The sequence below is a fragment of the Liolophura sinensis genome, chromosome 12 (assembly GCF_032854445.1).
Source record: "Liolophura sinensis isolate JHLJ2023 chromosome 12, CUHK_Ljap_v2, whole genome shotgun sequence".
In the NCBI taxonomy this organism is placed as follows: domain Eukaryota; kingdom Metazoa; phylum Mollusca; class Polyplacophora; order Chitonida; family Chitonidae; genus Liolophura; species Liolophura sinensis.
In genome coordinates this window covers 8731283-8792230 of record NC_088306.1, presented here as the reverse complement: position 1 = coordinate 8792230, position 60948 = coordinate 8731283, and the positions used below count along the sequence as shown (strand labels likewise).

The 60948-nt window shown below is 40.0% G+C and overlaps 3 protein-coding genes across 3 annotated transcripts in view; 1 reads left to right on the top strand and 2 right to left on the bottom strand.

Annotated features, from left to right (window-relative positions):
- The first annotated feature begins 4454 nt into the window (after positions 1 to 4454).
- Positions 4455 to 16674, top strand: LOC135479436 (CAP-Gly domain-containing linker protein 1-like). The gene is made up of 4 exons (XM_064759263.1): positions 4455 to 4754; positions 13140 to 13278; positions 14049 to 14158; positions 14775 to 16674. Exons 1-4 carry the CDS (start codon positions 4620 to 4622, stop codon positions 16023 to 16025), a joined length of 1635 nt encoding a protein of 544 aa, XP_064615333.1. The 5' UTR covers positions 4455 to 4619; the 3' UTR covers positions 16026 to 16674.
- Positions 16675 to 19040: 2366 nt separating this feature from the next.
- LOC135479593 (uncharacterized) lies at positions 19041 to 27302 on the bottom strand. Its single transcript, XM_064759483.1, has 6 exons — positions 26655 to 27302; positions 24216 to 24379; positions 23220 to 23485; positions 22469 to 22613; positions 21338 to 21504; positions 19041 to 19692 (listed from the first exon to the last, which is right to left on the bottom strand). Exons 1-6 carry the CDS (start codon positions 27177 to 27179, stop codon positions 19448 to 19450), a joined length of 1512 nt encoding a protein of 503 aa, XP_064615553.1. The 5' UTR covers positions 27180 to 27302; the 3' UTR covers positions 19041 to 19447.
- A 26139-nt stretch (positions 27303 to 53441) lies between these two features.
- The window catches only part of LOC135479211 (Golgi-associated plant pathogenesis-related protein 1-like), a 9083-nt gene continuing 1576 nt past the window's right edge, over positions 53442 to 60948 (bottom strand). The window contains exons 2-4 of the mRNA XM_064759004.1: positions 57693 to 58101; positions 56131 to 56208; positions 53442 to 55541 (exon numbers count right to left, since the gene is read on the bottom strand). Of these exons, the coding sequence (XP_064615074.1) occupies positions 55387 to 55541; positions 56131 to 56208; positions 57693 to 58101 (642 nt within the window). The 3' untranslated portion in view covers positions 53442 to 55386. The remainder of the gene's footprint in view (positions 55542 to 56130; positions 56209 to 57692; positions 58102 to 60948) is intronic.

Below are 60948 nucleotides of genomic sequence, written 5' to 3'. Positions count from 1 at the left end.
ATCGAAGGGTAAAGCCTCGTGTCTGACCAGGCCGATTTCTTCGCTTAGGGGTAATCCGGTGTACAATGCCCGATGTCTTCCATGTCTTCCATGTCTTCCACATCGGACAATAAGCAAGTCAGTGATATAGGTTTATTTTATTTATTTATTTGATTGGTGTTTTACGCCGTACTCAAGAATATTTCACTTATACGACGGCGGCCAGCATTATGGTAGGTAGAAACCGGGCAGAACCATCCGCAGGCTGCTGGCAGACCTTCCCACGTACGGCCGGAGAGGAAGCCAGCATGAGCTCGACTTGAACTCACAGCGACCGCATTGGTGAGAGACTCTTGGGTCATTGCGCTGCGCTAGCGCGCTAACCAACTGAGCCACGGAGGCCCCCTCCGTGATATAGGAAAATCACCACTGTAGACAGGTTGGCACAGTAGTCATGTTGGTACAGTAGTCAAGTCGGTTTCATAGACTAGTTTCCTCTCCGGCCGTAAGTGGGAAGATCTTCCAGTAACCTGGATGGTCGTGGGTTTCTCCCGGGCTCTGCCCGGTTTCTTCCGGGCGAAATATTCTCGAGTACGGCGTAAACTCGAATCAAATAAATAAATAAATCATAGACAAATCGGTATCCTAAAATGGAGTAAGCAATGCAGACAATTAAGCACTACAGACAAGTCGACATCATGGGCAAGTCGGTATATGGAAAAGCCGGCACTCAGGAAATTTAGATACTGTAAATAGGTCGGAACTCTAGACAAGTCGACAACACTGGCCAATGGCTGCATAGACATATCGGCACTATAAACAAGTTGACACTGCAGTCAAATTGGTACCATAGACCAAGTTTGCGTTTAGACGAGTAGGCAGTATAGACAGGTGTGGGCACTACAAACAAATTGGCACTATAAAATGTCGGCACTAAAGGAAAGGTTGCTACTCTAGACGTATTTGTATACAGAAAAGAACAAAACAAGTCGGGTAAGCATGTATAGACGAGTCGGTGGCATATGTGCGTAGGCACTGTAAATCGGCACTGTAAAGAAATCGGCACTCTGACCGTCCTGCGATACCGGGAGACACAATAGTGATATTTTCGACATTATGTTGAAAACAATGCTAAACCAAAGTATATCAAACAAACGGACGGCGCAATAATTTTGTAACGTAACGATGTTAGCTCATGACATGGAGTTTTTTTTTTTTCACTTCACTTTTTTTTGCTTCAACTGAGGGAAAGCGTTCGAAGCCGAAGAAAACAATTAGCGTAATATCTGAAATACTTCCCCAACTCCACCCCTTTTCCCCGCCCCACCACATCGTCCCTAACACATACCCCTTCTCTCGTTAGGTTTATGGGAATGGATATATTTAATTTAATTTAATTCTTTATTTGCTCAACGACGATTTCCCACTGCCTAATAGCCACGAGTGGACCTCCTTAACACTAAACTCAACATATTGTATATAAATTAACATAGAGAACAAATGGCATATACAAGAGTTTACAGAATGAAGTAATGGAAACATGGATATATTGTTTATTAAATATGATGACAAGACATTATTTCTAGATCAGTGACATCGAATAAATTGCATTCAACGTCATGGCACTTTCATTACCTAATTCTGCTTAAGCCATGGTGCTAGAGGGCGTATAAATTGCTACTATTTATGCATTTCCATGAACAGCCAGAACTTGGCTGAGGTAAACTAACAAGAGGCCGTATTCCACCGGTTACGTGTGACCATTTGCCAGCTATCATAGTGTCGTCATTGCTCTGCTTTTTATTTATTTATTTATTTGATTGGTGTTTTACGTCGTTCTTAAGAATATTTCACCTATACGTCGGCGACAAGCATTATGGTGGGAGGAAACCGGGCAGAGCCTGGGGTAAACCCAAGACCATTCGCAGGTTGCTGGAAGACCTTCCCACGTACGGCCGGAGAGGAAGCCAGCATGAGCTCGACTTGAACTCACAGCGACTGCATTGGTGAGAGACTCCTGGGTCATTGCTCCGCTTTTTACTCGCTTAACTGTAATGTTACATTGGACCGAATCCCCTTCTCTCAAGGGCTTCTAGTCCGCTTCGGGACCGGTAGATCCAGGATCAATCCTTGATCGAGTCACACCTAAGACTTTAAAAGAGGAAGTTGTAACTTCCTCGCTTGGCGTTCAGCATGAAGGGGATAGTGCAACGACTGGTTGACCCGTATCAGTATAATGGCTCGGGCGGGGTGCCTTACTTGCCTTCGGTAAGTCGTCTCAGTGAAGCAGCACTAAATAAAAGAGCGGTGGAAATCCGTCCTGCAACAAGGAGGCACATTACACGTACATGCACCCTAATGATTCCTTCGTCGTCATGTGACTGAAAAATTGTTGAGTACGACGTTAAACCCCAAGCCCTCACTCACTCACTCACTCAAGGGCTTCTGTTGTCTGTCTAGATAGACGTTGTATTATTTCAGGTTGACTGCAATCCATTGAACATGCGTATAATCGACCAACACGCAACGCTCCAAAAATCATCACCTCAGTATAAAAGAACCACGGCATAGAGTAAAACGAGAGCCACGAGGAGAGAGTGATATTCGGCAGTTGGTCATAAATAACGGTTTTATTCTCACTGTTCATGTAAATATGTATCACCATGGAAGAATTAGGTTCATATGATGGTAATTGCATATTATTAGACCTCACTGTTCTAGAATTAGAGAAAGTGTTGTCATCTCATTTAACATGCAAAACATTAAAATAGTACAAAGGAACAAGGGCTCGGGGGATGCTCATAATCGACCAGTTGAATTCGTGTTTTTTCAGTAACACAATGTAAAAGACTACAGTACTGAAGGGAAAACCAGAGCTTGTGAGTGGCTCTCAGTCAGATGTTCTGCTCGCTTATACGTCTTTCTGATCCACAGCCTAAACAAACACACACTCGAAAACCGGTAAGTCAATAAGAACGTTTTGACTTCACGTGCAATACCTTGGACTGCGGATCGCAGTTGGCGGGTAGCTATTCAAAAGGGACAAGTCATTATTTCTATACATTATATATTATTATGTCCTTCTGCCAATCACAGAAGCGCCCACTGGAGTTAGAATCAGGAAGTATTGTCATCACATGACAGCCCGTATTGAGTATCATTAATGTACCAAGTATGATGTCTGTATGTGCAGTGAATAATGGAGATACGTGCAGGATTGCTATTCAGGCTGCTATTCAAAGAAGAGCCCTGTGGTGTTAGAATCGGGAATCATTGGCATCGCATGATAGCTTGTATTAAGTGTCACTAATGTAACAAATATGATGTCTGTAGGTGCAGTGTTAATGGAGATATAGCCTTATATATAAATTATAGAAATAATGACTTGTCCCCGTTGAATAGCTAAACGCCTGCTGCGAACCGCAGTCTAAATTCACTCACGTACTGACTTTTGAGTATTGTTGTGACATTGTCATTTCTCAGGATTTCGCGGACCCAGCAGCCACTGTTATGACTTCAGTCTTACGATTAGTGAACGTGAAATCATTACACCTGACAATTATCATACAAATGCCTGTTATACCACACCTGAATTTAATTTAAACGACATTGGTAAGGACTTTACGACCAATACATTCTAATACGGCTAATTACACGAACTCCGAACTTGCCATTGTCGGTGGTTGAGTTGAGACTGTTCGTCACATACTTCGTGTGTATACAAACAGATATGGAATTAACAGTTTTGGGAGGAACTCGGCAATAAACCATCTAATAACCAACCGACTGTAATTGTTGTCAATATAAAACTCGAATTTAATAAGGCTACGGACACGGATCGCGGATTCTATTGATGTAGCCGCCAGGCTTTGTCCGATAGTCACCACAGGTTATTGTGTTCACATGTTTTCCACACCGCCGAGCATTCTGATATCGTTTCTTTGTGATTCCCTTGTTGAAGTGGATATCCAGTGAATATTTTCTCAATATCTACTAAGAGAAGCACATACAATACAATTATAACAGAGAATAATGGATCGTTATACTCTTAGTCTGCTTCGACAATCGCTATGCTCCACTATTCGGCTCAATGCAAAAAGCGGCTTCTGCACCTAAAGCCCATATTGTTATAGTCCGGTATTAATAAGTCAAAAGAGAACAAATGTGAAGATTAGGGGGCTAAGATTCAGTCTGAAAAAAATAAATATTGTTGTCTTCACAGATTGCTCAGGGTGCAGTACATGTGGCTACAGATTCTAGTCTGGCGCTCAATGGTTTAAATGAACTGTAATAACATACATTCAGCACGAGGGCCACTTGTAATCATAGTGGGGTAAGTTAAGAGGATATCGACTGAATGGACAGCTTGGCTGGCAACTTTCCAAAAACCAAACTTTGAAAACTCTACGTACATACATAATACTAGCGACCGACCGCACGGTAACACACCAGGCGCCAGTGAGTACAATATGCAGGCAACAGTCTACGGTAAAGCTTTAACAGGTGCACAGGAGTGGTTAACTGAGCGTCCACATCACACATGAACGCATGGACACCCGGATCTCTTCTTCAGATGAACAATGGTTGGCGATTAGTTCAGAATTTACTGTGGGCTAAAGGTGATCTTTATACTGGACATCATGAACAACAAGCAGAAAACAGCACTGGCAAACAGCAGGAACTTTTTGGCCAAGAACATCGTGTGGACACCAGAATTTGCGGGAAAACTTGTGGCTGAAGGAGTCCTGACACAATTCATACTCGACGATATTCAGGTAAGTAATGGTTTGAAAAGATAAATATCTGGATGATAAATAGCGCTCGACTGATGTTGATGTGTTGAAACCATGAGGTCACTCATTTACGACCGTATTTTGTGACTGACGCCGGGAATAACGCACACAAGGGTTTCAACGTTGAACAATTCAAAATATGAACACAAATATGTGTGCATGTAGGTTTGTAATTCTACATACTTCACGAACGTCAATAAGCCCAAGTATTTTGGTTAGTAATGTGATAAATTATTGAGGAACTTGTGTTAGTGGATAGAGGGCTTGCTTTTGTGTGTTGTTCCATGTCTATTCGCTATGCTGACACTGCGTTATCTTAAGCTCTTATTATGTTACCCATTACAATGGTGCCGTGACAAAACATGCTCCGAGAGTAGGGATCTGGGCCTGTCGAAATGAGCTTCCATGTTTATTTATTCTGTTTCTTTACTTGATTGGTATTTGGAGCCTGGCTGAAGAGTAGTTAAATTATACGACGGCGATCAACATTATGGCGGGAGGAAACCTGTTGAAACCCACGACCGCCAGCAAGTTCAATTGTACTAATACATAGGAAAGTGGCATGTACATGGAACACATTTTAATTGGTATTTTAGTTACACAAGGGGCAAGGGGATGTAACTTCAGATCGCCACTTTAGATATATACACAGTTGCAATCAAAGCGCAACTGAAATACATATTTTGTTATCAACAATTGATATACTAACATACTACACAGTTTGAATCCTGATTTTACTCAGTCGTCTTGAACATACACTGCGCCTTTCCAACTTCACTGAAAACTGTTGAATGGTTCTCTTCGCATGCTTCCGTCCTATTTTCGTACTTTATATATTTTTTTAGTTCTTGGGTGGTTTGTGTTATATGCCGTTTGGGGAAGTCGCCTTGCGTTTATTTACCTGATACGTCCATATTGGTTGAATGCTGATATACGAATGTCGGTTTCGACGCATAGATTCATATATTGATAAAAAAGTCAAAGCTGTTCATCCAGTTGATCTGTTAGGTTAAATTTTAAGACCTAACATAGGCAGATCATATAGATTTTTAAAGAAAGATTTCGCTGTCATTGTTCTGTTTTAGGTATGTTAGTCTGGGGTTTTGCGCATTTGTGGTGCCGTCTGTTGTGTCCTACGAATTGGACCGGGGCTGGCCTGTCTCTATCTTTTAACCCAACCTGTACGTCTAAGAAATAAAAAAAAAATGACTAAACACGGAAATTAATAATTGCAAAATTGACTCGATTACTTGTGTCTGATGATAACGGTTGGGTCTATACTTGCAGCTTTAGTGAGGCGGGCACATTAACATTAACTGAACAACGTGCATGTGTTTATCCTAAATATTAACGTTCGGTAGAAGTTAGCCTGTTCCTTTTTGGTGGGTCTTGATTAAAATCCTAAGTGATGTAAATTGACAGGAGGTCTGATTTTACTTGTGACCATCTTCTAACTCTTCTGGTTTTACCCTCTGTGCCGTAGTCTACTATATTTACATCTCTTTCATCGATTATGTCACGACAGTATAGATGTACATGTAGGTGGGACGTTGTAGACTAAAAGGGCGATACACACAACGTCGTCACAATGGTAACTTTAATTATGGTAATTTATGGTAAGCTAGGCAACGTAACCAAGTGATAAGAAATGGCGGAAGATGAAGCTCGTATGCTGATCCGAATGGATCCCAGGGCTACTTTTGTGTTATTTGTTGCCTTATGCTCTGTATTGGTTAAGGACAGCAGGGTCAAATAAAGTCAGAATTACACTAGGACCAACGCAAACCCGTTAAAACACTTGAGTTTCACGTCAATGGTTCAGAATGCTTAATGTGGAAGCAAAGCTGGGAAATTGGCCAACCGATGTCAGAGCTATTTGCTGCCTCACTGTAATGCCATGCTGAGGACTCGAGGCAGTACCTTGCTACCTTTTCACAGCATATGGATATCGGACCCACCAATACTTACATGTAGCTTGTACACATAAAAGACGTACAGCATAGAGAGTAAAACCAGAGCAATGATGACAGTGTCATAGTTGGCAAATAGTTAAACTAAACCGGTGAAATATGGCCTCTTGGCAGTTTATATTAGATAGTGTTAACTGTTTATGTCAATGCATCAATAGTAGGAACACTCAGTCCCTACGGTAACACCTCTTAAACAAATCTAGGTTAGACGATGCAGTCATGTTTGTTGCAATCTATTAGATGTCACTGATGTAGACTTACTTCAGATGTTCTGTTTTGGAAATATTTAATACGAGAGAGAAAAGAAAACAACTTGGCTATTTATGTCTATGCTACATCATTGCAGTCACGTTCAAAAGTTGTGCCATTCAGTTCTATTTTTCAGGTGTATTCTTATATGTTTCGACTTTTACATTTCCGGCCATTAATATTGGTCGCCGACGTGTAGGTGAAATATTTCTGAGTACGGCGTAAAACACTAAGCAAATAAATAAATGAATAAATATGCCGAAGACCATATGTGAAGTTCCAGGTGTCACAATGATTCACATAAAAACACAAACCGAAATTAGGCCATTAGGCTGAACGCTACAGCTTCTTCTTATAATACATGTTGTATCTCAAACCGATGAGAATGGTTACCAATTCCAAAGTGTCAGGCAAAGCTTTACCAGGCATGAATCATGGTATCCCGCTTAGCGGATAGAGAATTTGTAAAACTCTTTCTCGCCTGTAACAAAACTGTTCAATGCTATTTACGTATGTTAGATGTGCTTATAAAACACTTAGTCCACATGCACTGTAGCGTTAAAGCTGTATGTAGTGTGATCGATAAAGGCTGTAAACTGTAGGCTGTGGCGTGTGAACACAACTGTATTAGTATGGATTGTATGGATTAACGTAATCGATATGTGAAAAGGGAAAAATAGGGTTATGACCGGTATATATATATATATATATATATATATATATATATATATATATATATATATATATATATATATATATATATATATATATATATATATATATATATTACGACTCAACGCTACATTGGTAGTATTGTAGCAGTGTCCTGGTGATTTTGAGAGAACATATGAATAAATAGATTTTTTAAAATCTTGTTTCGACATAAGTCTGTTTTGTCGAAAGGTTACATGAACATGATTCTAATCACGCAATTTGTTTTCACAGACAATTCTGATGATTCTAAAAGTCCTCACTGCAGTCGGTTTATTATTTATTTCATACCGCATTAATATCGCCTTAAATCAAGGTCTGCCAATAAACTTAGGCTTGTTAGGGATAGGTCGGTAATATGTGTTTGCGATGTGGTGGTTTCCTTCGCGCTTGGTCTAGTTTCCTTTGTATCACACCATGTTTCCTCTGCGGTCTGCTAGGTTTCCTACTAAATCTCTCTGCTTCCCTCCTGCTAGCTCTGTCCAGTTTCCTCGTGGCTGTGTCCAGTTTCCCCCTAACATTGCTTGACATCCTCATAGCTCTGTACGGTAGCATCTTACATCCGTCTTTTTTCTGGGCTCTGCACAACATTCTCCAAGCCATGTGTGGTTTCCTTTTAGCCTTGTCTGAATAGCCTTGCTCTGTCTGGTTTCCGTCTATCTATGTCTGGTTTCCACATGACCATTTATGATCTTAAGACATTTACGGTTTCCTCTCAACTGTGTTATGTTTTTTCATAACTCTGCCTGGTTTCCTCATGACCATGTATGATCTTAAGACATTTACGGTTTCCTCTCAAACTGTGTTATGTTTATTCATAACCCTGTCTGGTTTCCTCATAGCCATGTATGATCTTAAGGTCTTTGCGGTTTCCTCTCAACTGTGTTGTATTTATACATAACTCTGTCTGGTTCCTTTTGTTTGTCTGGTTTCCTCAGCACTTAGTTAAGCTGCGCTTAACTGATATAGCACAAGCATGTACATAAAGTGGAAATTTCCATGGGTCTATATATGTCAGATTATGCTTTATATTTTCTGAACAGAATGTCTACGAATGCAATCTTGAAGCTTGGTAGGATTTTAAGTGTGGGTGGCTGGAGAGTGTGTACAAGTACAGGTGTAAACGGGTGCAGTATGCTCACAAGGCCTGATATACAGTAGCATACACACGTCGAATGTATTAACAATAAACAAGGAGGTTTGCTTGAACGCTACTTCATCAAATTATGACGGATTGGCTAAACATATAAAGAGCACGAGAGGACAGACTAAGTGCCAACTTTGTTGTTTCCTCTACTATTTTCTTCTTGGAATGTGGCTCTACATTTGAGGCAATTATCGGCACCAGTTCAGCGTAGGTCTCATGTGTCATTAAAAGAAATGTACAGCTGTCAAACATGATTGACATATAATTCCCCTTAGAGGGAGGGGGACCGAAGCTTATCTGTCTGAGATCGTGACCCCATGGGGATGCATACCATAATTAGGGTAAAGTTGTGGTACAATTAAAGCTCGGCATGCTCAACTGAACTGAACTGAACTGTACTGAACTGAACTGTACTGAACTGAACTGAACTGAACTCAACTCAACTCAAGTCAACTCAGATTGAGCGTTGCTAGTTCCGTCATAATTTTCCGACAGTGGAGACAAGATTTTTTGCGTTAAGTCGGAATTTGAAGGGGCTCGATCAGAGCGAAAATCCATTAGAAATTTTGCTATTATTTTGGAATATATTTAGACCGTATTTCACGAAATATCAGCCTCTTCTGTGCACGTGTTTTTTTTTAAAAAAGTAAGTGATCAAAATTTCCAATAAAATTTATAAATCGCTTCGCATGATAACTTGTTCAAGCTTTACATTCATTTCAATGCCATAAATACTACAGGTACACGTACGAGACCCATATTGACGGAAACGCAATAATTTGAGCTAAAGTTTGTAAAACATAGATCTTATTAAATTAGCGAATATGGATTTTGTGGCCAAAAATCCCCTGTATGACATCTTTAAGCTTTCGTGTATGCCCAGCTTATGCAGAGACATTCCATCTCATAACCACATTTACACTGATTTATTTTTTTTTATCTGATTTGAGTTTACGACGTATTTAAAAATATTTCAATTATGCGACGTCGGCCAGCATAATGGTGGAAGGAAAAACCGGACGGAGCTCGGGGTAAACCTACCACCATCCAAGTTGCTAACAAACCTTCCCACGAACGGCCAGTATAAGCTGTGCTTGAACTCACGGTGATCGTGCACCGCCATGGCAAGCTAGCCACCTCGACCACGGAGGCCCATACATGAACACTGACTTATCTCGTTAAATCCGACATTCTTGAAACGCTTTGTCTTGCATAGTGATGTTTCAGTGAAAATGAAATTTAATTTGTGTTGTCGACTAAATGCGAATTTGTGTGTATAAATCTAGACGTTGTATCAAACATTCATATACAAGTCGTCAACCATAGCGTGTATGTTCTGGGTCTATAGTCCCAAGATATATTAGGTCATGATGTAAAAATAACAAAATAAACACAAAAATACAAAACAAGAATACACAATGTATAAAAATTAATCAAAAGTATTACACAGCCCTCTTCACCTCCATCCCCACACCACCCTCCCCTCCAACCTTTACTCTCTAGTTTAAAACGTTAGCTCGGTTCAATCTGTCTGCTGACAAGATGGCAACTGTCCTGGATCGAGTCCAATGTGCGCTACCGTATGACAAATCACGAGGTCATGTGGGTCCGAACTGTTGCTCATATTGTAATCCACACCGAGCAGGTGTGGACAAATATTGATATACGATAGGGGCATACTTGCCGTAAGTGGTTCGGTAAACAGACAGGTCGTGGCAGAGCAGCCATACACGGTAGGCCCATTATTTCAGGCCACTTAACAAATAAAGGTCAGAGCAATGCCTATGCACTTCGGGTCACGAGATGGCTTAATTTTTTTTACATTCACTATTGTAATCACTGCTTTGTATTCATAATGATTTTTAGCCGTTTTGTGCCAAACCCCACGGTTTAGGGACATATATGCATCGTCTTATATTTATTTATTTATTTATTTGATTGGTGTTTTATGCCGTACTCAAGAATATTTCACTTATACGACGGCGGCCAGCAATATGGTGGGAGGAAACCAGGCAAAGCCCAGGGGACCATCGGCAGTTGCTGACTCACCTAGCGCTGGATATAGGAACAGCTACAATTAATGCAGAACTGGGCACGAGTTTTGATTAATGTCAATTCACAAACTAACCCTGGCAAACGATTTTAATGCTAATTAAATTTATGCCCCTAGAATATATGGATCGTCTTTCCAGCTTCCTTGAAAATTATTGACTGATTTTTTAAATAACTCCGTCATTATTTCTTACTGTATATACAGTCTTAGCTTTTTTAGTTTTTGTGTTGAATGTGTGGGTATGATTAAATGATTGCAGTAGAATAAACCAATAAAATATATCAGGTTTCTTTCAAAACTAGCCAGAGATAAAACCCATTTAATCTCTTGTCAGATTAAGGTATCAAGGTATTTCATCTCTTGTACTTCTGCGGAGGATATCGGACAGTTTTCTAGAATTTTGGTCCTATGTTAAATGTGACGAAAACTCTGCATTTTCAGCACTCCCGTACTAGTGACGTGCAATAAATTATAATTAACATCACTTCATTTTTAAATTTTTTTAATAATTTGCTATTCTTGTATTTACATCAACAGCTAACTGACAATAAAGTATACTGACAGAAGGCCTTATTTCACCGGTCACGTGTGACCATTTACCAACTACCACACTGTCGTCGCTCTTCTAGTTTTACTCTCTATGATTTTTATGTCTTCAGTATATTTCGTTGTTTAAGATGGAAATACAATGTACGAATGTCTGTTATAACGGCTAAATTTATTCAAAGATTATATAGAGGCAGTTGAGACTTTGGCCTATTCTATATTGCAACATCTTCTAAAGACTGGGTCACGCCAGGGTGAGAAATTCCTGTCTTACCGTAAACAGACAAGTGGTTTTATCAGCGATTCGTGACAAACTTGTTGACACTGGTAAACTAGCATAGCGGAACGTAATATTTCAGCTAAACTCCCCTCTTATCATGACAACTTACCAACTCGCAGACCCAGTCTTCTTGAGTTTACTATGTCGGTGTTCTCGCAACTATATGTGAATTACTAAAGAAAATGAATGTTAGTTTGACTAGAAAAAATGGCAGCACTCTTAAATACTTTACCATCATGGATTTACACATTAAACATACGAATTTAGCTTTTTTACACACAGGATTAAGTAGATATTTGTCACCTCTCATGACGCTAGCGTACATTATAAAGAAAAAAGTCTTGATCATGACGCTAGCGTATATTATAAAGAGAGGACGTCTTGATCATGACGCTAGCGTACATTATAAAGAAGAAGTCTTGATCATGACGCTAGCGTACGTTATAGATAGCCAAAGTGTTGGTCATGACGCTAGCGTACATTATGAAGAGCTAAAGTCTTGATCATGATGCTAGCGTACATTATATAGAGAAGAAGTGTTGATCATGACGCTACCGTACATTACAAAGAGAAGAATTCTTGATCATGACACTAACCAACAATAAAATAAATATATGAATAAACAAATATAGGGTAAATGATCTTTTGTGAAAAATCTTAAACCGTTGGCAAAAGTAAAAGCGCAATGTACCATATCAGAGACGCTTTATGCCAGTCTGCCTGACATTGCATAGTTAGGCATCTAGTAAAAAAAGCCTTCCTTATCCGTTATTTTGTTCCCGTGTATGAAAGTACTTCGTTCTGTAATTCACGGTGCGGACCCTGTCTTAATCTGACTCTGTTCAGTTTGTCCACAAGCTAGATACATATAATATAAGCGAAAGAATAGGCCTCTGCATGGGAGATCGCCAGTGGTTGTGGTTTCTTCATAACTTCTTCATAGCATTCTTCATAAACCTGGCTTCAAGCAAGTCTGACAATTAACGTGTTTGTATATTAAATATGAAGGCCGTACAGCATCTTGAGTCATTCGAGACCATTGACCTCTAATATTGCCATTTACATGACTGCATACTTTTTTCACCTAATTTTGCTTAAGCCATCTTGCTAGAGGATTTGGTACTATTTAAGCATTTACCTGAACAGTTAGAATAAAACCCAAACTGAGGAAAACTGACCGTACTTCACCGGTTATGTGTGACCAACTATCACACTGTCGTCGCTGAAAGTCTTTTATATTTTTATGTATGGAACGAGTCAAATCAAAAGAAATATCATGCTATGTCGTTTTGCAATAAGTAGCAGTTATATTACAGTTATTTAGTACCGATTGTCGCCATGCAGTACAATGTCTGTTTTTGTGGTTCTGAGAGCAGCAACTGATGAGTTTTTGGTTCTTCTTTTATTACAGAAACATGAAGGTCGAGAAGCCATTATCCACGCCTTGCTGGAGGTACTGCCTCTCAAGGGCGGTCAGACGTTCGACAAGTTCTGTGACTTGCTACAATGGTCTGGTCACTGCTTCCTTGCCGACTATCTTAGGGACGAAGGTAATTTACCCTGATCAATCAAGCGTAACGAGTAGTTTCATAATGGCTTTCTCTTAGACTGTTGGCTGTAAAATTGCCACTTCATGCACTGTGTAAATTTACAAGAAAGTTTATAGGCACCATATCTAATAGCCATTTTATTTGTTGGCCCTTGTATTTATGTACACGTTGGTTTTCTGTTTGTTATAACTTATCATAAATCAGTAGATTCATACTTCCTGTTATGAGTTTTTACAATGCATTTGACTGGTAAACTGACTGCTATAGTAACGTTTGCTGTAAAATGGCAAACTCTAATTACTACACGGTAAAGCAGGTAGATTCAGTCCGTTACGCATTAACTTTTAATACTGCGTGACTTCTCAACTGTTTTCATCCACTGATGTACAAAACGTGAAATTTTATCATAATATTTAACGGGAACAGATTTTTCAGTAGGTACTACACTGAAATTAATTTCATTAAAGTCAGCATTAAGTTGATTTAATCGAACGACAAAAAAACAACAATAACAAGTAAGAGAGACAGTATATCTTGATTTGCCAATGTACTGGAATCTTTAAATTACCTCTCCTTGTAACAGTGCTCGTAACTTAAACGTTACCAAAAACTTCAAATGTTCTCGCTTCGATGTGCGTCCTCTCTCCAACTGCTTTTTGTGCGCTCGGCTCGAATTCTATAAGTATGTACCAGGAGTCTGTTGATCCGTTGATGTTGTTGTTGAATTATAAACAGTAAATGGTCAATATTAATTTGGTTCTGTTTTCCAGTGAGTAAGGATGACATTGCAAGTGTGAAAGATATCCAAAAACGTCTGCCATTCTTAGAGAAACTTCGAGATTTCGAGAAGAAGAAACTGGAAAGTTACATCGCAGATAAGGTTAGCATCGAAACATTCATAGATTGTAGTATTGTTACAGATAATCGAAGAACTAAATTCATGCTCTGAATGCACCATTAGTGTGGACAATGTTAGTTAAATGTGATAATAAAACAACAAAGATTTAGTGAGAATGCGTTCTCATGAATGGGTGGAGTTAAGACTTATCTGTTACGCATTAACTTTCGACTGCTACGAGATTAATTAGCGTATTCCTATAATAACGAATCCGTTATTTCATTCACAAGCTATATCCTACAAGCGATGTCGAAGGTGTTATCAACTATATGGTTTGGATCGGAAATTACTGATTATGCATCTCAGTCAATTATTTGGTTAGTAATATGGGTGTACAATTTCGTCTGATGGTAAGTCGACTAGAGCGTTGTTCTTACCACCGCCGATAAACCTGACCTTTGAGGTTGTAGGTTCGAATCCAATCGTCGCGCATTCGGTGGTGGCTATAAGTCAGTTGGATTTCCAAGTGTATTGCAAAGATTCACTTCGGGTTCTCCGCATATAAACCCATCTTGAGTATCACAGAAGCCAATAATGAAATAATTAAACAAATAAATTCACTTAATTTAATGCGTTTTTTCTTTTTCTTTTGAAAAAGGTCAGAGAAGAACTAGTAAAAAATTCTTGGAAAAGCGAATTCACGGAGAAGGATAAAACATTGGCCATCAAAGAAAAGCAAATAATGCAAACCTTCAAACACGAAGAGGAAAATAAGCAAAACCAGTCAACCATCTGTGACCTGCAGCAGAGGCTGAAGGGGTCGTGCGAAGAAGTGTCCTTGCTGAAGGCGCAGATATCGTCGCTCAAACAAAACATGCTAGAGCTGGACGCGAAACACAAGGAACAACTTAATCGCCAGATAAAGTTCAACCTCGCGAACGACTCTTCTTTAAGGCGTGTTCAAGAGAAAATCGAAGAACAAGAGTCAACACTGGACCGAATCAGGCGAAAAATAAACAGCGTTCAAGGTGTATCGAAGAAAACACTGGACACAGATGACATAGGCATTCCCAAGCCTGAACTGACGACCTTGTTAGAAGACATGGACAAAGTTTTAGAGAAGCTGAGTCATCTGAGTGAGGTGGAGAGGAAGTACGAGAGTCTGCAGGAGGAACGAGACTGGATAATCATGCATCTGGGGGCGGATGGTAACGCCACTAGTCTGGTACAGGCGTACAAACGATTTGCCATACAAAACGACGAACACTTGCACACTCTTAAAGAGGAAGTGGCTAAGTATAGCGATTTAGTAAAGGAACAGGAGAGTAAAGGCGAAGAAGCGCGAACCAAAGAGAGAACTAAAAACGCGGGCAATGTTTGGCAATCCGCCTTGATGTCGGTCATGAAGAAACAGCTCCAAGACTTGAAGATAGCCTCTAAACAAAAGGACAAGAAAATTGAGATTCTGGAAAACGAGGTGAATGACTTGAAGTCAAAACTAGCGGCTGCAGAAAAGGACTTGGCTAGCTATGCAGCCATCGAGTCCTCGGTCAATCGGTTACATGCGTATGCCGACAAAGGAGACAGTTTGAAAATTGACACAAACAGGTCGTTCAAGAATTCCTTTTTGCCTCCCCTTCGTCGGGGTGGCTCCCCGGTAGACGGACAGGTGGTCAACGGCCGGAAGCCCAAACCAGCCACCGGACCCCCCATGACAGAGAGGGGGATCAATCCCCGGGCGCATCATATGTCGGAGACGTTGTCAGGGGGTCAATACCGCCTTGACACTAAAGTGCGATACGGACAACCATACCACAGTCTAAGTCAGGGCCTTGGGGCAAGCACCGGCCATAATAAAGGAAATTTCCAGCTTGGAGAGAAGATCATCATAGGCAAGAGAATTCAGTAAACATCTTAAAGGCATACAGGTTTACACTTGTCCAAAGTTTTGCTGTAGTCATTTGTCCCGTTGAAATAAACTTGTGATCCTGTCACCACACGACATTGGGTAACCCATCAAAATTGAGCAGCTGAGTTTTACCTGCTATTTGGGTACCAAAGTACTGTTCTGCGAATTAAAACGATAAAAAGAATTCAGGCCGAAATATAAATGCATAAAGCTCACCCACAATTTAACACTTTGAAAAAAAAAGAAACAAAGTTGTTGGTGTGCTATCAAATTGTTTATAGCCAGTATATGGTACGTTTTGCTGCATAAATGCACGAGATACAGAATCCATGCTGATTAGCCGACAGTGGAGATAGGGTTTCCTGGGTTAAACCCGGCAGCCTTGGTGACGCTTGAATAAATGTACCATACCTAAAATTCAGTTCGGGCTAGGTATAATAACTGCTCGTGATATTGCGTGAGCAAGACGGGAATGTAGATAATGACTTCATGGGTGAATAGAATTACGTAGATACCTATTCAAATCGTCTAAACCAGTACCTGCTCATGGTATTGCTTGAACAGGACGGGAATGTAGATATTGACTTCATGGGTGAATAGAATTTACGTAGATACCTATTTAAATCGTCTAAACCAGTACCTGCTCATGTTATTGCTTGAACAGGGCGGGAATGTAGATATTGACCTCATTGGTGAACAGAATTACTTAGATACCCATTCAAATCAGTCGAAGCCGTCACTGTCATTTACATTGTAATATAACGTATATAGTAATTAAAAGACTGTTGTAATCTACGCACTTTTCACGAAAGACAGTAACTGGAGATGAATGGTAGATGAGAAAGGAACAATTCCTTCCTCGTGCGATGGGTAATCTGTTGTTCATTACTTACTTTTAATTACTTTGTCTCGACGCTCCATAGGAAAACTGGCTATGCAGTTTACTTGTGCAGGACAGAGTTCATTAAGTAACATCTTGACGATATTTAATAATGAACTCTATCCGGTTAAGACCACTTATTGGCTCTTACAGATAATGAAGTTAGTTACAGTCAATATTACAGATTTATTTATAGGCTTAGAGGCCTTGCAGGTGTTTGATTGTGTTAATTTCAATATGACGTTTCCTCGCGTCAGACTTGTCATTCAGTATATGCGGTTTACTTTGCCGCGCCCAGCGGATGTTCATGTGAAGGTCTTTCCTGCAGGAATGAGTCCTTGGAAACGTGAGACTGCTATTGGCTGAAAACGCTACCCAGAGCCAGTCTGTGGTCTGAATGTCACAAGAAAACAATGATCAGATCAGATGCGAGGTGCAACATGAATACAGGCTGACATGGCGATGGGAGACGAAGCAACACTCACGTGACCAAATGAAAATTGAAAATTTAACATGCGCACTCTAGGTTCTCTCTGGTGATTGAGGTGTGTTTTGGCCTTGGTTCAAAACTGTTCTTCTTCACCTGACTAATTTTGAAAAATGACGATTTAAGAAATGAAACCTAGACCTTTGAAAAATTTTTCACACATTTAAAGGTTGCTATTGGAGTTAAACTTTTTCTTAAAAACAAGAGCACACAAAGAGAAGTACCGGAAAGTATGGTAAAGCCGAGGTCTTTTGTCTGTCATTTTCCCATTTACATTCTCCTAGACGCGTGAATTTTCAGAAACTAGATTGCGGGCTCCCTTGGCAACAGACTAAACTGACCAATCATAGCGACATTACTGCGGAACTATCAGTGCTCCATGCGCAGTCTAGAGTGTCGCGGGTAGTACATGCGAAATCATAGGACTCCTCTCATTCAACATCTTAGAAAATAATACGTCAGCATATCGGTCGCAACAGAAAGATACTTGTATATAAGTACCGACGTTGTTAACATATAAGAAGTAATTAGACTTTAACGGGACACGGTTTAATATTGTTAATTACCTTGTGTATAGGCTCCTATAACCGTGCTGAATTGTAAATAATGCTTGTTAGTTTTACACTGAAATATAAATATTTATGTATCGGTTTAATATTATCGGTTTAAAGTTTTTGTGATAGTTACCCTTTTGATTTCTACCAGACACCATGACAGAAACTGTTACTCTACACAGTGATATAAGTAAGTATAGTACTATCAGTGGTGCATCATGTTTTTTTTCCTCTGGTATTTACCATCATCAGAGTAGCCTCCCTTGAAAAGATGTATATATATATATATATATATATATATATATATATATATATATATATATATATATATGCACCTTGGTGGTTTCCCGTATTTTTGTGTCTGGTATTACACCCCTTTCAGCTTCACTAATGGCGATTGTAGCGAGATGATGTATCGTTGAAGAGATTTCAAATTCAAGACTAAATGAAGTGATGTAATAAAGCTGTGCTCGAGAAACAATGTTGTGATATGTACCCAATTGTTATCTCCGACCAACGTGGCCCTGGCCGACGCCGCTGTGAGTTCGAGTCCAGCCTATGCTGTTTTCTTCTTCGGCCATATATGGGAATGTCTGCGGGTGGTTGTGGGTTTCCCCTGGTCTGCCCATTGTCCTCCCACCATAATGCTGGCCGATGTCGTATAAGTTAAACACTCTTTAGTACGGCGTAAAGCACCAACCAAATAAATCGATAAATAAATAAATAAATAAATAAATTCTGTAGCAAGTAGAAATGATACTTTTGACGGTTTAATCCAAAGCCTAAATGGTTAACTAGTTGAATGTGATCATTGAAGGTAGGCCTATAGATCCATTTTTATTGGACAGATGTAGAATAATGTGAGTTGTCATACCGTTGATACCGCTTTCATCCAGTCAGGTTCACAGACATGTATGATTGAGTTGTTATATGTGCGGGTTATCAAAGCTATGTCCTAACAGTCTTCACCAGCTCTGACTATTCGATCTGACTCCGTATGCAGAGTGATATTACCGCTGATACGCTCGATGCATGGCCTAATCATTATGCTAATTGACATCAGCAGGGACAATGAAAATGTTGAGTACACAGCGTTTACTGAACAGAAGGGAATGTTTTATTTGAATAGGCTTGTAACACGGAGTGCTAAATGTACACGAGGAATTGTCTCGTATGCGGACAAGTTTTACAACATAACCAAGTTTCTTAAGAGGCATTTAAAAGTTGAGAGCATAAAATTACAGATTTTTATGTAGATAACAACTTCCGATTTATTTCTTTGCAACGTTACGACGAACATTCTAAAATAGTTGTCAGGCATGGGAAATGAATCAGGACGTGTTATGTGTCAAAGGAACTCTGATGTTAACATAAGTGTTAATTTTTATAAATAAATGTCCATTTAGAATTCTAGTACATGTCCGTAAGTCCGTGGAAAAGTGACTACAGGTTGGTACTTGAACAAGTTTCCAGTGTGAGGACTACGTGTCCATTTAGAAGTCTAGTACATGTACAAGTCCACGGCACCCTGAACAGAGGATGAGGTCATGTCGCACACAAACGTCTCGATGTACACTCTCTTGAAGGTCTGTACGTAGTCATCAGAGGCCGTGAACGTTGCGTAGAAGCCATTCTCGTAGATGACGCCGGTGACAACGTCTGTGACGTAACCAGAGCCTTGGTAGTTTGTGATCAATTTGGATTTACCAAATGATACCGATTTCCCCATCGGATCGAGGTTCATTCCTGTTGTAACCCAAAAGAGGAATACAAACTATTTTCATTTACCTGACAATTGTTAACGTTTAAGGGCTTCGAAAGAAACACTCGTCTAAAACATACACTTTGCGTCTTCTAACATCATTGAAAACTGTCCTATTTTTGTGCTTTATCTACTTTCTCTGGTCCTTTTTGGGAGGGGTGTGGGTAGTTGTCTTATACGTCGTTTTGGGAATTGACTTTGCGATTATTAACCTCGAACATCCTATTTGGTTGACGGCTGGTATACAAATGTCTGTTTCGACGCATAGATTCGTTCACTAGCCGTCAGCCTAAATGGACGTTCCGGGTCAATATTAGCAAAACTCAATTTCCAAAACTATACGTTCAACACAAACCATCAAAGAACTCAGAAAGTACATAACTTGCCTTATATCTCAAGAGAACAAATTTATATCAATCAAACAAACCTGTAATTCTCAACGTGTGACATCAGCAAAATGCATTACATATAGGTAAAAGTAAGTGACTGACAAACTTGAACAGGATTTCTCACATATTTCAAGCCAATTTTGGTTTTGGGACTTTCATAAAGGTTTAACGGATTAAATGACTGACAAACTCATCTTGTCGAAAAATACCATGTCAAATCTACCCTTGGTTTCTTTACTTAACCTTCCTGTCAATCTTATTCCAGATGTAACATGATTTATTTATTTATTTGATTGGTGTTTTACGCCGTACTCAATAATATTTCACTTATACGACGGTGACCAGCATTATGGTGGGAGGAAACCGGGCAGAGCCCGGTTGAAACCCACGACCATCCGCAGGTTGCTGGCGGACCGGAGAGAAGTAACATGATGTAAAAGGTTTAATTAAATTAATGTTTGACAAATTCATCTCCCAGAGTGACAAAGTACAACACGATTTTCGCACATGTGAAAGGCAAACTCATCTTCTATAACGATGGCAAGAAATCTGGGAGGGACATAGTTAGTAATAATGTTGTTGTCAGGATAAACATCTGGTATTACCGGTCTTGTCGAAAAATATAATGATATCATGCCACATTTACCCTTGGTTCTTTACTTGGCCTTCCTGTCAGCTTTATTCCAGTTGTAGCATGACGAGAACCTTTACCAATAAGCTTGTCAAAACGCCAACGTATTTATTTTATTGCCTCCGTATGATGTTATCCAAGTTAACACATAATACAGTCCAACCAGTCGCAGTGTTTGACACCAGGCTAACCAGTGTGTGTCCTATATACCCATCTTAATTCTAAACACCAAGGACTTAACAGTTACTCTTTTAGTAGTGTCTTAGAATAAAACACTAACTGAGATAAACTGACAAGTGGCCACGTTTCACCGGTTGCGTCTGACCATTTACCAATTATCACAGGTCCTCTCTGCTCTGGTTTTGTTCTTTATGTTGTAAGTCTTATATTATATACCACTTAGCGCGGTCACATGTTAGCGCGGTCTGTTTCCGTGGGCAAGGGTAAAACCTGTTTAAGTTACTAACACAAGGTGCTGGACTGATAAACCCAGACAAGTTAATAACCATTCTCTTTGTCACAATGCATATGCTGATCAACAAAAGTCGAAAGACATATGCATGTATAAGGCTTACGGGGATGAAATCACTCGGATTATTATTTTCGTACCTTCAATAATACCTCCAGCAAAAGCGTTGACTTTAGGACCTTGTTTGCAGTTCATATACCGCACATAAAACCGGAAGTTGTAGCCGCTCTTTATGGCGGAAACCAGCTGACCGAAGCTGTTGACCCGGGTGAGGTTAAGGTCTGAAGTCACAGCCATTATCTGTCCACTGTGGAAAAAGTACATTCCATGTGAGCTATGTAAAATTCGTGCAAGCCAACCCAATCAACATGAAGCCGAGAATGTAGGCTTGCTATTCGTCTTACCATGGATGAGTGTGAATTGTTGAGAAATCTTTGAGCCATGCCTTGCGCAAAGTAAAGAATTCATTACATTCAAGAACAATGGTGATGCAAACTATATTTGCTTTACTCCGTACAGTCTAGGCCAAGAATAAGGTACACCTGAGTTTTATCGTAAGTCATTCTAAACAGGGACTGGAAAACATCAATCATATTTCTGTCTGTTGAGTACAAATCTTTGTGTTACAAACACGAACACGAAGACGTAATAATCTAAGGGATTGGAAAACACAATCATGTTTCTATGTGTTGAGTACAAATCTGTGTTACAAACACGAACACGAAGACGTAATAATCTAAGGGATTGGAAAGCACCAATCATCTGTCCGTCTGTTAAGCACAAATCTCTGTGTTACAAACACGAACAGGTATACGTAATAATCTAAGGGATTGGAAAACACAATCATGTTTCTGTGTGTTGAGTACAAATCTCTGTGTTACAAACACGAACACGAAGACGTAATAATCTAAGGGATTGGAAAACACCAATCATCCGTCTGTTGAGCACAAATCTCTGTGTTACAAACACGAACACGAAGACGTAATAATCTAAGGGATTGGAAAACACCAATCATCTATCTGTCTGTTGAGCATAAATCTCTGTGTTACAAACACGAACACGAAGACGTAATAATCTAAGGGATTGGAAAACACCAATCATCTATCTGTCTGTTGAGCATAAATCTCTGTGTTACAAACACGAACACGAAGACGTAATAATCTAAGGGATTGCAAAACATCAATCATCTTTGTCTGCCGAGTACAAACCTCTGTGTTACATACACGTAAACGTAATAGTGTAAGGGAGGTAACTGTGAGTTAAGTAGATACCTGTTCCCCCGGGTAGGGTCATGGAGCTGACAGCCGAATATGAACTGCTGTGCTCTGGAGTAGTTGGCCGGATTTAACCATGTGACTGTTAAGAAGATACCCCCAACGGAATAGAACTTCCCTTCGCGGAGCTGAAACATGTCACCTGTGAGAACAGCATCATTTGTCACGGTGAGAAACTATGGTTAACAGATATTGGGCTAAGCCATTTAAAAACAAGACAAACTTAACTATAAAAACGCAACAAACAAGCCAAACACTACCAACAAACAAACGCACAAAAAACAGCAACATACCGCGTTTCGTGTCATCTTGCACCAAGACCCCTTATTAAGTGAATGGCCCATGTTAAAACAAACGATGCAAAAGTATGACCTGCTGATTGACAGAACAACTGATCGAATTTTAGGGTTGCTTGTAGCATCGAAAACCACACACTTGGTTTTGTCGACATCAGTGTAGATATAGATGCAATTAGGATATACTCTATCGCTTAGCGTCCAGCATTAGGCAACAAGCCATTCTTCTTGTTGTGTGATTCTTTAAACTGAGTTATTATGCCATTAGTTTTTTAATACTTATGATGTCACCCGTGGCAATGAAATCTTCGTTTCACTGACACTGACTAAAATCAAGTTCAGGAATGAGTGTGAGTGATATTACAGATAGCTCAATATGTAGGCAAGAATTTACGAAAAACAGAAAAGGGGCATTTTTGTAGTATTACACGAACCATTTACTTTATTATTACCTCTTGATGTCCGCACAATGGGCGTATCTGAAAACCCGAAATAAGGATATGGTCCAAACACGGAAGAATTGAATAATTCAAATGTGTCGATATCGACGGAATATCCCTGGATGGCAAAATCATCTCCAGCGTTCAATGTTTCCGTGGATTTGTTGGAGGAGTTTCCCAGTTTACACGTGGGTACATCTATGTACAAAGTTACCGGAAGTGCGTGTGACAGCGCCGTGATAATTTCCTCAAAACTGTTCAACTGTCTCCTTGGAACCCTTATAAAGAAAAAAAAATGTTTCGTTCTTTATTCTTTCTCGTGTTTATGCTGTAATGAAGACATTCTACATACTAAGGCGATGTAAGGTTTATCTGTCAAGGAAGCGGGGATTAACTGAAGATCCAGGATGGATGGTATATCTGTGAAGGAAACGGAGATTGGCTTAAGATCTAGGATGAATCCACCGCACCTGGGATGTTATGTGAAAAAGTAACTCACCTAAAGCTGTAGCCTAACCAGAAGAGAATGCTTCAGTTATAATGGTATCAGTATGCATGATGGTCAGTTTTATGAGTGAAGGAAACGGAGTGCCCAGTGTAAAATGTCGATCTTCAGCATTAAGATACTAACAAATTTCCCATGTCGGACTTAGAAATATTCACACCCTATTGATGGAAAACTAGTGGTCTCCAATCAGCGTTAGACAAGGGTCTTACGTGGAAAGGTCTGTCAGCAACCTGCGGATAGTCGTGGGTTTTCCCTGGGCTCTGCCCGGTTTCCTCCCACCATTATGCTGGCGGCCGTCGTATAAGTAAAATATTCTTGAGTACGGCGTAAAACACCAATCAAATATATAAATAAATAGACAAGGGTCGCCGACTGCGTAGTGTCACCAAGGCTTCACCAACAGTGAGGACGGAAGGTTTCAAAAATTCCTTCATGCTCATTTATATATGATTTTAAGGCGACTGCCAACCAAGAGTTCTGCCCCACTGAAGGCTCCTTACCCAAGTGCGTGTTGAGAGATTGGTTTCGTCCTTTTGGGAGTGTCTAGCTTTGTCAGGTTATATGGCATCCCAGCGCGGAAAACACTGCCGTTAGACACAAACGTCCACTTCTCATTTACCGTAAGATAATTTTGGGTCAAGTCGTTACTATCCACGATCTCATACTGAAAGGAGAGAGTCATAAAAAATAATTAGTATGCACAGAGGATGGGGTGAGGGGACGCGTGACCGAGGTAGTTAGCGTGCCAACACTGCGCAATGACTCGGAAGCCTCTCACCAATTAACGCGGTTGCTGCGAGTTGAAGTCCAGTTGATGATGGCTTTGTCTCTGGTCGTAAGGTCTGTCAGCAATGTGCGGAAGATCGTGGGTTTCCCCCTGGCTCTGGATTCCTTTCAGCATAATGCTGGCCGCCGTCGTATAAGTGAATTATTCTTGACAACGGCGTGAATAACACCCATCAAACGCATACATAAATAAATAATAAGCGCAAGTTGTAAATATTTAAAAAAAAAACAATCTATGTGTTGTTAAAGTGAAGCACCTGGCTGACAAAAATATATCCAGGGTACATCTACGATCTAGCTAGACGCATGGCTGTAGCGTCGGAATGGCTTCCAGCGGAGAGTCTGCTAGCCAAAGAGGAAAAAAGCTCTGAAATACAACAACAGCTCATGACGCGGGTAAGCTGTGTTTTCCTGCGTAAGCCATGTGAACAAAAATATTCCCCTTCGACCTCAGTTTTATTTACAAGCAACTGCTTACATGCGGAAGGCGCTTCCACAAAGTTCTTTTTGACTTAAAGGATTAGTGTCCAGATTTACCTATTAGCCCAGGCTATAGCCTGTTCAAACAGTGTATTACCGGGAGGGCTTCTGAAAAATGCAGCAATGACAAAATCCACCGAAAGCAATAGATTAACTATCCTATCCGATCTCCGGCCGGTCGCCAAGTAGGGTGGCGCGGCTCAAGCAATTGAATTCACAGATGGCCAACCCAAGTGTAGCTGGTCTAAATAACCTTGGGATATGTATCAAAACGATGTCATTTTCGACATGGATTCGTAAATTTACATACGTAAATATACTGCCGTATCAGTTTGAACCCACAGTGAGCTGTTTCGATTTATGACAAAGACATCTCTGGCCAGACTTCATATTCCGAGTTTTCAGACTTTGAATTTGATCTTTGTCCAGGCATATTCAACCGCACTGGCAATACTTACAGGTAAATTATAGATTATCCTGTGTTACACTGTACTTGTCATGTGTTTATATTAACATTTAATATTTATTTACTATTCTCTCCCTCTGTCCGCTTAACAATATATATCATTCTATTCCCGAAGGGATTTTGTGTTCATACTTATATTTCATGATAACGCTGGTACATGTTATTTTCGGCATTCCGAATAATTTATGACTATATAGGGGCATATAAAGGCGTACAATATAAATACATGTACCATGTGGATGATGGCGCTAATGTTCAGAGATCTAGTATTTATCGGTTTTCAGTTGAGTCAACAGTACTTTATAACTACTGTTTATAGGTGCTGTTGTAGAAATTAAGCTGTATTACTCCCGTAGCTTTCAGCTGTAAAATGACGAGAGCAGATAGGCCTGTTTTTGGTGGGTACAAAATCCTTCCGTCTTGTGCAGTAAATCCACACGTTCCTCAGGGCCAAATCGTCTTGAAGCTTGAAGAAAATAATTCCATGGTTCTTTGACCGACTGTTTTTACATTTGTATCCAAAAAAGCAAACCATCTCGTGGAGAAATGCGATGTGCTTGTGACTCTTGTAGATTTTTTTAACACTGAGCTAAATGGTGAAGCTCTGACAGCTCGTAAGGGTTGGCCATGTATGACGTGATTCGGCGGAGATTACCGAGTGTTGGCGGAAAAATGCATAAATCCAGCCCAATTATTTAGTAATTTTAAGAGCCATATTACTCAGATTTATGTACTTTTTTCAATATTTCTACACTGAATTTAACAATATATACAGGGGTAGTTAATTATGAATAAATGATAAATCTGAACACTAATCCTTTAAGTCAAAATTTTAAAACTCTGTATAATGTTTAGTTTCTGGTTTGGATACATTTTTCTGAAGATAACATTGGAGGAGGATGGGGGGGGGGGTCGGGGGGTATTTGAATTTCTTTTGCTGAAATGTAAGCTTTAAGATCGCATTTCAAATTTTGACTGCAATCCGAAATGGCTTTATGGAATCGGCCCCAGGAAGCTGTTGAGCGCAAGTCAGTCTGCAGTGAAACACTTGTTATTCTCTGCCATTGAACGTATGTTAACGATTTACTGGTCCCGAACTGTCGGTCTGACCCGTTACTGCAGGAAAGTACGAGGTTTTCAGAGACTGATTATAATAGTACGTTCACGTCTACTTTATGCACGCGCAGTGCAAGAGTGGACCACTTACCGACACGTTGTTGTAGACAATGACACATCTGTCTATCGCTGACGTCCGGAACAAGTAGGGCTCTACGCGGTCCCATTTGACATCACATCCGGGCAGGTAAATTAAATCAGACCACGTGAGATTCTGAAATAGGCCCGGATTATCCTGCGCATTGATGAATTTCGCTGGGTCTACAAAACTGTAGAATTTAGTAATGATCTCCTGCGTGGTGGAATTAATCTGGAAGGCGTAGATTTTCTGACGCACAATGTTTTTCGGGTCGCCTCCAGTGTATTCCTGCAGGTAAAATGTTGCCACGTTGCTGGGGAAAATCGGGACATTTTCTGCAAAGATTTCCGCGGAAAAACGCTGGTGTTGTAAAGGCGGTGGTAAATCTATTACCATATCCATAAAAACTTGCCATGAATTGTCGTACTGTCCAGGAAATATCTTACGCAAATAAATGAAGTCATCGTTGATAGGACTTGCGTCAAATATGGATGCGGCTGACATAAGCAACACCACAAGTGCGAAACGTATTCTCATTTTGAAAAACCACAGTTAGCAAATTGATTAAAAGAAACACATACATGCGCGCACACGAAGAAAAATAGTCTGCCTGATACAGCTTATGAGGAAAAGCAACAGAGATTAATCGCGGAATAAGCGTCCAACGCATGATTAGATAGTGTCACAAGATATCTTCATCTCCAGTGATCTCGTGCACTGGGCGAAACACGAGTTAACTTGTACGGTAATCCAAAGTGCAGTTATACTATATGGCCATATTTAACAATACGATATTTAGGTCACTGTGTTTAGGTGATTGAAAGTCACACAGTGCTAGCAAGGATGACATCATACTTAAGTGTGAAAGTGGTATAAAGGCTTATGTGTGAGTTATTGGTGAACGGCCTACTGAATGAAAGAATTTTTGGCGGACTTCAACACAGTTAAAGAGGAGGTAGATGTTTGGTTTCAGTTATTAGTAAGCTAGGTGTAGAACCATTTCACTGACCTGGTGGATTAGTGTCCTAAAGTATTTATTTATTTGTTTATTTATTTGATTGGTGTTTTACGCCATACTCAAGAATATTTCACCTATACGATGGCCGCCAGCATTATGGTGGGAGAAAACCGGACACAATTCAGGTGAAACTGCAGTTGGAATATAACAGAATATAGAAAGTTGAGAAGGCGTTTTATTAATTTTTTTCCTATATATATTTATATATATATATATATTTACTTGTATATCATCCATACGCATTGGTCTAATATGAATTCCCCATGAGAAAGCCTATTTAGTATTTTATTGGATATCGGTCATTACCGAGGCATTGCATTTAACAATATGTTTGATTACTTATAGAAGAGATAACTTGCGTCTAGACTACATTTATGAATGTATATGTATGCATATACGCTTGAGGTTTTACAACGTGCTCAACGGGGCCTTCGTGGCTCAGTCGGTTAGCGCGCTAGCGCAGCGTAATGACCCAGAAACCTCTCACCAATGCGGTCGCTGTGAGTTCAAGTCCAGCTCATGCTGGCTTACTCTCCGGCCGTAAGTGGGAAGGTCTGCCAGCAACCTGCGGATGGTCGTGGGTTTCCCCCGGGCTGTGCCCGGTTTCCACCCATCATTATGCTGGCCGCCGTCGTATAAGTGAAATATTCTTGAGTACGGCGTAAAACACGAATCAAAACAAAACAAAACGTGCTCAACAATTCGTCAACGAGGAGTCATTCGATTTTTTTTCATTGTTTTGGGGTTTGATCCCAGGTTTGATCTCCTGAGTTCGAATGAGTGAGCGAGTGCTTGGGGTTTAACGTCGTATTTCACAATTCTTCAGTCACGACGAAAGGGTCCTTAGAGTGTATGTACGTGTACTGTGCACGGATTTCCACCGCTGTTTTATCTACTGCTCCTTCACTGAGACGACTTACCGAAGGCAGGTTGGCCACTCCGACCGAGTCATTATACTGTTTCGGGTCAACCAGTCGTTGCCTTATCCCCTTGGTGCTGAACACCAAGCAATGAAGTACAACTTCCTCTTTTTAAAGTTTTAGGTGTGATCCGACCTAGGTTTTGAATACCGCATGTCTCAATAAATAAAGAGATATGATGTTGGACATCGGTGAGGTGACTTAATGAATGTGGGTGTAAAGTATGTTGCTAAACTCTTCGCGAATTTTAATCTCTTTTAATCACGATCACAGAATTTTCTGGTTAATGCATTCAACAAGAATACGACTATTTACGAATTTGCTTTTAGAACATCCTTTGAAAAAATCTTGACTCAAAAGCTCTTATGGGAATTATGTTTTAGTTATTTCATCTTATTTATTTGATTTGTGTTCTTCTTACTACACTCGTACACATTAGTGGGAGGAAACCGGGCAGATCCCGGTGGAAACCTCGACCATCCGCAGGTTGCTGCAGGCCTTCCCACGAGCAACCGGAGACGAAGCCAGCATGAACTGGACTTGAACTCACATCGACCGCATTGGTGAGATGCTCCTGGGTTATTACGCCGCGCTGACGTGCTAACCTCCTCCGTCATGAAGGCCACAAATTATTTCATCTGTCCCCAACATGTAGATAAATATACACTGAATGCAGTGATGAACATTGCCTTCATTATGAAGTCAAGGGCATTCGCTGTCGAGGTGGTTAACGTGCCAGCGTGGTGGCATGATCCTGGAGCCTCTCACCAATGCGGTCGCTGTGAGTTCAAGTCCAGCACTCGCCGTTGGTTTCCTCTCCGTTGGATGGTCAGCAAGCAACTTGTGGATGATAGTTGGTTTACCCTTGACTCTATCTGGTTTCCTTCCACCATAAGAGTGGTTACCGTCGTATTAGTGAAGTCCTCTTCAGTTAAGACACAAATCAAATCAAACAATTAATAAATAAATAAACATTATGAAGTCTAATACATGTATAAATCCACCGAACCCTGTCTAAAGTCTGTGGTCATATCACACACAAACGTTTCCGTGTAGGCTCTGTTGAACGCCTGGACGTAGTTGTTTGATACCGTAAAAATGGCGTAGAACTCGCGATCGTAAATGACAGCTGAGCCAAAGTTGACGACGTAACCAGAACCTTGGTAGTTTGTGATCAGTTTGGATTTGCTAAATGACACTGACTTTCCATTTGAATTGATGTTCATTCCTACAAATATATATGAGAGGAATAAATTAGTGTTTCAGTAAAATAAACCTACGTTCCTCCACATTAATATCTATTAGACTGTTCACTAGTTCAGATATGCATATAGTCTTACGTTCTTTACGTTGTCTTCCTTTAAGCGAGTCTGTAATTCAAGAACGAACTTCTTCACTGGAACCAGGCTTAAATTTTAATACCAGTATTTAGGAATTTCATGTTTACAAGCTGGCTGATCAAGGAACGGCCACAACCTTAAAACCTGACATGTTTGATTACGAACAAGAGGAAGATAATCATTTTACCTTCAACTCTACCTCCAGCAAAGGCGTTGACCTCTGGACCCTGTTGACAATCATAATAGCGTACGTTAAACCGGAAGTTGTAACCCCCTTTGACGGCAGCGGTCAGCTGGCTAAAGCTGGTGACTCGCGTGAGATTGAGGTCAGAGGTCATAGCTATTACCTGCCCACTGAAAACACGAACAAGATATGGCCAATGTGCGGTCGCGAGCTACGACGTATGCGCAATGAAAAAAAATGTACGAGAACAGCAACTACAAAAGATCATCGTGAGAAATCCCAGAGAAATCCCCGTCTCTGCTAAACACATACAGTTAATTTGGCAACTATAACGTCTCGACTACTACGCGTGGTCGGCATATAAAAACTTCGAAGTGATTTATACTTTCAAAGCAAAAATGTGTGAAGTAGAATGAAGTGAAGATCTGTCTAAGCTTTCCACAAAATGCAAGCAAGTACTTGATTGGACCAACAGTGGAAGGGTTTAGAATATGTTACTTCAGACAGAGAAAGCGAAAATCAGCGTAGGGAATGGATCGTTGATCTGACTTTAATCAGATTACAAATAAGTGCATGATGTTTAAGATCTAGTTAGCGACTAGTCAGTATAGGGAGCGACTGTTAAACATTTTTAGAGGCATGAAGAATAAGTGTTAATCTATGTCTGACAGCAAGAAATCAGTATGCTGGGTACTCGACCTGAATTTACTGAGATTAGTAACAAAGGCTGCTTTACATCTAATGTCAGTGTAAAAAAAGAGGGGCTGTTTGATTTGAATTTAGTCAGATAAGAAGTAAGTGATACAGATTATACTTTAAATCTCGACATTAAGCAACAGGTGGGTATAAGGGCCGCAACTTGATCGGACTTTTCTAATATGTGTTACTTCGGATCTGGAACTGAACAAGTGCGGCTACTTGATCTGACTAAAGTAAAATTAACCTTTACCTGTTCCCATGGGAAGCATCTTGCAGCAGACAGTTAAAAATTAACCGCTTCGCAATGCTGTAATCGACCGGATTTAACCACGTGACTGTCAGAATCAGACCCCCAGCATCGACAACCTTAGCTTCACGTAAATGAAGCATTTCACCTGAGAAGACAAGACGATTTAATTCATGAATTTACTTGAAACTTGCGGATGGTCGTGGGTTTCCTACTGGCTCTGTCCGCTTTCCTCCCACTATAATACTGGCCGTATAAGTCTTGAGTACGGCGTAAAACACCTATAAAACAAATAAATAAATGTATTTGATTGGGTTGTATTTATTTATTTATTTATTTGATTGGTGTTTTACGCCGTACTCAAGAATATTTCACAATAAATCAAGTAGTCTGTTGTGGTGACGTCAAAGGTTATAGCTGTAAAAGCAACTTTGTTAGGGATAGCGCTTACTGGGGGCGCTATACTGGTCTCGCGTAGTGGTTTTCTCCCCAAAAATGGATGCATAAAATAGAGGCCTTATTAAGAAATATAAAATATGCTTCAAATTTTTTTTTTAAAAATCAAATGTTTTCGGCACATCTTTCTTCCTTTTGCTTACAGCCATGCCTTTTATTTTATAGCACCCTTTCATGTACCCTTTAATCACTTAAATGAAAATGACGGTTTAGTCCTAGACCTACCTTTGGATGTTCTTACAACTGGTGCATCTGAAAACGCGAAAAAAGGTAAAGGTCCAAAATCGGATGAATTGAAGTATTCAAACGTTTCAATGGTCATGGAATATCCTTCGACAGGAAAGTCGTCTGCAGAATCCAAGGTTGCCGTCGAATTGTCGAATGATTCCCTCAGTTTGCACCTGGTTACATCTATGTACAAAATGACAGGACGTGCGTGTGATAAGGCCGTGGTGATCTCCGCAAAACTGTTTAACTGTCTTCTTAAAGGCCTAGTAAATAAATTAAAATTTTAGGTTGCAACGCTGTTATTTCTTTCAGCATGGTGAGTAAAACATGAGAAGTGACAAAAGTTTCATAGTTGACAAATGATCACTTTGATTAATTAAAAATCAAACGCCCGGCAGTAGGACCTGAGCGCCATTTTATTGACGTCAAACGTTCTTTCCTAGCTCATCATTATGAAATAACAATAAAGACAGGACGACGTTACATAGGGAATTAATACATTGTAACATCGTAGACGTTATATAACAGTCATTTTCTGACATAGCAATAGACCGAGGTCAAGCCTCACACTTTAGCGCCACCTTATGGAATGCAAAAAATACATGCCTCCTTCCAATTGCGCAAATGCCGTGTTGTTATTACATTTTACATATAAAGCATATAAAGGCGAGAAGGAAGGCTTGTTTTACAAGTGTGAAACGTTGGTGGGCCAAGGATACTCCATCAAAGGCTTTGACTATAAGACTGCTAAATTTCACACTGATTAGTTTTCTTGTAAGTAATCGAGCTAGCACACGGTTTTGGGGGTACATTTTTGAATAATTAGCCTGAAACAATTTTTTGCGCGCCATATCGTTACAACAGAAAACTGTTTCTGTTCACAAGAACACGTCCTAATTTTTTACTTTACATGTATTCTTATTTCTTTAATAGTTCCTTCTGAACGTTGTTTGAGAACCATGGCTGACAGCTGGTATACGAATATCTGTTTACACGTCTAGATCTATGCGTCCAAACAGACATTCGTGAATCAGCTGTCAACCGATAAAGACGTTTCAGGTCAACAATCGTAAGGCCAATTCCCAAAACGAGGTATAACACAAACCACCAAAGAACTAAGAAAGTTTATAAAGTACGAACATAGGACGGAATCATGCAAAGCAAAGCAGTCAACAGTTTTCAAAGATGTTGGAAAGACGCAAGGTATGTCATAGTTAACTCAGTGAAATCAATATTCAAATCATGTACCATGCTAGAATATAAATTGTCGATAACAAAATATGTATCTCAGTAACGCTTTGATTTCAAGTGTTCATATATTCAACGTGGTCATCTACGGGTAGATTCCTTACCCTTTGTCGTTCTGGATGTGTTGAGTCGTCTTTTCTCGGGTGTCTTGCTTTGTTAAGTTATATGGTGTCCCGGACTGGAACACACTGCCATTGGACACATACGTCCACTTCTCATTTACCGTCAAGTAATTTTTCGTTAAGTCGTTACTATCCACGACGTTGATCTGAAATAATACAAACTTGCGGTATTGATTTAATTTATGATTACCATGCATCTTTGTGTTACTCTGCTAACTATGCTCCGCTATCCGTGCGAGTTAAACTCTGGCCTATTTAAGAGTATAGATAGATTTCAATCCGACAACTATGGTTCTGGTCAGCGACGCTAAACCTGTGAGAATAAGCGGCTCTTTATATGCATCACACCCAAAACAGCTGAAACAGTTATGACCAATACGGGGTGTTTCGGGCATGTGGTTGCATTATAAATAGCTATAATATTCTACAATAATTACGGACAAATCTGTTCCCAAATGTAAATTTTGGTACTCACCAACACGTTTTTGTAAACAATGACACATCTGCCTATAACTGACGTCCGGAACAAGTAGGGCTCTACGCGGTCCCATTTGACGTCACAGCCGGGCAGGTAAATTAAGTCAGACCACGTGAGATTCTGGAAAAGGCCCGGATTGTCCTGTGCGTGGACGAATCTCATTGGGTCTTCAAAGCTGTAGAATTTGGAAATGATCTCCTTTGTGGTGGAGTTCATCTGGAAGGCGTAGATTTTCTGTCGCACGATGTTTTTCGGGTCACCTTCACTGTATTCTTGCAAGCAAAATGTTCTCACGTTACTGGGGAAAATCGAGATGTTTCCTTCGAAGAATTCCATCGAAAGGCGCCGATGACGTAAAGTTGGCTGTAAATCATTTACCATTTCGTCAAAAACTTGCCATGAATTGTCGTAATGACCTGGGAAAATGCTCATCAGATAGTCGAAGTCATCATGGATAGGACTTGAGTACGATGGCGAGTAGGCCATGAACAGTAACAGCGCCAGAGGCGGCATTCTGATAGACAGTTGCAATTTGAAAGACAGAGCTGATGTTTGTTCGACAAAAAACAAAAGGATATTTCCTGATATTAGGTCAGCTAGAGAAGAGCAACCATTAGGAACCTTCATCCATATCACCGCGAGATGTCGTGTAGGCCTATGGTCTTTCATTCCACATGGTGCATTTGCTGACTGGGGACTGCAAATGTTGTCACGGTAATCTTCATAGCGCTTTAGACAACAGGCAGCTTTTTTTATCTCATATAATAGGTGACAAACGTGATAAATAGATCCCATAGAATTAGTATTAAACTCATAATGAGGAACCCAGTCAGATAATTAAAAAAAAAAGTACGCCACAGATTCATAATAGCGAGGTTAGTTGAATGGGACGAGAGATCTCTCTTCGTTTTAATCATTCCGGCCTATCGGGTAATCTAAATAATTAGTCACTGGGATGGATTAGTCAGCCAAAAAAGTAATATAAATTCTGTAAAAAACGATCAAACTCATTTCAATTGTTCTGTTTTGTTATTGTCCGATAGTAGATTCCAAAGACACCTGCGATTCCAGCCCCAAAAACCCATCGATTCCCAAACTTCTTGGTGCTAGACATAAAACACGTCTGCCAGCCGAATTTTCATGGCCTCGGTTATGGATACTTAAAACATGACAAAATACAGCTGGTCAGTTTCGCATGTTTTCACGGTTTGTACATCGACAGCCCTTATACTGTCTCATCATGCATTATTCATTTTGTGGAGTGATTTGATAATACTGGATGCGAGTTTTTTCGAATGAATGCTTCAGGCTTTAGGTCGTACTAAGCAATTTTCAGTCATATCACGACGAAGTCTGTACATATAATGTGACAAGGTGAGTCCATGCCGCATCATGTGAACATTATACTGGGCCAACCAGTCCTGTTTCCTTTTGCTCTAACCCCTCAGTGCTGACCGCCAAGTGAGGTACCATTTTTGAAAATCTTTTTTTTGACTCGATCCGGGTTTGATCCTTTGAATTTCCAGACTTCGAGACGGACGCTCTAACCATTAGGCTACAGAAGCGGTCGGTCTTTTGAAACAAATTCTCGTGAAGTTTATGAGCGTAATGTGAATTCCATCACATATTCAAGCTAAGTGAAAAGCTTTTGGATGATTCACACCAATGGTTATATACAATGAAGAAATATAATGAAACGAAGATGAAATAAATATCGAACAAGGCGATATAATTATTAAATTTAAAATCTGCCTTGTGTTGACGCTCGCATCAATGAACAGTCTTACAACACACATAAATGTCGAATCAGCTGTGTAATATAAAAAAGAAAATAAAGCACATGTAAAGGATAAATGCCGAAATGTTAAGCAACTATTGTAGCATACGTAAAATACGAAAGATTCACAAACACCTGTTCCTGCCTTTCAACAGAAAGCCATATAGCGATCAGTGATGTTAGGTAAGTTCATACTAGGTGCCTAGGCAATGCACAGGTGCTCCTTTGACGAAGGTAGGGACATCAGAGTTCAGAGATCCCATTGGTCAAATGATTCAGCGAACGTATTTAACTGAAAGGTAAGAGTAGAAGGAGAAAACCGAGACAGGGTGTGTACGGAGCGTCATTTCCCACATGCTCATCACATTTCATATTATCAGGCCTCGTGATTAGCTAAAATTTAAAAGATCACAAATCATGCATGATTCAGTATCTTTGAAAAAAAAACAAACAAATAGTTGCTCTATACTGAAATGTTTTTGTAATGTTTCCATGTAAGTATGTATTAATTGTAATGGCAACAAAGCACTTCTAGAGTAATTCTAGATTACTGTCATCTTTTACATTGCAATTAACATGACTGCAATGTTTTTACCTAATTTTGCTAAAGACATAGTGGTATGGGTGTTTAAACTGCTACTTCTTTTTAAGCATGTACATCAACAGTTAGAATAAAACTCTAACTGAGGTAAATTGACAAGAGGCGGTACTTCACCGATTAAGTGTGGTCATTTGACAATTACAACTGTCGTCGCTGTTCCGGTTTACTGTCTACGGCTGATCTTTTGTTTCGTTAGCTTCAAAAAAGTCAGATAACTTCATAGGTACTATTTGTGGAAAGTGCAAACACGGGCCTTCTTTTATGTACATTTAATCAATTATTACCGTGTTCTTTATTAACCGTGTAACAGCGCCTGAAAATTTTCGTTTTTCTGTACAATTTATTTATTTGATTGGAGTTTTAGGCCTTACTCAAGAATATTTCGCTAATAAGACGTATGCCAGCATTATGATGGAGAAAACCGGGCAGCGGCCGGGGATAAATCCATGCACGACCATTCTCAGATTGCTGGCAGACCGTTTCGCGAGAGGAATCCATGATAAGCTGGATCGGAACTCATAGCGATCGCAGTAGTAACATCACTGCATTTTTTTTTACCTAATGCTGCTTAAATCATGGTGGTAGGAAGCGTGTAATTTAATTCTATTTATGCATTTACATGAATAGTTAGAATAAAACCCTGACTGTGATAAACTGACAAGAGACCCGTATTTCAACGCGGTTACGTGTGGCCATTTACCAGATATCACATTGTAGTCGCTACTCTGAACTTACGCTATGCCATTCGTCCTAATTATATTGTATGTACTCGTGCCACACTAGCAACTCACTAAAGCCGCGGGGGAACTCTGTTGAAATGATTAAGTATTTGTAATTTCATCTGATTTGGATATTTATTCAGGGAAATATAAAATTGTTGCCTTAGTTCTTTTTTATCATGAAAACGGCAGTTATCGTTTTTGAGTACAATGTATGTCGTTGCAACAGCTGTCAATATGAGCAACAGAATCGTGCTATTCTTCTCAGTGCAGAGGCCATGCCCGGTACATAACTAACATAACAAAAAATTAAATCTCTCACATGGACAACAGCAGATAAAACGTGGGTTTCCGGCGGGTGAGGGGATACAAAAGCTTTCATTGCGGCTAAACTGCCGCCACGCTCATTTCAATCCACTGGGGTCACCCTCTCTGTATATATCCCCAAATTACCCACTTCTAACATGTAGGCTGCAATTACTGCCATGTGTAGCGCTCTAGAAAGACATTGTGTACTGAAAAATCAACATAATAATGTTCCATCCAATTTTTATTGGATAAATATGACGTCTTGTTGATCTCCATAAAATCCGAGTATCTACAACTCAGAAGATTAGGCTTTGGAATAACGTTAGTCTTTTGTGCCGCGGTGAAGTCCGTATAAATCTTTTAAAAGGCCCTCTGTGGTGCGCGCCAGTTCAGGATCAAGTAAATCATAGGGGTCTCAATGTCTGTAGGTCTACAACAAGAGGTTAAATTTGTACAATTTACATGCTTCTGGAAACAAAACCGCCATTTGGGCCGTTTGTGTACTGGAAGATTAAATGTATAAAGGTTCCATCCAATTTTTATGAGGCTGATTCCCAGTTCCCACTTGCCAGTTCTGCAAACCTTATTCCCAGTTCCCAGTTCCCAGTTCTGCGACCCCTATTTCCAGTTCCCACTTCCCAGTCCTGTGAGCCTTATTCCCAGATCCCAGTTCCCAGTTCTGCAAGCCTTATTCCCAGTTACCACTTCCCAGTTCTGTGAGCCCTATTCACAGTTCCTACTTCCCAGTTCTGTGAGCCCTATTCCCAGTTCCTACTTCCCAGTTCTGTGAGCCTTATTCCCAGTTCCTACTTCCCAGTTCTGCGAGCCTTATTCCCAGTTCCCACTTCCCAGTTCTGTGAGCCCTATTCCCAGTTCCTACTTCGCAGTTCTGCAAACCTTATTCCTAGTTCCCACTTCCCAGTTCTGCGACCCCTATTTCCAGTTCCCACTTCCCAGTCCTGTGAGCCTTATTCCCAGATCCCACTTCCCAGTTCTGCAAGCCCTATTCCCAGTTCCCACTTCCCAGTTGTGTGAGCCTTATTCCCAGTTCCTACTTCGCAGTTCTGTGAGCTTTGTTCCTAATTCCCAGTTCCCAGTTGTGTGAGCCCTATTCCCCGTTCCCACTTCCCAGTTGTGTGAGCCCTATTCCCAGTTCCTACTGCGCAGTTCTGTGAGCCTTATTCCGAGTTCCTACTTCGCAGTTCTGTGAGCTTTGTTCCTAATTCCCAGTTCCCAGTTCTGTGAGCCTTATTCCCAGTTCCTACTTCGCAGTTCTGTGAGCTTTGTTCCTAATTCCCAGTACCCAGTTTTGCGAGCCCTATTCCCATTTACCACTTCCCAGTTCTGTGAGCCTTATTCCCAGTTCCTACTTTGCAGTTCTGTCAGCCTTATTCCCAGTTCCTACTTTGCAGTTCTGTCAGCCTTATTCCCAGTTCCTACTTCGCAGTTCTGTGAGCCTTATTCCTAATTCCCAGTACCCATTTTTGCGAGCCCTACTCCCACTTACCACTTTCCAGTTGTGTGAGCCCTATTCCCAGTTCTAACTTCGCAGTTCTGCGAGCCCTATTCCCAGTTCCTACTACCCAGTTCTGCGAGCCTTATTCCCAGTTCCTACTTCGCAGTTCCCAGTTCTGTGAGCCTTATTCCCAGTTCCTACTTCGCAGTTCTGTGAGCTTTGTTCCTAATTCCCAGTTCCCAGTTCTGTGAGCCCTATTCCCAGTTCCTACTTCCCAGTTTTATGAGCCCTATTCCCAGTTTCCCGCTCTGTGAACCGTATTCCTAATTCCTAGTTCTCTATCCCTATTCCCCGTTCTCTATTAGCGTATATAGCATTAGGGCCGATATCATACAGCCTGGGACAGAATAGATTATTTCATGTGTAGACTTTCCTTTTCAAAAAAAATAAAATAAAATTAAAACATGCAAATTAAATATAAAAAAAATTGTGCAATTTATCAATACTTTTTTTTATATAGTCTGCAAAAATTCAGTTGAATCCTTCGACAACAAACAACCTACATCATTACAAAGGACAATGTACATGTAATAAGCATTATTTTCCATAGCACATAGCATTACACAAAGTAAATTCCTTCCTATATATACTCTACCTTAGAACATATGCCGATTTTTTTGGAAAAAATTCAGTGTTTTTCTGTGCCAGGCTACAAATTAGATGACTCTAAAAACACTTTATTGAACAGCAAATGTCATATGATATAGCCTGGCACAGAGTAAATAATACCCTGCACGTGCTTTATTTGATAATGTACTGTTCTCTAAAATAAAACAAAAATGTGCAAAAATACAAAAAAAGAAATTCAGTGTTAACCTGTTCTTCTAATACAACCTGCATAACTTTCAAGGACAATTCATTGAGCATCAAATGCCAATTCACTGACGTATTTACAAACTTCTGATGTTCACATTCAAGAACTGAGTTAAGGTATAGAGTCTCCAACATCCCTTTTTATTATCACATATTATCTGACACCTATATTCGCCTTACTAGCAAAGTAACTTTCCGGTCAAATCTGCAAAACTAAAGATAAAGTTAGAGCAGGTACCAATATGGGGGGAGGTAAATGCTCACCTTGGACAACTGCGAGCGCGGTCATCAGGCACAGAACTGCCACTAGAAACTGTATGCCTTCGGAAAACATTTTCCACCTGGGAATTCAGAATAAAACTCATTTCCTTAACTTTCCCAATTAGGGCGTGGGTGAAACCATTACCACTAATCAAGTTGTATGCCGCAGCCGGCATTTTGCTTTTAATGGATTCAACGAACTACTAAGGGAAAAAGTAGGAAGGTCTGTCTGCAAATTTGGGTTTTCTCCGGGCTCTGCCCGGTTTCTGCCAACCATAAAGCTAGCAGGTGTCGTATAAGTAAAATATAAGGTAAAACTCCACCTGGACCTCGGCCATTTCTCGTGTGCTGTGCTCAACATGTCGCAGATTCCTGTAATCCTTCGATAATTCTTACTTGGTATCATCCAATTGCTCGTGAATAATAAAGATCATAACCTCACAATTGACACAAACGTACCTGCTACATGGGCAGAATGTCAAATTTTCAATTTGAGTCGGACACGCTGGGCATCGTTCGGAAAAAGATAAACTGGTGGAATGATTTGATTGAAACTAATGACATCTACAATTTAAAAGGTGATTGTCAAATTGTGTGGGAGTTTTAATTTTAATTTGTGTGTAAATTATGTACAGAAAGGAAGTATAATCAGTTGCTGTGAAATAGGAGTTAATCTTAATTTTGGCAAGAGCAGCCGTGTGCAACATAGCAACGGAGTCAAGTGATTCGAAAATTGCTCTTTGCGAAGGTCTAACTGGTCTAACTAGCTGCTGTCCGGGTGGGTGCATCGGTTAAATTTGTGTTATTGTCTTTATTATTATCGCATTCAGAATTACTTCAAGATCACAGGACACTTCTTTTTGTGGCGTACAACGTGAAACTTTGAGGATAGGGTAGGCAGGCTCCAATTCCAGGTTAGTAAATGTAAAGGTTCAGAGCGCTTAATGTGTAAGCTAAGCTGGAAACATTTCGAACCGATACTGGAGCTAGATATGTAGAAAGTAGGCATACACATAAGTTCCTCAGCAGGTTGCTGTGTGCTCATGTTAATGGGCAGTAGGCATACACGTAAGTTCCCCAATGGGTTGCTGTGTGCTCATGATAATGGGCAGTAGGCATACACATAAGTTCCTCAGCAGGTTGCTGTGTGCTCATGATAATGGGCAGTAGGCATACACATAAGTTCCCCAATGGGTTGCTATGTGCTCATGATAATGGGCAGTAGGCATACACATAAGTTCCCCAACAGGTTGCTATGTGTTCATGATAATGGGCAGTAGGCAGACCCATAAGTTCCCCAGCAGGTTGCTGTGTGCTCAGTCTCTTTTGAAAATAAATGGAATGCTAAATTTAGGATGACGATTGTGCGATAAATGGTACACAACATACATTATTTCATCAGATTCCTTTTAATACAACACAACCGGCTAAGGCGGGTCTTGGCGTTTCAGTTAGAAGTAGGAAGGGCGCGATAGTATTGACGACGTTCCATGTATGTTCAGAAACCTTTTGCCGAACACCTATGATGTCATTGACACTCTTCGGTTATCATTTTAACTAACCGAAACCGAAACTGGTGACCTGACAAAGGAAACCTCGCAAATGACAGTCCAAAAAATTCTCACGTTCGTGAATGCCAAGTGCAGTGATCAGATGGCATGCTTATGCACTTTCAATTAAAGGCATGCACTTAGAAACTTGAAATCCATAAAGACAATAAATTCTCCAGTTTATTATATACAGCGATGCTTAGCGTGAGCCCAAATAACTGGCCAACTTAACGCGACTTTATGGCTGACTGTACACTTTTGATCCTAACTGATTCCCATATTATTTTTGACTTGAATTTGTGTTTTATTCTGTGGACATGAAGTATATATATATATATATATATATATATATATATATATATATATATATTTTCACATTTTCAATTTACTCATCGTTATGTTCCAAAATCAGTTTCGCTTCGATATTTCGTTATCAGGGCTATTGACTGTCATTTAATAGGAATCATTGTGAGTTGCCCATTTTCTTCACATCTCGCAACTGCTGGAAATCAGCTGTGACCAGCAGCTGAGGCAGAGCCCATGGAATCCACGTACTGTCCGGAGCTCTATTTATTGCCTGTGTCAGTACCAAGGTGCTACTGGATTTTAAGCTAAAGAACATGTACAAAGCGAAATGCGACCATAAAATATAAGATTTATCGCTGACTGGGTAATGTTACACCATCCACCTACAATGCTATCTTACTTAAATCCGAAGCCTTGAAATTGAAGGGATTACATGTATATTGTCTACCAACAGATCCCCATAATAATATAAAAACCAAATATTATCACTGTGAGTTCACAACGTGAGAAAAACATGTTACCCCAGTGAAGATAGATGTATATCGACCGCTCGGCACAGACGCCGTTTTCACCTTACACACGCTGTATGTACGAATGGGTATTTGGCTGTGCTTGATTTTAACATTTTACTCTACGTTATGATAACAATTGGGTTAACGGCTGTTTTCATTATTGAGTTATAATAATTTTGTAATCAGGATTGCAGCATCCTATTATCAGTAAAACATCTACAGAACAACTCAGTTGGATATAAATTAGTAATTCAATATATTTATATTTCGGGTATAATTTAACAATTGCCAGCGTTGATTCAACCAATCAGACTGATGTAAAGCGGCCACAGAGCCGGCTGTGGTAAGCCTGCTAAGCTTTGAGCAGTTTTACTATTTTGAAACGACCAGGTGAATTTTTTTTCGTGGCCTACTTACGGTAGTCAGCTAAATGACACTTAACCGACTTAAAGGCCTTAGACGGCTACAAAAGTTTTTTGAAACGAGCCCAGGAGCTAAGTTTGAGGGACTGTTTTCCGCTCACCCTTAGGGCTAATCTTCCTGAGGCCAAGAAATGAGGTATGTGCCAGCTAGATATTGTGATTCACAGTACCATCCTGCACATTAAGATATCTGTATGTTTAATGGCTGGTGTAATACACGCACTTACACAACATTCTTTTTTTTTTTGGTTCTAATAAAATAATTCGTTCCGTTTTCAGCTTTATCAAAATAATTCTTGTGCCCTGTGTTGCTTAAAAAAATTATCAACGCTGACGTGAATAATTGTTTTTTTTTCCTGATCGATTCTGATCTTGTGTACGTGACATTCTACCTTCTGCAACCACTTTTTTGAGCGTACTATAAACCGTCTTGCCTTTCTTGTCTTCTAATGGCTAAACCCATGCGTAACGGGATATCATCTCTTAATACATATGTATCAATCATGTCGCCAGGTATAATCCCGTGAAGTATTATCCCGTTGGGGGGGGGGGGGGGCGGATTATTCTCTGATTTCTAGCCGACCACTAAGCTGTCTACTAGGAGACATGTCTAATCCTCCTATAAGCTGGATAGACTATTGTGGAAAATTTGAGGCGTAAAATGTAACTTTTTATTTACTTTCAACTCACTAATCATTGTTTACGTTACTCTGACCAGAGAGTTTATCACTTGCTATCAATGTCCATTATTTATTTATTTACACATAAACAACGGGGATATCTTAGTTCTGAGGATCCTTTGTCAACTACACGCGGAAGCCGGATGAAGACATCTCGTCCCATCCTCAACGATGACAGTGCAAATCGCTGGCGAATGATACCCTTCTAGTGTCACGTGTTTGAGTAAAGCTTCTCTAAAGACTATCGAAGTACAGGAGCCGTGGACATCTGCAGTACATACATCTACGTGTGAATACAGTCAGCCTGGTGATAATCATGGCTTTACCTATATATATATGTACTTATTTATTTATTTGATTGGTGTTTTACGCCGTACTCAAGAATATTGCACTCATAAGACGGCGGCCAGCATTACGGTGGGAGGAAACTGGCATGAACTGGACTTGAACTCACAGCGACCGCATTATATATATATATATATATATATATATATATATATATATATATATATATATATATATATATATATATATATATATATATGTTTGCTGTGATATATTGCAAACAGCCTAATTTCTCTTATGTAGTCTTCTAGTCTGAGCTGTAATAAAGTTACGCCTTACATCCCTTACCATCTGCCAAAGGCCATGTTTCATAATTACACTTATAATCCTAAAGCGGTAATCTTTCTTTAGATCAGCACAAGACATATTTATGTTGATCCGCATGGTGTAAGTAATGATGGTCCGTATGTTGTAAGTAAATAGCGTATATACTAGAGTGTTTATATTTCTGTCTTTACATAAACTCACTACACTGTCGTGTACAGTAAAGGCATGTCTCGATGTGCAGGAGACAAGTATTGCCTCCTATAATATAATGTCTTAACATGTAAATGCCATTGATCCAAGCTGGGGGCCTCCGTGGCTCAGTTGGTTAGCATGCCAGCGCAGCGTAATGACCCAGGAGTCTGTGAGTTTAAGTTCTGCTCTCCGGCCGTACATGGGAAGGTCTGTCAGTAACCTGCGGATGGTCGTGGGTTTCCCTCAAACCATAATTCTGGCCGCCGTCGTATAAGTGAAATATTCTTGAGTACGGCGTAAACATCAATCAAATAAATAAATAAATTGATCCAAGCTGCTATGTTTACACGCTGAGTAACAAAGAAACTACCGTCTTTCGTTTTTTATTGTAGATCAGTAAACGGATATTTCGGTATGAAATACGTAATTTGAAACGGTTTTGTTCTAATAAAGGCCTAAAATTTCCGAAAGTTTCATTCGAAAGAAATAAATTTTGAGAGGCTAATTATTGAGTATTGAGATACAGGTACAAATACAGATACAAATATTTCACAGCTTAGAAAACATCGATTTATTTTTCATCATGTGGATGAACTGAATTTGAGTCACGTGGAGAGTCAGCCCATAGCCAGACACATCAGTGTCATGCAGATTTCTTCATATCGTTTTCATCATCAGACGGTCAAATCAGGAGACTACAGCCTTTCGCATTGTCTGAGCTTAATTTGGATTTAGTGAGATGTTTTAAAAATACAACTCAGGCTAAAGAACGGCTGCTCACGTTACATCGTGGGTACATGCACATGTAGACAGATTATTAATAACTAATCGATCATGGGATGTATGGAAAAGACAGTAACACGTAGTTTTAATAAAACATTCACATTGGATGTTGAAAACATATCTCATGTCACAGTCTTACTGTACAGTCTAGAGGGAGCTATTCTATTTTTTAAATTTTATCTGGTTATACCTTTGTTTACAGATGCGGAGGTTAAACATTGCTCCCAGCATGACATTTTTGTGAAGGTGTGTATAATTTTTAACGTGACTGCTCTGGCAAGCACAATTCTACCAGAAAACAAACGCGGTCGATTGGACTGTAAGCCGCACGTGTTTACCTGAAGTCGCTCGTGTACTGATTAATATAATCACGCCCCACCCCCTCTCCCCACCTCTGCTTTGTCAGATACTTGATTAAGTATCATCTGAAGCAGCGACAATCGGATACGAACACCCTGCTTTATAGATAAAGACGTCAAGGTTGCAGCCAACACTTCAGTGTATTTGATACACGTGCACTCATAAGAAATATTCAGCATTGTTCCATGTGTAGCCAATCATGTTGATCTATTCACATATTTGTTCGATTGGAAATTTACGCAGCACTCAAGAATATTTCTTTTATACGATGACTGCAAGTGTTATCGTGGGAGGAAATTGGACAGAACCCGAGGGAAAGATACCACCATCCGCAAGCTGATTACTTTGCTATCCTGAACTAAAACGCTGTAGATTATAGCGATCCTACTGATTATTCAATGTTAAAACCTTCACAAGATCTAACATTTTGAAACTTTGATATTTTTACAAATATCTTTAAAACTATAAAATATATTTTAAAAAGTATGCAACGGGTTTTGAGTGCAAGTAACAACTGCTTGTATACCGATTTCGAAGCATTATATTGAAAAATAAGTGAGAAACAAAAGTATTGTACCACACGATTGCCTTCAGAAGAGAAAAGGGAGATAATGGGTAAAATGCCTGCACGACCTCATGCGTTTCTAAAGTCACAAAGGCCGCCGTCGTATAAGTGAAATATTCTTGAGTACGGCGTAACACACCAATGAAATAAATAAATAAATGGTTTCATGATTTTAAATTAAAATCATGAATGGTGCCATCTGAACAATATCAAGCTGAGTTTATTCAGATTTGCATAAGAGTTGTGTCTTGCTTAGTACATTTGAGATGTAAAAAGCCAACTCAAGTTAAATTCTCTCCTAACGCTGTCGCTTTGAAGCTTGCCTCTTGTCTGATCACGGAGCGGGCTACCGCAGATTGGGAAACTTTGTAAAAGCAATCGTTTTTTTTTATACATGTAGCAGCAATGTGAAGCCGATTCATACTCGAATTTGTTAAATCGATTGTTTTTTCTTCATATTTCTCAAATATGTTTGCGTTTAGTTGAGTTATTATCGTATTGATTCCTAAACAGGTGAACACGCCATTCTCACTAAACCATACCCACAAGTATCTCAGCTCGCAGATGTTCCGGCGCTATGAATTTTCGCTGTTTTTTTTGTATGTATATAATAAAAGTAGACAAAACGCATTCAAAATGTTTATGTATAATGGGTCTGTTTTCAAACGGCGACACCGGTCTTACGTATACTACTGTGTTCAAAACAACATGCTGTACTGCCATTTATCTTATCTTGAGCGTCGGGTCTTTTGGCTAATTTGCTGTCTCGGATGATTAAAGCACCGGTTTGCCTCAACCATCAGGCCATTGACCAATAATATCAATGGCCAATAACGTGTTCGCAGTGGTCAAGTCATCGCCTAGAGACCTTTAACCACTAAGGTCACAGGTTCGAATCAAGCACTCGTTAGTCTCTTTACAACTCAGACGACTTGCCAATTATCTGGTGATGGGTGGTGGTTTGTTTCGAGCACTCTTTTCCACCCATCAGCCTTGTAATTCTAGTATGAAATGTGGCATAAGACACCAGTCAATAAAATACAAAAACACATTCTGAACACCTTTTTTTTTTGCCAAGAAGCACGTTTGTGCATAGTTTTCGTTTGTCCTATTCTTACAGTGGAAGAGTTTATTAGCGTATTTAGTGACGCGAATAGGCTTGGCAACAAACCTTTCGGATTATTTAGGGCTCTGCCCAGTGTCCATAAATATTTTTGGCCGCGGTGGTATATGTGAAATGCTCTTCAGTACGCCACAAAAGAGCAATCAAATAAATAAATAATGACGTGACCAGATGCCAGTCAATGAACTGTTAAGTGACCGCATTTTAGAAGGTGTGTGTGACCTGATGCTAGTCACCAAATAATAGTCACCGCACTGTCAAGTGACAGCATTTCAAAGGCTGTGTCTGATCAGATGCCATTAACTGTGCTTTCAAGTGATATCATTTTCAAGGCTATTGTGACCATGTGCCAGTAACCGCACTGTCAAGTGACATCATTTCAAAGGCTATGAGTAACCAGATGCCTGTAACCGTACGGTCAAGTGACATCATTTCAAATGCTAAGTGTGACCATATCCCAGTCAACATACTGTCCAGTTACGGTATTTCAGTAAAGGCTGTGTCTGATCAGATATCAGTAACCGTACATTCAAGTGACATCATTTCCAAGACTGTTGTTTTATTTATTTATTTGATTGGTATTTTACGCCGTACTCAAGAATATTTCACTTATACGACGGCGGCCAGCATTGTGGTGGGTCGGGCAGAGCCCGGGGGAAACCCACGACCATCTGCAGGTTGCTGGCAAACCTTCCGACGGACATGTACCCAAGGCTGTTGTGACCATGTGCCAGTGACCGCACTGTCAAGTAACCTTCAAAGGTTACGCGTGACCTGATGCCTGTCGATACAATACAATACAATTCCAACATAACATTAAACCCTCTCATTGTTAAATTTATTTGTTCATTTATTTATTTGATTGGTGTTTTACGCCGTACTCAAGAATATTTCACTTATACGACGGCGGCCAGCAATATGGTGGGAGGAAACCGGGCAAAGCCCAGGGGAAACCCAAGACCATCCGCAGGTTGTTGGCAGACCTTCTCACGTACGGCCGGAGAGGAAGCCAGTATGAGCTGGACTTGAACTCACAGCGACCCCATTGGTAAGAGACTCCTGGGTCATTACGCTGCGCTAGCGCGCTAACCAACTGAGCCACGGAGGCCCCGGGGGTGGTAATTCCCTCCATGCTCGATACATCCGTTTTCTTATTAATCCATAAAGGCCGTCGTAAAAGAGAAATATTCTTATGCTGCACGACAACTTCAAACAAATCCTATAAACTCTAACGCATGTTTTATTAATTTTGCTAACTGAGACTCAAGAATTAAGTTTAATGATACTCACAAGAAATATTTGGCGGACAAAAGTGATTTTTTTCATATTCTAAACTTGTGTGTATGTCCGTCCCACACAGAGTGGTATAAACTATTTTTATCTTGCCCAAACCTTTTATAACTTTTATGCCTGCTTTTCTTACAAAGTCTACCACTTGGAACTTCTATAACAAACACCTGTCGATCTCTGTGGTACTGAGGTAAATATTTTACTTATCGATTTTGGAATAAAAATACAAGTTCTATGCAGTAAAAATATACAAACTATAAAAACCAGCTTGGCATAGTTAGAGATTAGTACAAGCATTTGACATATAAAGTAGATATATCATTTGCTTTAGCAGTGACTCAGCATAGAGATAGTCTAGTATGCCTTCAGGTATCTACATGTATGTACACTTAAAACACGCTTGAAGTACTTGACCCACCCATGTAAATAAATATGTATTTCAATAAAGGTCACATGGAAATCGATCACGTTCTACTTTGTGGAGAAATAAACCTCCTCAAAGCGCCGATAGTCCCCAATAATCTGGCTACTTATAGTAATCTTGACAATGACAGTAATCTTAACAATGACAGTAATCTTAACAATGTCAGTAATCTAGACACTGGCTGTAATGTGGACACTGTCAGTAATCTGGACAATGGCTGTAATATGGACACTGGCAGAAATCTTGATAGTGGCTGTAATATGGAGCCTGGCAAAAATCTGGACACTGGCAGTAATGTGGACACTGGCTGTAATATGGACACTAGCTGTAATCTGGCCACTGGCTGTAATCTTGACACTGGCAGTAATCTGGACACTGTAAATAATCTGGACACTGGCTGTAATATGGACACTGGCTGTAATATGGACACTGGCAGTAATATGGACACTGGCAGAAATGTGGACACAGGCAGTAATCTGGACACTGGCTGAAATCTGAATACTGGCTGTAATATGAATACTGGCAGTAATCTGGACACTAGCAGTAATCTGGACACTAGCAGTAATCTGGACACTGACGGTTGTACCGCTACTAAACAGTAATATTATTAAGGGCAACCTGTTAATCCACAGTAGTTTCGCCTCGGAGAGTAATCTGGTTCCAAAAAATAACCTAAACACAGTAGCAGACATTCTGATTATTGGAACTCTACTGATTACTGTCAGTGTACTAATTACTGACAAGTCCACATCTGCGACAGTGTCCAGATTATTGTGAGAGCCCACGTTTCTGTGAGTACCCGAATACTACCCAAGTTTCTGCAAGTGTCCACATTACTGTTAGAGCCCAAGTTTCTGCCAGTGCCCAGAATACTACTAGAGTCCGAATTACTACCAGTGCCCAGAATACTACCAGTGTCCAGTTTACTGTTAGAGCCCAAGTTTCTGCCAGTGCCCAGATTAGTACCAGTGTCCAGATTACTTTTAGAGCCCAAGTTTGAGATCTTTACAAATAGAACTGAATATTCTTGAGCACGGCGTAAAACACCAATCAAATAAATAATAAAAAGATACAAATACAATTGCTATGAGATTATTCTAGTATAGGTGGTTTTTAAGTTCTCAGTTGAAAAAGATGTCATTACGAATATTCATTTCTACCTGAGTATTTTTTTTATATCTGTGTAACTAAATCTCAATAACATCATTTGGTATTTGAATTACTGAGCAAACTGGATTAATGCCGCTTTCTTTCCAAGCATCAGCTATTTAAACACCCAAGGCAAGGGAGGTTATCTACAGAGATCTGCCCACGCTTATATTTACAGTGTACATGTCCGTGACAAGCATGTTGTACAGGTGTGTGTAGGTGCGCAACAGCTGCGGTAGTGCAGTCCATGTAAAGCAAATTCTAACTTAGTTATATACATATACACTAAAATGAGATACAGAAATGAGATACATTGGTTCTAGATGAGTAAATGAAAAATGTGCGCAATAGAAAGCGGCTAAACTTTTCATGAAACTACCGCAAATATTGTCCAGAATACTGTCAGTGCCCAGAGTACTGTCAATGTCCAGAGTACTGTCAGTGTCCAGATTACTGACAGTGTCCAGATTACTGTTTGAGTGCAAGCTTCTGCCAGTGCCTAAAATACTACGTGTCTAGATTACCGTCTGCCTACAAATTACTAACAGTGTAAATATTACTTCCAGTGTCCAGTATGCTTCGTAATGTCCAAATTACTTCCTTTCTTTCGTTTACCTCCATTGTCTAGATTACTACAATGTCCAAATTACTTTGTCTGTCCAGGTTATTGTCAGCGTCCAGATTACTGTACGCGTGCAGATTACTGTAAGCATCTGGACTACTGCCTTTGTCCTGAATACTGCCTGTGTCCAGAATATTGTCAGAGTCCAGGTTATTGTCAGCGTCCAGATTACTGTAAGTATCCAGGCTACTGCCTGTGTCCTGAATATTGCCTGTGTCCAGATTATTGTCAGCGTTCAGATTACTGTAAGCGTCCAGACTACTGCCTTTAACCAGAACCTGTGTCCAGGTTATTGTTAGCGTCTAGGTTATTGTCAGCGTCCAGATTACTGTAAGCGTCAGGATTACTGAAAGCATTCAGATTACTGCCTGTGTCCAGATTATTGTCAGCATCTAGATTATTTTCAGCGTTCAGATTATTTTCAGCGTCCAGATTACTACTTTTGTCCAGAATACTGCCCGTGGCCAGATTACGGTACGGTCAGTCTTCAGATTGTTGTCACCGTCACAATTACAGTACGTTATGGTTTTCATGGTCTTCCAGCATGAGATGAGACCTTCATAAATACAGTTGCTATGAGATTGCACTAGTAGTAGTGGTTTATAAATTCTCGAAAAAAGATGTCATTACCAATATTCATTTCCACCAGAGTATTCTATAGCTGTGTAACCAAATCCCAATAACCGCAGTAGAACGTCATTTGGTATTTGAATTACTGAGCAAACTGGATCAATGCTGCTTTCTCTCCAGATATCAGCTATTCGCATACACAGGGCAAGGGAGGTAATCTGCACAGATCTGCTCAAGCTGATGCTTGAAGTGAGTGAGTGCTTGGGGTTTACGCAGGAATCCTTACAGTGTAATGTACCTCCTTGTTGCAGGACGGATTTCCCCCCGCCCTTTTATCTAGTGCAGCTTTACTGAGACGACTTACCGAAAGTAAGTAAGCCGCCCCGCCCGAGCCATTATACTGATACGGGTCAGCCAGTCGTTGCACTATCCCCTTCATGCTAAACGCCAAGCGAGGAAGTTACAACTTCCTCTTTTAAGGTCGAAGCGGACCGCTGATGTCTGGAGTATACATATATGTGGCTACCAGTTCTTATGTGCCGTAACTTTCTCTATCCTCAGCGCATCTCGTGTTGTCTGGTCTAATGACTGGATAACGTTTAAAAGGTCTCTGTCTAAAATATGCTGTGTGCTTGATCTTAAAACACCTTTGCATTGTTTCCAGGTAAGTGTGTATTACATGCAATGACAACACAGAAATTTCAGTTATTCTAGACTGTTGTCGTCTTTTACATGGCGATTAACGTCACTGCAATGTCTCTACCTACTTCTGCTTAAGCCATGGAACTAAGGCTGTTTAAGCTGCTACTTTTTAAAGATAAGCATCAGCAATTAAAATAACACCCTAGTTGAGGTAAATTGGCAAGAGGCTGTGGTCACGTGTGACCATTTGACAATTATAACACTGTCGTCTGTTCCGGTTTTACTCTCTAAGACCGTTCTTCCGTATCGTTACAAGCTTAAAAAATGTCAGAAAATTTTATAGCTAGTATCTGTGGAAAGTGCAAACACAAGTTTTCTTTTAGGTACATGTCATAAATTGTTTACTTTGTTCTTCATTACCCGTGTAAGAGCGCTAGTAAATTTTCGTGTTTCTCTACTATATATTTACTCATTTGATTGGTGTTTTACGCCGTAAGCAAAACTATTTTACTGTTAGTGCGGTGGCCAGCAGTATGGTGGACAGAGCCCGGGAGGAATTCCATGTTGGAAGGACGCAAGGTATGTTCTTGGCACCTGCGTGATTTATTTATTTATTTGATTGGTGTTTTACGCCGTACTAAAGAATATTTCACTTATACGACGGTGGCCAGCATTATAGTGGAAGGAAACCGGGCAGAGCCCGGGGAAAACCCACGGCCATCCGCAGGTTGCTGGCAGGCCTTCCCACGTACGACCGGAGAGGAAGCCAGTATGAGCTGGACTTGAACTCACAGTGACCGTGTTGGTGAGAGACTCCTGGGTCGTAACGCTGCGCTAGCGCGCTAACAAACTAAGCGCACCTGCGTGAATCCTGTATTCAAAGCGTGTACCTTACGAGAATATCAGTTAACAATATGTTTATCAGTTGCCCTTTGATTGCAACAGCTCATATATCCAATGTTGCCATCTAATTCAACACCAAGAATTTATAGGCCCTAGCCATTATATTAATAATTTACAATGTCAAACTTGAAGCTATCCCTCTTGTCGTACAGTTTGCGAGAGAGGAAATCGTTTTGGTCTTTGTACAAATTTTTAAGTCTAGATAAGATGTCCCATATAAGAAGTACGATCGACCCATAACGGCAAATGTTTTTTTCCTGTTCTACAACATCGCAAATTACCACATGGAGAAGAAGGAAGATTATACATCGATTTACTGGAAAATCAGTTAATCCATCAGACACCTTTGATAGTTGCTTAACGTCTCTAATCTTCATAGAAACACTCGAAACACTGTGCTTCGCGGGTAGATGGAGTGGTAGGATAACAGCTGACCTACCTAATTGTGGTCTTCTTTTTTTTTTGCTTGTACATGACTTTTAAAGTCCAGTGGATGTTAAATCTTGTGGACATGAAGATCCACAATACTTCCTGGCAACCATTAGAGATAATACATTCTCTCTTTGGCGCTCTTTTCAAGTATCTAGACAATGCGTCTACACAGTCACCAATGTTTGCATTACCCTAATTTCTGTCAAGCCTAGTTTGCCTCAAAATGACTGCAGGGAATTATTTATTGCGAACGCTCTTCTTCGTCTAAATGCATGGAGTTAAGTTATTCCATGCATCGCATACATCTCACTACAGCCGCACCCCCATGTTGTTTCGAACTCCCGTCAGAGTCAAAAACTAAGTTGGAATCTGACTGGACCGTGAAACATACATATTTATAAAGGAAAGTTGAGGGGTTGGAAAAGCTAATATGGCTCAGTAAATCAAGGTAGATGATATCGGACGCCGCTAGCTTGATTTAATAAACACGAATCTATCTGTACCTTATCACACCCTCGCCTGATACTACTCTTCAATATACAGTTATGGATGACTTGCTCGAGTGGCCATGTTTCACCGTGACCAATAAAAGTCTTTTGTCAAAGACCCATAGAGCCGCCAATACAAATATGTAGGTATGTATTTGTCAAAGATCCAAAATGGCCGCTAGCGCTAGTCAGCTAAATAAGATTCATTTAGATAACGAGAAAATTCCATTTTGTGGAATATGTAATTTATTCGGCGTCGAAGTTCAATGAATGATAAAAAGTAACACCAGTAATTCGTGTTTGATATAACACACAAAAGCTTGAATAAATTTAATAAAATAATTAAGGTTAAATAAAATGGATATAACCGAGAACAGGAGAGTATTTTCCTCAGAATCTCACTCAGGCCACGTGCTTCCTCTAAGTACACTGGCACCAATTTATCATCTCCTCGAACAATAAAAAAAAAATACAATTCGGAATGAGCTTTTGTGTAAAGATCTAAATATTTTATTTGTGATATGCACAGTAACTTCCCATTTGTGCAGTGTAAAAAGGATGAACTCTCGTATTAAAAGGGGAAAATATTTCGGAATTGATGCCAAAATATTGAACAGGTATTGCGAAGAAAGACCTATGCGTTGTTAGATTTGTTATGTTTCAGGATACGTCTCAAATCTTGGACGTTTTAAAATAGATTAGTACTATCAGTTGTATTAATATTGAAGGAAGTCGTTTCCTTCCTAATTCGTTAGGATGCACAAGTTATCTAGCAAAATTACAATTATGAATTTTCAGACGGACTTAAGAACACACTAAATTGAAAGTATTACGGGTGTGTTGATTAGCTAAGTAGTAAAATGGTACACATTGTTTGATCGAAAGCTTTAAGACACTGTGAGAAACGTTTTATGTCATAGCGGATATAGGATTGTTTTATTTCGAGTCATTTATTTATTTGACTGCATGGCGTTTTACGGCGAACTCAAGAATATTTCACTTATACGACAGCCGCCAGCATTATGGTGATATTTCGGATGAAGCAACGCAACACAAGGGATATAATCAGCACACCGGCAGTAATTAATCTTAGCATGATGTTATGTCCAAAATAATAAGGTATTGTAAAAAAAAGGTTTTATGTTATTCTTTTTTTTTATTTGATTGGTGTTTAAGGCGTACTCAACAATATTTCACTTATACCACGGTGCCAGCATTATGATGGGATGTAAAAGGGCAGAGCCCAGGCAAAAACCCACGACCTTCCGCAGGTTTCTGACGAACGTTTCCACCTAAACGAGGTTTTATGTCAAAGTAAATATAAAACGATCTGGTTCGCTGGAAACACCGTGCAAAAACAATGAGAGTTTCATGTCAGCTTGAATGCTAATTGATTTTAGCACTTTTGAAATAAAAGTTATAAAATACTGTTCCTGTATCGAAGCGAGTGTGCAAGTCAAGTGAACGGTGTGTCATGTTGAGTCCTTTTGGTGATGATCCAATCTGTTTGCATTTGTATAATGAAGTGAAACAACTTTCCTGTTGATCCACATACCAAGACAAGGAAGACCTGTACTGTTCTGGAATCTTTGTTCTTAACCCTTTTCCTTTTAACGTGTTCACAGCAACACCTATGCACAAGAGCTCATAAACATACACTCCAGTGAAAACGATTAATCTCAACGAAGCACAATTTGTTGTTGATAGAAAGACGTAATCTCAAGTGTGCTCATCTCTTCTTACTGTTTTTGCCTCGTTTTCTCCAGGTGAGGGGATGCAAACTCCTCATTGCGCATATACCTTCCCCTTCGCTCACTTTCATTCGCTGACACCAAAAGAAAAGTTTGCGCAGAAGTTATCAGCACCGCTAAGGTTACTGGGAATACGGTAATGAGGCCGGGAGTAAACCAAAAACTTTCTGTTCCAACTTTCGTTTCTATTAATACTCTTTAAATAAGAATTACCTTTCTATTGAAAATATCGAACATGTTTCCAATCTTCAAACGTCATGTTAATTTTAGTTCCCCAGGAGAATATTAGTGGTGGGACTAATCCTAAGCAAGTCTACGGGCGTCGCACGACGTCGAAGGTCAAACTTGTCCAACAGTGGTAATGATGTATGTAGAGCGAACTTCGAGAACGGCGCATGCGCTGTAATAAGAAGAAAATCCTCCCAGCTTCACTTATCGGGGACGAAGTACATTTTCCTGGTATTTTCCCACCACGTTGCCTCCGGGTAAGTATCGCCCCACGATGATCACCTTGCCCGTATTCGGGTCCTCGGCTCGTCCAATGCCCAACTCTTTTGTTGCCTTCCAAACCACTTGAGTGAAATGCCCTGAAATAAAACAGATTGCACGGAATTGGTGTTGGCCTTTTCAATTAAGCTTTAAATACCTATTGGTTCCATAATCAGACCTGATTTCAGTCATGTCACAACAAAGTCCTCTATACTAGAAAATACAGGCCAAGGCGTTTTCATTAAAGAGGCAACAACGGGAAAATTGGCGAAGGTGGCTTTAGTATCCCGTCATCCTCAGCGTTTATTATCCGAGAAAGCTTTAAATACAATGGGATCTTAGCTTAGGTTTCTGTCGGGTATTTGGTTATCTGGACGCTGATTTACTAATTAGAACCACTGAGATCTGTGTGATTTTGCCAGTGTTAAAAATTTTTACAGGCAACAAGTTCATGATTTCGAATCTAGCTGTCGCTAAAATACAGGCGTTAAACTTAAGAAAAAAAACAAGATAAAATAGATAAACGCATGCACAGGACCATCCATCCATACATACTCACATACATACGCATATATACATAAATACATACATGGAATAAATAAATGAATAAACAGATTCAAGATGTAAATTAATGTGTTCGCTATCGCATAAGAGAGAAAAGCACCAATCAGCTAAACGAAAACCTACCTGTGCCGGCCCGCGTTCCCGGTGCGTTAAAACTATATTTCTGAATCTCGTCATACCAACTTTTCGTGGCATCTGCGGCTGTAAAACGAAAACCAGAACAAAATACTGTACTGAGCATAGATGTGGTGTACATTTATTCTTTGTTGGATGTGAGTTTAATTAGTATATATAGTCAAAACATTCGGGATATATTCCTCGAATTATTTTGCTCGTCCGTGACTATACACACACTAAATATTGAAATCGCCTAGGAAAAACAATAATATTTCAGGCCCAGAAATGTTAAGATATTATCTGGTTGAAGCATTGGGTACTGAAAGAGATTTTTCATTTTTCTCCAGTTTCATTTATCTGTTTATTTATTTATCTATTTATTTATTTGATTGGCGTTTTATGTTGTACTCAAAAATATTCAGAAATATGACAGATGTCAGCATTACGGTGGATGGAAACCTTTAGAGCACGTGGAAAACCCACGGCCATCCGCAAGTTTGCTGGCAGGCCTTCCCACGTGTGACTGGAGAGGATGCTAGCATGGACTTGAACTCCTGCATCGACCGCATTAATAAGAGGATCCTGGGTCGTTGTGTTGCGCTGGCACGCTAATCACTAGGCCACAGAGGCCCCGAATTTTTCACTTTTATACTAAGAGTTCTCCATTTCAATAAATGCAGCATTTTTCAAATAGGGGCCTCCGTGGCTCAGTTTGTTAGCACGCTAGCACAGCGTAATGACCCAGGAGCCTCTCACTAATGCGCTCGCTCCGAGTCCAGCTCATGCTGGCTTCCTCTCCAGCCGTAAGTGGGGAATACAAATTTACTTTTAAAGCTAAATTTTAATCATAAGGATTTAACTTTTAAGGTATATTTTAGACTTTGAGTTTATTTTGCAGTTTAGTTTTTACATATGTTTATTAATAACCGTCTCACTCTGCTGAATCTCACATTTTGCAACAGCAAAGTTGTCTCCCTTTGCAGTAGCAATGTTGGAAGCAATTTGCAAACAGTAGCAACAGATTACACATGGTATGCTGTCCTTACATGATACATCTATGAACTAACTGATAGAACCTTTCATAAAACTTCGTAAATGGTTATATACTAAGCCTCAGCTTGGAAGTAAACGTTGCACTAACAATAATTCAGTCATATGACGAAGGGTCATCACTATGTGTGAGTAAATATACTGTCTTCTTGTGGCAGGGCCATGCCGCCTAAGTGCTGACGCCACAGAAGTATCATGCCAAAGACACCAGAAATCTCACCTCACACAGTAACATTATACTGACACCGCGCCAACCAGTCCTGTTTCCTTGCTCTATCCTCTCAGTGCTGAGCGCCAAGCGAGGCAGCAACAAGTACCAACTTTAACAAACTTCGTTGACAATATCGACACATTAGTGTCTTGTCTTTATATTGATAAAATATTTTAAGCACATAAGAAGTGTTGTAATGGCTTTTACCATGCAACTCGTTTGAGAAAAAGGCCTTCAAATGTATATACTTATTTCAAAAAGGGTTAGAACTAAGCCCTCAGACGACAACTCTCTGGCACGGACTCACCGCTATAGTCCCCTCCTCCTTGATAATAAGCGATGTTTTCTCCCACGTATTTCCCGCGGTGCTGCCGGGACTTCTTGTCCGCGTGCTCAAACCTGTTAGTTTTGAGCAAAGTTTCCGCCCATTTTTGAGCCGCTTTGCTGAGCCCACTGTTCAATTTGAGCCCCGGCACTTTGTGCTTTGCCCGGTAATTGTTGTGTGCTTTCAGCCCTTCTTTCGCATCTTCCTTCACCGATTTCTTTGTCTTCGCCTTTTCCGCTTTTTTCTGTTTGCTTTTCGGTTCTTTTCCCTTCTTTCCTGCTTTATTTGTCGTTTTATCGAGTTTAATGGCTTTGCTTTTGCCTTTACTCGGAGTAGCCCCTCCTGAGCTTGTTACTCTTGACGTAACTTCGACATGCTTGGTTGGTTTCTTCTGAAAAGAGAGAAGGAAAACTTAATGAAGGAATGTTCGTATTACTGGCTGATTTTTGGACCAATTGCTTTATTATTAAAATACAGAGTCTAACATGGACAGCAAAGGACTATGCCCAGTAGGTGGGTTTCTTTGTTGTTGTTGTATTTCACCGGGTACGTGTGACCATTGCCAGCTATCGCATTGTCGTCGTTGCTCTGGTTTTACTCTCTCTGTTGTCTTTTATATTGTTCTCTTTAGGTATTTGTTCATATTTGTAACTTCATAACTGACGGTTCATATTTATGTGGAAAACGCCAAGTTTAAGTCTCCGACTTAGATATATCATGTACCTGAACGAAGTCACCAAAATTCGGAAGTCTCGTTCAAATAACGTCCTGGGGCCAATTGCACAAAACTTCGTCAATCAAATTTTTGTAACTTTTTTCATAAATGACGTTGTGTGAGTTAAAGCGTCATAAGGTCACGTGATTTACAAAACAAACTACTAAGAACTGCAGTTCGAAATGCAAAAGACACTCATATTTAATAAATCTGTAATTCTAAATAGACAGGAATAAAAAAAAGATGTTGGTCTATGCATGATTACGAGTCATGCAGACAATGTAACCAAGGAGTCGCGAGGGAAGGAACTATAATTTACGTGTGCCTGGAAATTTACCATGCATGGATTACTAATTTAAAATTTCATTTAGTTTTATGACCAGTGTACCACCTGATTTCCCCCTTTCGCTGGAACTTCCTCTCTCTTGCACATTCCGTACATGTAGCAAAAATCTGTCGCAGGAGATTATGTTACGTATGACACAATATTGTGTTACAATAACAGAATACATTCTGGCATGACTCAGACAACAGACTTTGTGATAAATTTACCAGATTATTTTTTTGAGTGTAGGTGGAGTATTTTTTTGAGTGTAAGTGGAGTTCATATGTCGTCCCGCGCATGTTGTTGGGTGATCCTGTCCTGGTTAGTTCAGCACGTGTGTACACAAAGGCCTGGAAACTATGTACAGATGTGGTGTGCGTGTTGAAAGTGTCATCTCATCTTCATACATACACAATACATCGCGTGTTAAATCCCGTGACAATTTCATAAACAAAAGTTAAAATGGTTAACAAATAAACCTATGTTGTTTTCGGCAAATGAAACAAACACGGAACTTAAGGCCCGAGAGCGCATGTGCTTGCCACCGTATTTAAAGCTTTCTAAACACTGTGTACATGCCGTAACATGCATGTTGACATGATATGTTTGATATGCATGTTTTGACACGTTTTAGTCTCAGTTTGCAGATGATGTCACTTTTAGGTGATCCTTGTGGGACCACATGTTCTAACTACGTGCTTATGTTGGTGTTTTGCGGACACAAATATCCCAGCATGCCTGGGTCCGATTCACAACACACAGATGTAACCGCTGCGTAGTTTCCAGTTATGAACTGATACATGCACCTGACGATACACGTATAAGTTACACGATTACGCTGATTTTGCTTACAATTTAGTTTGAATTGATTTGATCTATACACCATACACAAACAAAAACAATACACTGCTCGAGAGCTTGATATACATACGGCGGGAGTAAAGTTCCAAGGAGTAAATGTAGTGAAGCTGTCAACTTCAACCTCAAAAATATATACCACCTAACTTTCGCAGGTTACAATGCCATGCCACCACATCTAGCCAATACTTTTCTCTTCGCCATATCTAAAAATCAATCTAACACGACCTCCATTGTTATGAGCTGCGGTAGCTGAAAGTGGAGTCATCGTATTTTGTTCCCTTGGTAACCTCCAGGGGTGGAAAGTACATTAACACTGGACAAAAAGTTTTTGTCAAAATTCTGATATACATGCATTTTAACTTGATGAAAAATAGCAGTGCAGAAGGCGGTAGATCACGGATCCAATTGCCCGTATTGCGCATGTGTAACCTATATAATCTCTCGCGCCCTCCGTATGTCAAAAAAGGGTGAAAAACATATCTAAATCAAACGGTGCAACTGTTGTCCATGCAACTCCATTGTAAAGTTACAGGTCACTTTAAAGGGCAATTTAAAGAGCAATTAAAATACCGTGCTACTCGTGAGACTTTCGCATAATTCTAATACAGCGTATGTTATTTATTTTTTTATTTGATTAGTGTTTTACGGCATACTTAAGAAAATTTCACTTATACGACGGCGGCAAGCATTATGGCGGGAGGAAACCGGGCAGAGCCCCGATCATCCGCAGGTTGCTACCAGACCTTCCCATGTACTCATTCGGCGTATTAAACAAAAATGCAACATGTCATGTCAACATGACCATGAACACTACATTTCGAGGACAAGAAGCGCTTTTTTTCTCTATTGTTGTATATGCATCCAATATGCATCCAACATTTATATATAATTTGCCATTGATTTAATTCGGTTATTACTAAGATCACACAATTTAGAGCTTACACTTTGCCTCCCAAGTCATATATTCGATCTTGAGTACGGGATAAACGCCAATCGTTAAGCGTCCCGTATGCAGTCGCTAAAACCCAGTCATCTTTTCACGTCTTCTCAGTGTTATCTCGCTGGTACAGCCCGACATGAGGTCTACTTTAGTTCTTTATTTATCTGTGGCTGGAACCCAAACTCTGAGCCGCTCTCTGGAAGTAAACCGTCTAAATATACCGACTCGTCTGTACTGGTGTTGATACATCAAACACATATGGCGGCGGATGAGCTGCCCCGCGAGCCGCGTGGAGTTGAGGTCAGCCGTTCGTACATGCTATAGCGGTAGATCAAAACTGACATCTGCGGACATAACGGGATTTAGTGAAGGTACTAAAACATGAACCTGTTTCTTA

Bases quoted from the DNA above. Each gene is read 5' to 3' on its own strand.
- LOC135479593 (XM_064759483.1), bottom strand. From the start codon at position 27,179: ATGAGAATACGTTTCGCACTTGTGGTGTTGCTTATGTCAGCCGCATCC. The intron at 24,380-26,654 runs GTAAGTGGTCCA...CTCTCCTTTCAG, and splicing joins TTGTCTACAACAACGTGTCG to TATGAGATCGTGGATAGTAA. The intron at 21,505-22,468 runs GTATCTACTTAA...CTTTTTCCACAG, and splicing joins GACCCTACCCGGGGGAACAG to TGGACAGATAATGGCTGTGA.
- LOC135479436 (XM_064759263.1), top strand. From the start codon at position 4,620: ATGAACAACAAGCAGAAAACAGCACTGGCAAACAGCAGGAACTTTTTG. The intron at 4,755-13,139 runs GTAAGTAATGGT...CTTTTATTACAG, and splicing joins TCATACTCGACGATATTCAG to AAACATGAAGGTCGAGAAGC. The intron at 13,279-14,048 runs GTAATTTACCCT...TCTGTTTTCCAG, and splicing joins CGACTATCTTAGGGACGAAG to TGAGTAAGGATGACATTGCA.